This window comes from Wolffia australiana, chromosome 9 (genome assembly GCF_029677425.1).
Source record: "Wolffia australiana isolate 7733 chromosome 9, ASM2967742v1".
In the NCBI taxonomy this organism is placed as follows: Eukaryota; Viridiplantae; Streptophyta; class Magnoliopsida; order Alismatales; family Araceae; genus Wolffia; species Wolffia australiana.
Window position 1 is genome coordinate 12,403,776 of NC_135843.1, and position 72,089 is coordinate 12,475,864.

The following is a 72,089-nucleotide window of genomic DNA, read 5'->3' on the forward strand; positions in this document are numbered from 1 at the left end:
GCAGAAGTATTCGAGCGTCAATCCCTGATACCCTATAAGAAGTAGGGTGTGGCGTCAACATAAGGATATGTTTGGCCACGGTAACTTTGGAGACTACATTGATGCAGCTCCCACTATCTATAATCAACTTGCATGTGCGTCCACTAATCTTTATGTAGATGTAAAAGATCGACTTGTGCTGCACAAGTTGGTTGTGGGGTTGGGGGCCGGCTCTAAACCCAGAGGCGGTAAGATGACCAACACGGTAGTTACACGGGGTGCCATTCACGGCTGTTGAGTGGGGTGCTTTGGGCATCAGTGCTGACATCGACGATGTCCTAGCTCTCAGTGTTGGGGACACAAGTGTACCTGGTCTCGGTGTTCCACAGACGTTTCGACTCATTGTAGCCTGCTGAATTCCAAAGTTCACTATCGGTGAAACGAGGTCACGGGAGGAATCTAGATATACCCTAATGGTTCTTCATAGGCCTCGTCTTCGGGGCACTCACATGGGTAGACATCTACCTCTATGTCATTCCGACAGTGGGTAGATAAGATTCCCACTAATGTCCATAAAAAGTAGGGATGTACAGTCAGACCCGTGGATGTCCAAATCCCTTGCACTTGAAACATTGTACTTGCTCGTGGTTTGTTGTTGGAGCGGGAGCAGTCGAGACGACATACAGACTGTATCGTTTCTATTTTATCTGATCTCCTTTCTATATCTCTACCTCCATTTCTATTTTACCTATTGCATAGTTTATTTTTTTGTCTCATAATATCTCTTCCTCCGTTTTCTTAATCTTTACTTCTCTCTCTCTCTCTCTCTCTCTCTCTATTTTGGTCTCAAAAAATCTTAATTCTTCTATACTCTCTTGATTTCTCCCTCATTTTCCTTTCTCTGTTTATTTTTTATATCTCCTTCACTCTATCTCTCTTTATGTTTTGAATGGATAAACTGTGGTGTTGGATCAGGCAAACTTCAACGATAAGTTCAACGAGGTGAGAAATAAGTGGGGCAGAGGAATCATGGGATCAAAATACCTGGCCCGGATGAAGCTGCCCAAATGTCGCAAATGTCCCAAGGAATCTCCGCAGATCAATTAGAATTTTCTTGCTCTTGAATTTCTTAATGGCCACGCTGTAAACTGATGAGTCTAATTATGTCATAAAACAATCAGGGATTTGCCAGTAATCAAAGCATCATTTGCATACGTTGATTCCATATTTACTATTATTTGCATGTATTATTTCCATAATTACTAACCCCACTTGGTTCAGAGAATCAAGTGGATTGGATCTCACCTTTCATCTCAATGAGTTTAGATGTGGATAAAATACAATGAAGGCGCCTGATTAATCAAGACTTGCAAAAACTTACAAGAAGAAGCCTTAAAAAGACTCAAGAAGCTCAAGGGAGGAACCTATAAATTGTCCTTCAAAGAGCCATTTGGGGGCTGTCCAGAATTTCTGTCTAAACAGGTTAGGGCTTGGAGAAGAGGAGTTCTACAGACCCTCCAAGGGCTGATGAGCATTGGAGCTGGGAGAGAAGCAAGCTGAGGCATAACAAGAGCAAGACGATCATCACCTTGCTGGAAGGGTTGTGACACTAGGCTAGTGTGATTGTTCTGGTTTCAGACATTGTGTTCTTCTCCCTTCTAAGACAGTTGAAGTTGGGTTGGAAGGCACCAAGCAGTATATCTCCAGCATTTTCTAGCTGAAATTGTTCACTATTCTAGGTTAATTCTACATTTGTTTGTTCAAAACATGTTTTTTGTTTTTCTTCACCCCAATTCACCTTCTACATCCAAAGCCGCAGCCACAGCTATTGTGTTCAGGGCGTCCCGCGCACAGGCAGAGCTGCACGCAGCCCCTGCACAAAGAGCGCCGCCAGCACGCAAGCCGCGCACAGCCTGCACGCACACACGCCCTGCACGCCGCCCGCGCGCAGGTAGAGCCGCATGCAAGCCGTGCGCAAACCCCCCCCAAGACAGAGCCGTGCGCGAGGCACGTGCAACCCGCGTGCAGCCTGGACGCAGGGCGCATCTGCAGCCAAGGCAGCGAGCAGCCCCCGCGCATAGGCAAACCCGCGCGCAGGAAGCCGCACACCACCAAGGCCGTGCGCATCCTTGCGCTTAGTTTGCTCTCTTTTTAGTGCTACAAGCGTGAGCCTGCAACTGAGAATAGAGCCCTTAAATCCAATCTGAATTTTCTAAATCTTCTGAGGATTAGATTATTCAAATGTAATCTTCTGAGGAAACTCAATAAATCTTACTAAAGGTCATCTGTAAAATTACCTAGCGAAGATTATTCTACATTATTTTACTGGAGACCTTTGAATTTCTAGTTAGAATAACTTATCTGGATTTGATACTATGAACTCAACTGCAAACAATTATTATTACCCTACCTGCTCCTTGTGGTTCGACACCTTACTTGCCCTACACCTGGGAGGTTAATTTTAATTGTTGACGGTCTCAAACACTCACATGACGAATCAGTAAAAACCCCATATTTAGAGACTATCATAAACATTCAAAATTGGCAAAATTGTTGGACATTTTTTATTATCTGGCTGGACAGTAAATCTTCATTTTGCTTTGTGAACGTGAGCGTTTACTGTTTTTACCCCAAATCTTCTTTGACGATAAAAGTTTGGCATTTTCTATATCATTAGACTAATTTATTATATTGTTTATTCATGTAAGTCATGAATACTAAATGGAATGAAAGTCATTTAGTGACTGGTAAGTCACTAAACCATCATTTTCCCACTCATTATTAATTTATCAAACTACTATATTACTATTATTCATTAATGAAATCTGTGAACAAATTATTCACTTTTATTTAAGTCTGCATCAACAAGTAAATTATTACATTCTTAATATCACATTGTTAAAATTTTTTATTGAAATTTTCAAAAATTTTATGCCAACTATTAGAATTTTCAATCAAGATCTTAAATCTTAAGTTATTTATATTCCCAATTTTATGTCAATAATTTTGTTCTTTCAACATTTTAAACCATAATTCTCAAAATTATATTGATTTGAAAATTCTTATAGTCATGATTTTCATTATTAAGGTATAAATATCATTTTTAGTTCGTAGAAAATTTATTCGATTCTAATTAAGTCCGTGTGAACAAATCCCTAATTTATCGGTCAATAAAATTAATTAGTACAACAAGTTCTTGCATCACCCGGCAACAAGTTAAGTACTTAACTGTATATTAAAACAAATAAATGTCTTAAATTTTCTGTCAATAAACTAATTATTATATTCTTCATTTTAAAATAAATTATCCGTATCCCAACATTTACGTCAATATTTTGATTATGACAACATATTAAACTATATGTCAAAAACTTCTTTATCTGTTTAGACATCTTCTAGGAACAAATTTATTACTAGCATGTATTTAATAAAACAATATATTTTTTCATTATGTGTCCCAAATTCATTATTAAATTGTATTAAAATTCCGTCATGGATGACGTCGGTGACGGACCTTTCGTCACGTCACGCGTCCAGACTACCCTGTTAGCGTCACTTCACCGTCATGTACCAACTGTCACGCATCACGTCACCGTCACATACCACCCGTCATGTGTCACCGTCAGCATCACAGTCCATCCACTTCATCATCGTCGCCATCACGTCATCCATCACGTGTTTGTCAGAGTGACGTGTGACATGAAGGATGACATTTAATGATCTCTACTCATATGTGATGTGTCTGTCGAGGCATTCTGACTCTTTGTGATGTAATACGAGTTCTACCAGGATCGACGGTTCGTATTACAACAAAGCCTTTAAGGCACAGATATGCCAGGGTGTGGGTGCGCGAGCCGGGGCGTGCCAAGCAAGGCGCTCGGTCACAGGCGTGCAAATGCCCGGACGCGCGGCACTAGCATGCTGGCGCGGGCGCAAGGCGCGGGGCGGCATGGCACGCAGTTGCGAGCATGCGGATGCTGGATACGATACACGGGCATGCTAGCGCGGGTGCAAGGCATGGGCTCGTGGGTGCGGGCGCAGAATCCGAGCACACGGGTGGCCGAGGGGCTGCGGGCACCCAAGCGTGGGCGCGTGGGGTGCGGTTGAGCTGGGCTTGGGGCACGGGCACTCTGGGTGCAAAATAGGTGCTTCTCGGGCGTGAGCAGCGGTGAGAATGCCCGTAGTGATGGCGACGGAGGGTGGGTGTTCAGAATCCTTCAGGAAATGTGATGCTCATCAAATCTTGGCAATTTTTGGAGCAGACACGAACGTTCTTAGAGTTCTTGAATCAAGAAGCCTTTAAGAAAACTAGGGTTGGAGATGGCCAACCGGTGTCAATGCGTTCCACGGAGTGATCTCGACTTGGTAGGCGAGGACGACGACGAACACACGATCTCCTCGAACTATATCTCTGACTTCTATCTACTTCTCTCTAAAACAAAGCAAAGAAAGATTCAATCTTTCAATTTGTTCAAAAGCCTACCTACGCTTGGGCCTGCTATCTCCTTATATAGGGAGGATAGGTGCCAAGTGAACGACTTTAGAGGAAGAAACCGTTGTGAGACGAGGTCCTTTCTATAGACAACGGTTACAAGGAGAAAATAGAAATTACTTGGACAAGACCCAAATACGCTGGCGCGATCAAGAATTGAGCAAGAAAAAATACAACAAAATAACATGCAAAATATAAAGATCATTTATGCTGGATACTTGAATGCGGGATCGCGAGCATCAACACAAGTGACTCAAAGTGGTTGGACTCGTTATGCGTTGGTGTTGCCACGATGGTCCCCCATCATCCTTCCGGGGTAGCAGGAACTCGACTCCGGCGAGTTAAGTCCCACAATATCTTCAATTGGGCGGATCAAGTCTGGACGAAGTCGTCAAAGGCCTTCCTCGGTGATCCAAGTGTCATCCAATGAAGGTCGTCCTTGCCAATGTACTAGAAAAGTGCGGTCCACTTGTTCCCCTGCAGCGTTAATTACCTCCTGCAGTACCGTTTCTATCCTTTCTTGCCGTACAAGGTAGGGAATGGAAGGGAAATCGGTTTACACTCACTCTCTGTACTACGAAGGTTCAATTGGCTGTGAGGCTCTTTGATAGGTGGCGAGGGCTGGTATTGGACTAGATCACTGATGTTAAAAGAAGAATTAATTCCCCAGCTTGGTGGGATGCTTACGACATAGGAATTCTCTTTAATCTTTGGGCTGTTGAGAAAGTCCCCGCACTACGGGCATGCAACTTTGTAGAGACCGCTAGCGAATGTCTCTCAGGCCTCAATCTAACCATGACTAATTCTCCCTTTGAGAAAGAAATGGATCTTCGTCCTTTGTCAGCGGCTGCCTTATATTGCTCATTAAGATATGCAATGCGAGTATGAATGCTTTCATGCATGTCCCTAATTTGTTTAGCAAAAATTAAATGCATTATCAGAAATTCTCTGTTGTGAATCTAATGGAATGAGATTTAGGGGCCTTCGTGGAAGTTGATCATAAACGATTTCGAATGGTGCCCTTCTAGTAGTATGATTCAACAAATAGTTGAAGGCGAATTCCGCACGGGGTAGCACTTGATCCCATCTGGTGATATTTTCGCCCACTATAGATCTAAGTTGCCAAGACTGCGGTTGACAACTTCGGTTTGACCATCCGTTTGAGGATGGTAGGCCGTGGAAAATTTGAATTGTGTTCCCATAAGGACCCAAAGAGTTTTCCAAAAGTAGCTAGTAAGTTTTACGTCTCGATCGGAGACGATAGTCTTGGGCAGTCTGTGTAATTTTAATATGCTATCAAAAAAATACCTAGCTATTCTGGATGCGTCAGCTGTCTTTGAACAAGCACAAAATGCGCCATTTTTGAGAAACCATCTACCACAACCATGATCGACTCGTGGTTACACACAGGTTTAGGAAGACCTAAAACAAAGTCAATACTAATATCTTCCCATGGCTTATCCTGAACCAGTAGAGGAGTATATAGCCCCGTGTTTTGTTTAGTGAGCTTAGCTCGTGAGCACGTGAGGCATCGTGAGGCTATCCTTCCTACATCCTGTTTTAGGGAAGGCGAACAAAATTGCTGTTCTGATGTAAGTATCGTCTTGTTTACCCCAAAATGTCCACTTAATCCACCGGCATGTGTCTCCCAAATTAGGAAGTCTCGGAGTGAAGTCCTGGGCAAACATATTGGTTTGCCGTTGAATAAGTATCCATCGTCTATATATAAATCCTATGATCTCAGAATGGTCTATTCAATGAGGGAGAGGAAAATCTTTACGAAGTCGGGGCAATCAACATAACTTTTCCCAATATGTTCGAACCCAAGGATTTGAGTTCTCATCATGTTTAGGACTAAAGGTCGTCTACTAAGGGCATCGGCAACAATATTATCTTTTCCTTTCTTGTGGCGAATGACAAATGTAAAGTCCTGTAGGTATACTATCCAACGAGCATATCGATCACTGACTTTCCATTGATCATGCAAATGGCGTAGAGCACTGTGGTCCAAATATAGGACAAACTCCTTTTGGAGAAGATAATAGCGCCATTGGCCCAATGGTTGTACCAAGGCATAGAACTCTGTGTTTTAATTGTCGTATCTCTTGTGAGTGTCGTTAAGCTTCTCGCTGAAATCTTCTACTGGATGCCCCTCTTGGCTAAGGACTCCTCCTATCCCGACGCTGGAGGCATCACATTGCGGTGGTGTTGACTTTGGTTGACGATGGTGACGTGTCCAATGTTGATGCGTTGGCGTCCTTGCCATCATGTATTCTCTTCAAACCAACGCTGCAAACCTGACAACCCAACATTCCCCTTAACCCCCCCCACCGCACCATCATCCCGGAAGCCGGATTCGACGAATCTTTCTACAGGAAGTAGGAGTCAAGCCTCCTTCCCTCCGATCCACTCTCGCAGAGGATGAACCATCGATCGAGCTGCTCTCCTTTAGAATCGGTCGGTTCATCGAATTCTCTCTTTGACCCCGGAATCAGTATCTGAAGGTTTGCCTCTTGGGAATTTGGGGCTGAGCTCACTCTCCCCCCTCCCCTCTTGCCACCGAATTTGCTCGACTAGTGATTGGGGACGCCCCCGTCCCGCCATTCGCCCCATTATGGAACGTTGGTGATCTCCCTCCCCTCTGATTCGGTCCGACCGCCGACCCCCCCCCCCCCCCCCCCCTTGGGTAGCTGCATAGACACCGGTCGACAGCTCGACGTGGAACGAAGGGGCTCCCTGATGAAATGGCATTGTCGAGAACATTTTTTGGCGTCGTTGTCGACCGGCCTCTCTTCCCTTGGTCGAAGGGTTGACTCCACACGGACGTGGACTCGTCTCGCATCGCAACCGCTGGGGCCTCCCCCCCCCCCCCTCCCACTTCCCCTTACTCTGGTGTTGTTATTTTCTTCCTCGCACTAGACTATGCGTGAACAACCCCTTTTGCCCCTTTGCCCCACCATTCCCTTTCATCAGTTAGTGGGGTTGGGTAGTCGTTAGAAATCCCTTTGGGAAGGGAGCACTCCGGTAGGAACATAAACATCTTTAACTAAGATCTCGAGGAAGGCTTCAACTTTGACTAGGGAGACCCCTGCCGGAGGCCTTGAGTCAGTCACTGGAGTTCCCAACTTTGACTGGGGAGATTCCTTATGCTGGTATAGAGAAGCTCTACATAGGAGACAGAACAGGTTTGGTATTAATACGTAGTCGTCCAAGATTGAACTGCACATATTGCACCACAGGGAGGCGACACATGTGATTATGCCTAAACAATATGATGTCGGTTTTGCGAATAAAAGACAAGTACAAACAAGACCTTTAATGTTAAATGGTCGATTAAATCGACAAAGTTCAATTAAGTCAATATTGACTTCCTAATGTCTCTGTGGACAAATTAGACACGCTAAGGTGAGAGGTAAGTTCAACTACCCGACGGCGTCCTATCCTCGTTAGTAAGCTGGTAGTGTTTTAACACAAGGAGAAAACCTGTCTCTCAATAGATTGAGTTAAGTTCAATTCAACAATGGCGGTTCTTAACTCTCGAGATAGGGAGTATAAATTTAACAGTAATATAAGAAAATAAAGTAATTGCAATGAAGAAGGGGAAAGTAGAACCTGATGGGTTCGATACCTATCAATTTTTTTGTAGCACAGCCAAGCAGTCAATCCAGGCAAGCGGCACGTCAAGATGGTAGGAGCCTGATTAGGGAGTAGACTGGATAGGGCATAGGCTGAACTTGGCGGCGGTCAGGTGAGGGCATGCATACTTGCGGGCATGGCAAGGGGTACATGGTGCAGGGCGGCGAGCGTGTGTGCAAGAGCGATAGAGGATGCCCAAGTGGGGGTCGACAAACACGCGCTTGTGCAGTGGAGCCCGAGCGCGCGGTTGATCAGCGGACGCACATGTGTGCGAGGCAAAGGAATCACACAAGAGGGCACAACATGGTGGGCATTAACGGGGGAGGCAGCGGGCAAGTACCAAGAACATCCGAGGAACAATCTTGGGAGTTATGGCGCTAAAGGACTCCAAGATTGTCAGTCTTGGAAAATTGGTACTAGGATCTCCAAGAAGTGAAGATTTCTAGATTATCCGGCACAAGGGAGTCCACACCAGGGCGGCAGGGCTGTCTACGACTTTATTCATTAGGCTTCCCTCGTGGAGCCTCCCACTATATGTGAAAATTGGACATGGTGGACTGAGCGATAGGCAGGTGCGCGTATGGACGAGTGGCTCAACCGCTGTTTTTGGAACAACACTACACTAATGCACTACACAATTAACATCTAGATACTTCCACATTACTACTCAGATTACACACCAATTTTAATCCTTCCAAACTCTACTATTCACGTCCGTCGCCCTCCCTTTTGAATCCAAGCTATGTGGCTAGAGTATGAAGCCTTTCAGGGTTTTGTGTGCAGTTACTGGCACAAAATGATCTCTAATTCGCCTATATAAAACATTAGTTATCGACAGAGGTACCTAAAGTTCCACCTAAATTGGTGGAATCAACATGAGTTCGCAAATGGCCACGCCCAGCCGAAACACTCAAGAAGGAGCTAGCTGCTATTTGGAAAAATTATAGGATGGTTGGACGGACGACGTGGGAGAGCGCAAGGCTATGGGTTGAGAGCACATGAGGGCTCTATGCAATGACATGAAACACACGTATCCAATGGCTGTGAGAAGGTGATAGAAAGACACGTTTCTTTCATGCCTTGGTTTGCCATTGAGGCCGTCCAAATTATACAACCCTATTAGGAATGTATAATCAGGACCCTATAGGCATTGCATATTATAGCTCGCTCCTTTCCTCAAAGCCGATTGTCTTGAGTGAGGGCCTACTCGTCTCCATTCCCCATATGGTGACCGACCAGGAGAACGCAGTACTCACAACCCTTCCTGCACGAGTGAAGATCAAGGACGTAGTCTTTTCCTTGGGTAGGAACAAGGCTCCATGACCAGATGGATTCTCAACGAAATTCTATATAGCATGTTGGGATAGCGTAGGCACGGACTTGGTGCTTGCCATCGAGGAGGTATTTAAATGAAAAGTCCTAGACATAATTGGAAATGCAAAGTTCATCAAGGAGGTCCTAAAAGTGTAAAACCCAGATTCATTTAGGGACTTTCGCCTTTTAGTCTTTGTAATGTATGCTGCAAAAGTTACATTTAAGATCATTACAAATTGACTAGGGACCTCCTTGATGGACTTATTTCACCTGAATAGTGTGGTTTTGTAAAAGGTCGATAAATCCAAGACAATATCATGCTAGTTCATGTGTTAGCCAAGTCATTAAACACTCATATTTAAGATTCAAAAATGTCATCATCAAATAGGATATGGAGAAGGCTTTTATTCGAGTTGAGTAGAATTTCCTTGCCCAAGTGTTACATTGCTTTGGGTTCAGTGATGCATCCATCAATCTTGTCAATGCCTGCATTAGAAAGAATCACTTCTCTCTCCTGGTGGACGAAAACTCCACTGGCTTCTTCACAGCCACATGAGGTCTACGTCAAGGTGTTCTTATCGCACCCGCCCTTTTCACATTGATGGTGGAGGTATTTAGCCGATCACTCATAGGAATGATCGCCCAAGGCCTCATCCAACTATATTTCACAAAAAAAGGATACCCGATCCTCTCACACCCATTGTTTGCTGATGACACCATCCTTTTCCTCAATGGAGCTAAAAATCCATTAGGGAACTTATGAATGTCCTCATTGCGTACGAGCAGACTTCTGGCCAGCTCCACAATGCCTCAAATAGTAGCTTTACGGTCGGTCCTTCCACCACTGTAAACTTCTCTCAGATTTTCCAATAGTATAACCAATACTCTCGAGGATGCCTCCCTTTCGATTATCTCGGATGCCCTATCTTTCTCGGAAGGGCTCGCCATCATTATTTTATAAATTTTTGGCCAAATTGAGAAATAAACTTGGGGATGGAAACTCTATTTTCTATCCCTTGGAGGACGCATTCAACTTATCCAACACACTCTCATGAGTATTTCACTACATACCCTCGTGGTCTACTCACTATCCCTTACAGTCCTACGCTGTGTGGAGCGATTGTGCACCCGATTCTTATGGCCAAGTCACCTCGAGGGAGAGAGTCACCACCTTTCGGTTTCTTGGGAGAAAGCTTGCCAGCCAATGGACTAGGGACGTCCAAGACATGCTTTTGAAGAAGCTCTTGTGGTGAATGGGCACAACGCAGTCCTCATTAAGGAGTTTCATCTTAGCAAAATGTGGCGAGTGGACTTGGTAGAGACATTGGCTTGAGATCGCGAAGGTCACACGGTGGCATGTCGGTAGAGGCTAAATTAATGCCTGGTATGATAGATGGCTCATCGACGCACCCATAGCCTACCTTCCCCACTTTGAACCACATCGCCTTCATTTGATAGTGGCGCAACTGCGCATGGGCAACACGTGCCACCTTTTGGAGCAACATGGCCTCCCCTTATATAGTTTATCACAGGCTCAGAGTATTACCATCAGGACCACTCACGACTGTGGTATTTAAACACTTACCCATGATGAATCCTACACATGTAGATCTTCTTGGGAACATTTTTGTGAGAAAGGCCCAAACAAGCATTGGGGTCGTCGCATATGGCATCCAACAATCATTTCTTGGGTTTTCTTCTTCCTCTGGAGACTCGTGGTCTCCCCACTGAAGATCGAGTGATCCGTATCAGTCACTACCTTAATTCGGGTTGCCATTATTGCCCCACATCTGTGCAAGTGGAAACAATGGAGCACCTTTTCCTAGACTTTTGGTGCCAAATTAGACATGGTTGACGTCCACTCTCCTATTCACACACCGTTGGAGTGTTTTGGCAAGATGTATCTCTTGCCAACAAGCTCTAAACAAAGCCCCTTCCTCCACATCACCATATCCTACTTACTTTGGGATATATGGAAAGGGCAAAATTCCTCTTGTTTTGTAGATACTCCCATGCGCGCCTTGGATATCACGTAACAAATTGAGCTATGGATATGGTGCATCCACTGTCTTATACCTCATCGCGCCCACAACCCAGCCCTCGCATGTGACCTCCTTCGCTCTTGGGCCATCTAGGTGACCCTCGCCCCTACCCGCATTTGGCGACAGATTGTTCGTTCGCATCCACGGCCAATCATCACCCTCAAGCTAAATGTGGATTATGGTGTGGCCAAAGGGAATCTTGGTGCAGCGAGAGGGGGCGGTATCCTCTGTGGCCATACATGGAGTGTTATCTTTGCTTTTTTGTCCTTCTATGACATTCAGACTACTACAGTAGCTGAGGCTATGACTATACATGATTGTTTGTTCCACTATGAGGAACTAAACCTTCATAATGTTGTTCTAGAATCAAACTCAAAGGTATTAGTTGACATGCTTTGTGCAGGGAAATGCTCCTAGTGGAAGCTTCAGCGAGTCTGCCACAACATCATGCAGTGCTGCCCTCTCACGACTCGTACTATCACCAGCTACGTGAGGGAAATGAGATAGTAGATGCTCTTCCAAACCACACGGTATACACACGTACCCCTACTCCTTTTCTTAGCAAGAACTCCCCCTGCCAACTCATGGATGGTATTGTGTGGAACGCCATGGTTTGCAAGCTCTTTGCATGTGATGTAAATTGTCGAAGGAGAGGCCGCGAGAGTGGCGGATTGCATGGAGGGATGACAGAGAGAGAACTCACCCTCTCGCCTGATCATCTAATTTGACAAGCACCTTAATGTTTACATCTGCGGATGGCAGGTTGGACTGCACTCCACGCATCACCTCTACTATGCTGGCTCCCCATACTCCTGTTGGCATGGTACATCTCCTGGAAATTTGCCCCTGCGATTGGCATCTTGCATGAAGTGCAAAAGTTGGAGTGCTCGCTCACCCCTTTATAAATGTCCCTGCCACGCACCTCATTAATGAAAATTCTTGACGTGAGGAGAGCTCCACACGCTCCATGCATCGTCACCGCTAGGGGGGTTCTGAAGACCGGGACAAGCAACCTTCTCAAAGCACCTGACAGGTATCACTTATGTATCATTTCCCTTTCCTGAACATGGGCATGGACGAGTGGGATCTGAGTTTAATTTGGATATTTATGTTTTCACTCCATGCCTAAAAATGTTGATAAACAATCCATTTTATATATAAACCCCCCTAGGTGGCATCCAGGGCACGCCTGGATCGGTCTACAGGCATAACCACAAGGTTGGACATACCCATCATCATTGTTTTGCCTATATATAAACAATGCCTAAACGATATGATGTAGGTTTTGAGAATTATGGACAAGTACAAAGAAGACCGTACAAGTACGAAGAAGTATCAGGGCGAGGGCTCCACGGGGCATAGGCAGGGCATGCTTGCGGGCACAGTAGGGCGTGCGTGGTGCGGGGCAGCCAGAGCGCGCACATGCACGATGGAGGATGCACGCTGGTCGGCAGATGCGCGCTTGCTAGACCAAGAGCGGGCGCTTGCTCGACCGAGCGCTGGCACGTGATTGATCAGCAGACACGAGCGTATGCGAGGCATAGGGATTGCACAACAGGGCACAACGTGGTGGGCATCGAAGGGGGAAGCCACGGGCAAGCCCCAAGAACTTCCAAGGAGGATCGATCTTGGGCGTTCTATTGCTAAAGCACTCTATGAACGTCAGTCTGGGAAACATCATGCTGAGATATCAAAGAAGTTGAGATTTCATGATCGTAGGGCACAAGGGAGCCCACACAAGGCTGCCATAGTTGTGGATGGGTGATAGAGGAGGTAGACTTTGAAGGGAGAGGTCGCAGGGTAGCGCTAAGAACTTGCAAGGAGGAAGATTTTCGGTGTTCTCGTGCTAAAGCACTATAAGAACGTCAGTCTTGGAAACTTCGTGCTTGGATCTCTAAGAAGTGTGGATTTCTTGATCGTATTGCACAAGGGAGTCTACACAAGACCGGCATGGCTGCGGATGGGCAACAACAGAGGTGGCAGATCATCATTGACCAAAGAGATCATGACGTAGTCGATGGCGTCGGCGAAGGAAGCTAAGGGAGCACAAGTAAAACTCCAAGGTCGCTCCAATATGGTGTTTCTTGAGCAGATTTTCAAAGTAACTGATTCAAGAAACGATGTTTCCTGACCAAAGAATGCGATCAACCGGCAAACTATGTAAGACGAAGGTGGCATCCACGAGCCCGGACATGGAGATGTGGCCACGCTCTACCAACAACTAGCTAATGGACTATCTAAGGCAGAAGAGGAACAAATAATGAAAAGAAATTTAAACTTCACTTCCACTCAAATTCCATCCAATCAGTCCTCTTGGGCATGCTGGCCTTTATATAGGGTCGAAGGCAGGCCCATTTGACCATAACTAGAAGGAACTGTCTTGTGACGAACGGCCCTCTCCAAATGACGAAAATAAACCGTTCAAAAAGGACAAGGTCCAAAACACGATAAGCATTGCACTTATTCTGAGAATAAATCACAATCAGAAAAATAACAATAGAATAATACGTGCCATTGCATCGTCACGCGTAGTGCTTGAATGAAGCTTTACGCGCGTCAAGTTGAGCAGCTCAAGGAGGCTGTTGTCGTCATTCTGTGTTGACGGTCATCAGTTTTTCCCTCAAGGCCACTGGTAAATCGAGCCTATTTACACATACAAAATCTGTTCAACAACTTACTCTCAATAATAATGTTTACATTGAACTTTGCACTCATACATGCTTTATCAAGGATAAAAAAAAACGGGAAATACTCCTCAAGGGTGACATATGAAATGGGCTATATCATCTGATTACGGCAGAGCCACCGCAAGTTTTCGCCATGCGGGCATTCTACGAGCTATGGGATCAACGACTTGGTCATCCCCCCTTTAAGATTTTGAACAATATAACTTTGCCTTTTGGTGTCCCGTTTACTGATATACCAAGACAGCATATGTGAATCATGTGCCATGTCCAAATAAAAACAATTATCTTATGAACAGTCTGATCATGTTTGGCCAAGCCGTTGGAGTTAATTTACTCAGTTCTTTGGGGACCAGCTCCCCTTATCTCACATTTTCATTTTTCTTGTTAATTTACCTTTATCAATGCTTTTAGTCACTACCCCTGGTTATTTCTTCTAAAAAGGAAGAGCTACCTGTTGGAAACTTTTATTGTTTGTCAAAAGATAGTTAAATGACAGTTCAATTGCAAGGTCAAGGGTCTACAATCTGATTCGTGAGGAGAATACCAGTCTCTACATCAACATATGCATATGGAAGGAGTCCAGCACGGAGTATCCAACACGCATGCTCATCACCAGAATGGAGTTGCAAAAAGAAAACTTAGGCGTGTCATCGAGACAACAATTTTCATCATGCATCATGCAGTTGTACCATAACGATACTTGGATGAAGCAGTAGCCAGCGCCGTCTATCTCATCAACTAACTACCCATGGCTCGAGTGCAGCTCTGGTCACCATACAAGGTACTTGACACTCAACCCTCAAATTTTAATTTACTCAAAATTTTTGGATGTCTATGTCACCAAAACCTCAGGCCATGCACCACTTCAAAGTTTAGCTCTCAGTCTGAAAGTTGCATGTTTCTTGGGTACAACTCTCGCTATCTCATGTACTGGTGCCTTAACCTTCACAAAAATAAAATAGGTACTCTCGCCATCTCAGCTCTCACCATCTCCCGTGATGTTATCTTTAAAGGAATATATCCATGGAAATCTCTGAGTCCGCCTACACTGCCCGTATCTAATTTACCCATACAAACATATGACTCGCCTTATAAAATTATCATGCACCATAGGTTTCCTGTTCACCACGATAGGCTGTCAAACCTTAAATTCCAATCACCCAACCTTATAGCAAGATTCTAGAAAAGTCCATGTCCTCTAGCTCGACGGCCAAATCTGAAGGCGCATGGTGATTATTTGATACATCATTAAAAGGGAAAATCAAGTGCATGTCATCTTATGGCCAACTCTGTTCAAAGGCAAACTAATCCCCCTTACAAAAGGAATTCCAATGAAGGATCCAGATAACACAACTACCAAAGAAACAATTTTCAAGGTCGAGGTCAAAACTGAGGCAAAGTAAGACGCCGAATGTTTCAACCAATATGCCAAATATGTTCACAATTTGGGTATCGTGCTAGAGTGTGCCATAGACTCCTAAAGATAGCTGCTACATAACCATCACCTCCTCATGCATACACTGTTGAACATGGACGGTACTCAGATAGTGGAGATAGCCACCTGGTCCCATCTGATGTCAAACAGACTACAAACAATTTAGCTATACCAAGGATGTGATCAGCTCCAAATCGGCAATCGCACATGTTTGAAACATTGTATCTGTTGGAAATTCTAAACTTACTTCTAATTAAATACTTTCCTTGAAAAGCGTACTGCACATTCCAGAAATTAAAAAATAAAATTATATATTCCAAGGCTAACCACTATCAATATTGTGTTCGTTGAGTTTCAAAAACACTGTTGTCTTGTGAAGGACAAAGCAACAAACAAAATTCTCATCCGATGAACAAAATTTCAAGGCTACCTATACTGGACTTCTGTCATCTAAGGAGTCATGGCACTTGAGATTGGGTCATCCCCCTCTCATGATACTAAAAAACATTAGTCATAAATATGGGCTTTATTCCTTTCAAAAACCTCTTAGATGAGGTTCTTACAACATTACCAAATCATCACTATAATACCTTTCTCAAAAATTCATTCTGTTCTGTGTTGCTCGTCACCAGTACCCTCTCATTCAGGATTATCATATCATGTAGTCTTTATTGATAACTTCAGACAATATCCGTGACTATATCTTATCAAACCAAAATGTGATCTTGTAGAAACCTTTATTCTAAGAAAAAATCACTTTTAATTTTGATGGACCAATGAAAAATAAATTTTGTTACAAGATAAAATATACTTTGTGAGATTGGGGAGGTGAGTATCAGTCTCCCCATAACAACCTAAGAACCCACAAAATTGTTCATAGGGTGTCATGTCCGCACACCCTTAACAAAATAGGACAGCCAAAAAGAAACATATGAATGTAATTAAAACCGCACTGGCACCGCTTCTTCAATCAAAAATGGCAAAGCATATTTCGGATGAAGCAGTTGTAACACCTGCTTATCTGATAAATCAATTGACCATACCTGTTCTGAAAAATAAAACTCCATATGAAATCCTTCGTCAATAAAAACATGCTTGATCTATAATTAATGTTTTGGATGTCGATGTTATCCTTATTTAATACCTTACGATAAACATAAACTTGAGCATAGATAAAAGAAATGTGTATTTTAAGGTTATAGCACACTACATCTCCGATATCAATGCTTGTCTCTCAATTCAGGTAGTTTTTTTTATTTCCAGACATGCTACTTTGTTCAACACTTTGTACTTATTTTCAAATGAAATATCTATGATTTAAGAGAAATAAATTCTGGAATCATTTCATAGTAATATTGAGAAACCAAGATATTATAAACAGCCATGTACTCTTAATATTGTACCAGCTAACTAAATAGCTAAAAACAATGAAATAAAAGATGTATCTGAGATTGAATCAGCTGTCAGGCCAGCTGAAATCACTACTGATATTACTCATCTTGATAGTGACATAGATACACCACTGTCAAATTTCAAAACTGATGTTGAGACGAAACAAACTATTTCAAATGGTTCTAAATATAATAATCTATTTGGTCATAATAATACCTTACTTCGAGAAAAGTATCTAAATAACAATGGATTCTCCCCTGAACCTGAAGATATTTTGAAAACAAAATTTCCCGCTAATATCTACTTACACGATAATACACAAACTCAAAAAGTCAACATTTATCGTTTACAGCTGTTAGATATCCTCTAACTGAATCCCTTGTCACTAATTTGGTTCATATAGGATATCCTCGTTTTTAAATTAATGCCTTAATGAAAGTTATGAAAGAGGAAATTAATGCGCTGTTGCAAAATAAAACTTGGGACCTGATTCAATATAACTCCGATGGTGCCATTGACAAATAGAAAGCCAGACTTGCTGCAAAAGGTTAAAATAAAAAAATATTTTATTTAGCTGAAACATATAGACATGTTTTTAAGCACCCATAGTCAGATTATTACTTTCAATTACTTTTAGCAGTAACTGGGGAATACATCAATTTGATGTTTTCGATACATTTCTGCATAGAGATCTTAAATAAAACTTATACATGGAGTAACTGATGGAGGACCATCCAGTCGATCACACTCTGATCTGTGGCCAGCCACGTCGTAGAGCCAGAGCAGACGTGAACAATCTACAGTTCCATTACCAAGCTTGAGAAGCGACATCTTCTTACCACGTTGTTTATGTTCTTTCTTTCTTTCATCGTCTTTGGATTGTCGGGAGGCCCCTCCTGCTGAGTACCAGTCATCTTTAGGGGGAGGAAATCCTTGATTGGTTTCTACTCCACCTAAAGATCCCTTTTAAGGGAAAAGCCCAATAGGCCTTCTCCTTAAAAGAGGGGCCCAATTGAGCCTCCATAACTTTCCCCCCCCCCCCCCCCCCTATAAAGAAGAGGGAGGAGAGGATGCCGAGGCCAAGAAGTCATTGTGTTGAACTCTAGATATCGTTGTCATTATCGGCAATTATTTTTTTTTTCTATCGTGCTTTTGTTCCTGAAGAAGAATAAATCATATAAGAAGAATCAAGCAGAAGAAAATGATCAGCACAAGTGGAAGAAGAAAAATCCTAGATTTTCTGCTTGTATGTCTGAGAATTTGATTGGGGGAAATCACCGTGGTCGAGCTGTTCGCTAAAATTCCATTCCCTTCTGCTGATCTGAAGATTCCCATTGAGAGCATGAATCAACGCCCTCCCATGTTAAAATTTTGTCATTCCTGAACTCCAATCAATCCTCCAAGTTGTTGAAGTTATTCTGCCCCGTAGTTCTCCCGTCTACTATTGGAATTGTGTATTTTTACAACGATTGTGCACTTGATCTGCTTCATTCACACATGATTTCACCGGAGAGTTTATCAATCCTTTGATCAGAATCGCTTGTGGTGGAGGATTGGACGTCCTCCCCGAGGATCTCAAATATGTTTACCTACAGATTAGATAATTGCTTGATTCACGACGAAGTGCATAGATCATCAAAGTGTGACTCCAAGTTGATATATTGGATTTCTCCAAGGGGGACATTTGCGGTGGATCGCGGGCAACTTGGTCTTCTTAGCCCATTTGGAGATTTACGATTAGATAATCTTGTGACCATACTGTGCCTGAGTATTACATTGGCCGACGGACGATGATCACCCATAATGCTCTGGTTATCTTCTTGATGAATCATCAGAAACTTCGGTCAGTGAGTTGCTGAACCCGTGGCCTGATGGGAAAAGAGCATTCCTGCATGGGCAGCGATGGTTCTGCTTCTGGACGCCAACGACAATCGCATAGCCCTGGGTCTTATCCAATAATTGTAGTCCGAGCAAGACTTCTTACTCTAGATCCGTTCAGCTTGCTACGGCATTCCTAGTTGGGTCAAACAAGATGGATCGAGAAGGAAGAATGTGATTAAGCTGCCCAAAGTCTTTGGCCCCATTCTATTGAGTTCGTGTATTGGGCCTTCTTCCAGACCAGCCGTGGTCGGCTTTAGGCACCCAAGTGCCAAATCACAGGTCCATTTTCCCACTCCATTTCTCAGTGTTATTTTATCCCTTTCAGTACCGATCTCTAAACTGCTTAACGCCTCGAGTGATCTTAATCGAGAATTCAGGAATAGCCACCCTGCTGTGTTAGAAACGTTCCTTGATGGTGTTGGATCGGATCGACTACATAGGTAGTGCAGATGCTCTTGGACGATATTGTTTCCCACTTGTTGTCTTTGATCTGCTAACACGGCTCATCGCGAGCGCGATCGTGACAAAACCCGTCACGTGTTGTCTACTGAATTATGTCTCATTTCATCAAGGAATGAAATATTTCTCAACATTGATTTCTTAAATCATATACGTTAATTCACGTCATTTCATTGCATTTAGAGTCTACCTTCCACACGTAACACGAGGTGTCAATTCCGACCAACCAAGTATATCAGTAACCCATATCATTTAAAGTTTAAATTTATGCAAATCATGTATGTCCAATTAGCAAGCCCATCTATGGACTTAAACAATATCCTAGAACAAGGTGCAACAAGCTCTCACAATTTCGCACCATCATTCATTTTACTGGGTCTAAAACTGATAAATCATTATTTTACAAATGGTCATCCAGAAATCATGTTTTTATTCTAATATATGTTAATGATTATGATAATTTTTTAATGTTCTATTGAAATCAAGATTCTGGTTCCACAACTGCAAACTACCTTTGCAATTAAAAATCGGGGACCTAACCATTATTTCTTCGGCATAGAGTTTACAGAAGTCCATGATATATGTATCACCTCAGTAAAAATATATCTCCTATATTTTATCTCAGTCTACTACGATGAATTGTAAACCACCGTCTATTCCTGCTTTACAAATTAAAACAACTTTTCATTAAGATAATTTTCTTGGCCATACATTATACTGAAAAAATGTTGGGTGTTTGCAGTATTTTATATTAACCAGCCTTGACGTAGCCCTTGCACTCAACAAGTCCTTTTAAAAGATGCACCCACCAACCATTCATGATTATAAATTTGTCAAACATCTTCAACAATACTTAAAAGGGACAGTTTGACACGGTCTAGTACTTTACAATAAGTGAGACCTCTCGCTTAACATTTTTAGTGATGCAGATAACTAACCTTGACAACCCATCTTCACCAGCCCTTTTGTGTGAGAACACTGGAGCGACCCATCTTGTCTCAAGTCCAGTATTTCATGCTTAAACAAATCACATAGAATTTGGTTTCTACTTCGCCAGAGAACAAGTGGCTATAGGGATGCTTCAAATGAAGTTTATTAACAGCGTTGGGAAGCTGGCGAACATCCTTACAAAGGCACTTCCACGAATGAGATTTCAGCTTAACATCGACGTCTCGACATTGTGCTTGAGAATAGATGATGGAGAGTCGACAAATTTGAAGTCAACCGCGAGTAAGGAAAACAGGACAAGTCAGCTACAGCCATGTCCATAGGAAACTTGAAAGCATTAGTTAATAAGAAAATACCACATATACTATATTTGTTAAGAGAATAGCCAGGCATGATTAAATATAGGATATCATGTTGAAGGGATCAAACATAGATTGCTCGGATCAAACCTTAGTACCAGAAACATATCAGTTGTATCGAACGCTTGGTAATGGTTTAATATAGTTGTTATACCAGTTATAACTGGTATAATAAAAAACAAACAACTCACAATATTGAGTATGATTTTTATACTATAAATACCAACCAACTTAATTGTAAATCTGTGGATGAATACAACGATCCTAATCAAGATTACTCTAATGTCTCTTCCCTCTCGCTTCCTCCCCTTCTTTTCTATCTTTTTCTTTTTTCCTTATTCATTCTTGCTTTCTCCAATGAGAACAAACTGATATTTCTTCTTGTTTCTCTTCCTTAGTCGTATGATCACCTCGTGGTGACCATGTTGCATGGAAAGCAAAGCGCCAGGTCTTGAGAAGGTTGTTATAACATTGAGGGAGTATTATCAGCAGAAGGAGCTGAAGATACCCATGGCATGGAACTCTATGTGAAAAATCGGAATAAACATGGACACTAGACAGAAAAGGGGAAGTCGGGAGAGAAGAACCATTGGTACAAGTCTCTAACCAGAGCGTGACATGCCACACGTTTCGTGAGAAAGGACATCTGAGGAGAGATTGTCCAGGGTTGATGAATGGGAAGATGGATGCTGGTGAGACGAGCACTACAAATGTTGCAATGGTTGAAGAGGATTGCAATGGAGACATCTACTCTGCCATGGCCGCGGATGATGAATTAGTAGACTCATGGATTCTAGATTATGGTTGCTCCTATCATTTATGTCCTCACACTGACTAGTTTAACTCTTATGCGAGTGCTTTAGGAGTCCTTTCTATGGGAAACAATGCTTCTCATAGGGTTGTCAGCGTTGCAACGGTGAAGATCTGGATGCTTAACGAAGCAATCAAAGTATTGGTAAATGTGCGGCACTGATAACGCCCTAAATTTGGTCTTTATTTCATGCTTTTAGCAGAAATTTATGCATTTATGGAATTTAAAATGGGGTTTTTATCATATATTTCATGCCATTAATGTTTCCAAGTAATTTTTGAATTTCTCCTAATTTTGTGTACATTTTATGAATTGAATGGGATTTATTTAAGATTGAAATCACTATCTTTAAATGAAAATGGCAGGTTTAAAACTTAACTTTCAGTGATAAATTACTGAATTTTCTCGGATTTTCTACGATTTATAAGATTTTATTGGATTTGCTTGGATTTTAATTAAGGAAAAAATGAACTTTAAGAGAGGGAAGGATATATTTATATGGAAAAAATAAGTGTTAAAGCCATCTTCCAGCTTTGAGGAGCTTTTTGTAAAGTTGCATTGCAGTTTTATCCCTAAAACAGCTTTCGGTGGTGGCATAGACCTAGTTATGTAATTTTTGTAGGGACCTAATTGAAAATGAGCATGGTATTTTTGTGATTTCAGAAAAAGTTAGAGGAGAGAGAATGCGGAAGGGGCATATACACAATTATTTTTTGGGCAGCCTCACACGGCAATTTATTGCTTTTAAGAAGGACTTTATTGCAAAACTGATAAGGAGATTTTATGGCAGTCGACGTGGCTTCATTTCGGCCATCAGATTAGAATCAGATGACGCATGATGAAAGGGACCCCCGGGAAGTATGTTCACAATCCATGCACGCACGGGCGGTGACATGGCTTCTCGTTACTGGATGGTCCTATAAAGAGCGGACGCATAGATGCGTACTATGTGCACCACTTAGATTTTGTTTTATATTTTCATTTGGTTTTTTATTTTTCCAGGGGGTACGTGGCGCCTACAAATTCTACAGGGGAAAAGATAAAGAATCTGGGTCATCAGATGAAGAATCGACGCGCCATTGCATGTTTCAAAGGAAAATATTTAAATAAATGGATTTATATTAAATGGTTAAAATTGGTTTTGATCCATTTATTGATAACTTTTGATCCCGAAGTCCGATTGAGATGATTTTTTTATGGATCTACTCGTCTTGATCCCATCTTTCTATCTATACAGTTGGATCATTCAGATCAGGCCTATATTGATTGACAAAACTAGTTGCTATTTAGGGGTAAAATGGTAGTTTTTATAATTTAACCTTAGTATAAAAGCCAAATTTCGAGACGAAGGGTCATTCTTGATGGTGCTCTATCACAACTGCAAGAGAGGGAGGAGCTCCAGCCTGGATCAACCTATTTGGTACTTTTGCTTATTCGTATTCGAACGTTTAGTGTATTTTGGATGATGTTTTAGTTTAAATTCCTTTTCTTTCTTCTTGATCTTGGTCTGAACTTCAAAATCGCTAGGCATCAGCGAAATGTACAAGCCCTTACTAAGATTGAGAGGAGAGATTGAGATATTTCCCTAGCTAGTCGAATTGCGCATTAAAAAACTATAAAAAACTTCAATTTCTAGGAGATTAAATTTCTCTCTTTGTTCTCTAACAGTGTAGTTATTTCTGGATTTCTGACTAGGTTACCTTGGACAATACTTTTACTTTTCACTACACATCTTAAGTAGGGTTTCTAAAGAGTTTATTTTATGAGCTAAGACTAGCAACGACGTAAAATTTGATAAAATTCACCCCTATTTTTGGGTTGTCAGGCACGTACCAGGGCTACAACAGAATTGGATTTCCCTTGGTTTTTTGGAGGCAAAAAGCTGCACATTCAAGGCCGCAGAAGGAGTATTAAAATTTTGTAGTAGAGTGTTCGTTGTGATGAAAGGGGCGCATCTGCGAATCAATATCTACAAGTTTGAGGGGAGCATTCTGATAAGCGGAGCTGCACTTGCTGCCCCACATGAGCCAACTACGCACGACACACTCTTGTGGAACTTAAGCATGGGCTATATGAGTGAGACTGATATGTAGAAGTTATGTGCACGAGGTCAGCTATCTGGGGGAGGTCTTGTAAATTGGATTTTGCAAGTACTGTGTCATGGGCAAATGCTACAAGGTGATGTTCAAGGCGGCAAATCACGACAGGGGCCGTGTCATGGATTACATTCATTTTGATGTGTGGAAAGTTGTTTATGTGGTCAGCCGTGGAGGTATTTTCTAACATTTCTTGATGATTTTCTACGAGATTTTTGGTTTATTTCTCGAAGCACATGTTGGATGTCTTCTCGCGGTTCAATACTTCATGCACATGAGTTGAGAACCCAACGGGGAGTAAGATCAAGGGCCTGCAAACTAACAATGGTACAAAATTTTAAATTATGACTTTAATCAGTTATGCGTAGAGTACGGTATTCAAGATCATTTTATGCTGAAGAAAACCCCTCAGCAGAACGACATTGCAGAACACGACTCGCACCACTATGAAGAGAGAAAGGTGTTTGCAGTTGAATGCTGAGTTGCCAAAGGAGTTCTGGGCAGAGGTAGTTTAGATGGCGCTGTATTTGGTATATTTGTCGACAAATTCTGCTCTTCATGGAGAGGTGGCTGAAGAGGTATGGACTAGAAAACCTGTTCCCTATTCCATGCATGGACATAACCGGGATGTCCTGGTGATGTCCTTACACCTCCTGTTGAAATATCAAAACTTGATTGAAAGTCCAAGAAGTGCATTTTCTTAGGGTATAGCAACGAAGTGAAGGGCTATCGACTTTGGTATCTGGAAGCGTAGAATATTGTGTTCAGCGTGGATTTGGTTTCTATGAAAATCATATGGTGAAGCCTTCCAATGAGAAGGGAGATCAGGGTTGAGGTTGCAGCAATTGCCAATAGATAACTTGGGTGGAGATGGAGAAGGTGAAAATTCCACCTAATTGAGATCACGATGGAGGATAGGCTGATGAGGCCGCGGAGAATTGTAAGAGCATTGTTGTTAGGTTGGCACGATAAGAGAGTACTTCTGCACATTTCATAATTATGTGATTGTTGCTTTGTTTGCAGGAAATGGAAAACCAACATCTTTCATGGAGACACTAAATTGCCCCGAGAAAGAAAGATGGGTGTAGGCAACGTCTGAGGAACGCGTGTCCTTGCACAAAGACCAAACACATGAGTTATTGGAGCTTTTGGTAGGGAAGCAAGCTATCAGATGCAAGTGGGTGTTTAAGAAGAAGGTGCCACTTTCCATTGCCGACCAAACATCATAAAGAGCACGACAAGTCGGGAAGGGCTTTGCTCATAAACAAGGTGTTGATTCTAACACGATCTTCTGACATAATGTGAAATACACATCTATTCGCATGGTGTTATCCATTCTTGCGCATGACAACATGGGTTGCGCAAAAACTTGTCGAGTGATTTTCAGACCCATCTGAAATCATAAAATGCAATGATAACATGGTCATAACACTTCGAAATATATTGTCCTTCTGGATAAAACAAATTTAAATAATAATCAGATCAATAGTCCATATAAAAAATGAAGCAGTGGACATTGGAAGAGAGTACTGTGTGTAAGAATACGGAGTATCGATGAAAGAGAGTCAAATAAAGAAGAGGGGATGGCGATAGGAGAAGAAAGTCCCATAGAATCCAAGAACATGATGTCGATGGCTTATTTAGGCAAAAAAGGGGATACATACTGATCTCTATCTTTAAGAGGACACGCCGTTACCAAAGCATCATCATGACTAACAGCAGGACGATGCATATGAGACAGCATGTCGCATTTAGTACTGCTTTAAAGTAGAACAGGTGATGTGACGGAGGCCACTTACGTATAGAGAGAAAGTGTCATGTATTGGGACCTCTGCCGATATAGGTGACACTAGACTGAATGTGGACGTACGGCGACGATGCTTGTTGTACTTCATGGAGGTGACAGGCGGCAAAGAGAGCCTTAAGGAGACTATTTGATAGTGTCCATGCGGTCAAGCGTAGGCATCCTTCTGTTTGATAGCTTGTCAGTGCATTAACATATCCTTGGAAAACCAAGGTGGGTCGCACATTGAGTTTTGACCACAGCCAACGAAAACTTTGGTTTGCTAACCATTAAGTAAGAAGGTCTGCAAGTTTATCATCAATAGAAGTAAAAGAGAAACAAAGGAGATCTCGTAAAACCATCTCGCATATGATAGGAAAGGCAATCTGAATATGTTTTGTGTGGGAGTGAAAAAATGGATTTTTTTGTGAGAGAGGTGACACCTGGATTATCACACCATAAAGTAGGATGAATACATTGATGGAAGTTGATATCATTAAGCAACGATTCTACCTAAATGATTTTGGTGGTTGCATTGCCGAGCGACTTGTACTCAGGTTTGGTGCTTGAGAGTGATACCGGGGACTACTTTTTGGACATCAAGCTAATCGAATCTTTGTCCAAGAAAATACGACATACCCCTACATAAAATTTTGATCAGCTGAATACTCAGCCCAGTTAGTGTCACTAAAACCATTAACACTCGTAGGGGAAAAAATGAGAAACTGATAGGGACTAGTCAGCGTTTCCTTTCTGGTGTCGAAGTAAGAGTTGACAACTGCCTAGTTGATGTTTTGAGGACCATGAATTTCTTGGTATGCCTAATTCACACAATAGGTTATATCAGGCCGAGAGTCAAGTTTCCTCTCATTTGGCTTGTAAGCTTTTGCCTCAACAAGAAAACAACAAATTCTTAAATGATTTAGAGAAGTTTGATGATTCATGGTTCTTACCATGTCTTTGACTCTTTATTTTTGTCATTCAGTAACACTATTCGTGCTAGGATATGGTAGCATAGTGTGTAAGGAACATTACCACACTCTTATAAAAAATTAGCGAAAGGTCCTGGACTTTATTCTAATGGACCATCAGTTCTGAAATAGTACACGCTACCCTGATTGGAATGGATGGTTTTTATTATGTTCCAAAGTTAGTTTCAACTCGGCTTTATACCTTTTGAACACGTCCATTGCTTCAGATTGCTCATGGATGATGTACAAGTATGCTTACTAAAGATGAACATCTATGAGTGTGATAAAACGTTGTTCACCATTCCACCACGCCGTAGAGAAAGGCCCACAAAAGTCTGTATGTATTATTTATGACTTATGAAGCTCGATTTGAACCTGCTCTACTTATATTTGTCCGTTATACCTCGATGGATTTGATACGTGTTAAAGTCTCTAAAATGTAGGGAATAAATAATTTAATGGAGGAACATCGAAAAGCTCCCACTGAAGCTCACCAGCAACCACGACATAACCCAATCCGATGCAAAGGACCAACCTTCAAGTACATATCGCGACAACTGATCTGGTAACATTTTATTAATGCATCTCCTTATGTTTAATAATAGTTAATGGTCCACCTATTTGGGCCTAGCCTTTGCTTTACTTTGTATTGTGTTTTCAGTTGGACCATTAGGAAAAAGTCGCTCAATGGACCATTCCCCTAATGGCCCATTGAGGAAACCACCATTATATAGAGGAGGGAATGTCTTATTGGGGAGATTTGGACTGCCTTTTGTGAAAGAAATAAGAAGACGCCACATTTTTTTGCTTCCCTTTGTCATGGGCCCATGCTAGACTTCTGTTGGGAGGTTTAACTTATATTTTATAAATAGCACTAGTGGTCAGATTGTTGTGAGTTTCTCCCACAACATGGATACCGCCTATATGTCACACAATCAAACTCCGAGATAGGTCTCTTGCTCAAGTGTGTCATGTGTCGGCCTTAGTGCTCCACCGCTACACAAGTGCCCCAAGCTGGGCGCCGCGCACCCATAGGCATGTCCATCACACACACGACCCCTGACTTAACAATCACACATGCCACTAGCACCCACATTAAAACCCTTGAGTGCGGTTTGCGCGATGCCACCACATTTAGCGCCTCAAACTAGGCACTGTGCAGCCAACAGCACCCATGGGAGCGCTATGCGCCCCCACGCCGCCTCATCCCCATGCTTTAGTCTCCTAGCGGGATGTCTCCCAGCCCCACGCCTCAAACACAGAATGCGCGCACTACACAGGTGACCACTATGCGGCACACTACACAACTTTGTGCGCTGCACCCATGGCACGCCGCCATATTGCACTTCCCAGGCCCGCGCATAGTGCTTCCCGCTACACCACGGTGCTTGGCGCTCACGCGTAACGTTGGCGCCTGAGTGTGGCACTTGGTGCTGGTTTGCGGCGCTTGGCGTGCACGCGCTCACGCTTGTTGATTTGCGCACCGAGCACGCATGAACCTTACCTGATCCGTCCTGCCTTAGGTGCGAACGGGCACGCACACCATCCGTAGTGTCTCATCACATGGGAGAGCGATGGCCTAAAAGATCAGGTAAGGGCATTGCTACCCATAATGACTCAGTCGGTTTATATCGTGGTTCTAAAACATGAGCATGCCCTCCCAATAAGCATGTAGGCCTTTAGGTAGGGAATCCCACCTAGTTATGGGCCTAACGTGCCCTCTTTGCTTGAACATATCGATGCCCGTTGCTCCGCTTCATATGCTCATACTTGGTCCTCAAAAAAGTAGTTAGAAGTACCGTTTGTTGAGGGTTAGCTGCCCTCAACTTTGGCAAAAGAGGAAAAAAAACAAATTCACTAAAAACAATCACCGTGCCCCCCGGCAGCGGCACCAGTTGATAATTCAGATTTTGGGGTAATTAGTGATGAGCTAACTTCACTAATTACTGTCGTTGGTTTATCCGAATTAAAACAACAAAAATTTATAATAACCTTACTAGCGTAGGGAGAGTAAGGGTCGATCCACAGGGAGCAAGGGTTTTTTTCTTAGGAATTTGTGCTTTAGTTTTGTATTTTTTAATAATTTTAGAGGTAGGTTTACTACATATGAAGATAAATAACTAATTAAATAAAAATATATAACAAAGAAAAATAAAATATTATTATAATATTATAATAATATTAATAGGCAGAAAATAATTTTTTGGTTTTTTTTAGGAGTATTTGAAAGCTAAAACAAAATAGGAAATGAAACAGTTTGGCGCTTTGGACTTAGTCAAAATTTGGCCAAGTCCGGATGCCAAATGGGGAAGGTGCCTTGGTGGAGGAGAGAGAAAAAATGGACTGTACTAAAATAACTCTAGAATGAGTTCTAGAACGAATTTTAGAGCGTGGTTGGATGCAATGAAACCGTCTGGATATTGGCTAGCTTATCCAAGACTAACCAAAAGACAAAAGACGAACAGAAAAGAATGAAAAAGGAGAAATAAGAAGGTAACCTCTTTGTCACACCCGCTAAGGTCCAAGGGACTTCTTCTTCTCCTTTCCACCAGCTTCTTCAGCCCTGGATGCTTCCTGCTCAGCCTGGCACTCACTGAGGTGAATGGATCTATGACTCAATTGCACTTAGGCCACCAAACATTACTTTGGATTGAATCACAAGATGAATTTTACAATAGGGTGAAGGGGTTTATATAGGGAGAGAGAGCAAAGGAGAGCCATTGGATTTTTAATACAATGGATGGCCAGATCTTCTTTTCAGGGTCATGATCCACGTCCATTATGGTCCTCCAATCAACATTCAGACCTTTGAAATACCCCTTGGACGTTCAAGGCTTCTTTCCTTAATTAGCATTAAAGGTGCTATCTTTAAGTCTCCACCCTTGGATGTTTTGTGGATTGAATGGCTGGATCTTCTTCTCTGGCTTGGATCCACGTCCAAGGTTGTCCTCCAATCATCATTTAAGCCCCTGAAATATTCATAAATAATCATGACTGGACCTTCCCCTTGCCCTCCTTTCTTTGGCCCAACATGCCTCTCATAGTGGGCTTAGTGGAGCTTCCTTAGTGGGCCTTTAGACTAGAGCCAACTGTCTTGCTTTGGGCCTTCTTTCTTGGCCCAGGGTTGTGGCTGAGCCTGCTCCTCTGGTCCAAATAGCTTCCTCTTCATTTAATTATCCCCTTTATTCATGAAAGTTTCACCTAATTCCTGCATCTTCCACATAAACTAAGAAGAGAGTGAGATTCATTCCACTTAACTCATTGAGTTAAGTGGGGTTAGTCCCACAAATGATAATAATTAACTCCAAATTAGAAAAAGGTGATTTTGGTTCATGATGTTTCACAACTTAACATAAATGTTGATAATATATCCAGATAGAGATAAAGAAGTAGATAAATTAGCTGAAATTGCACATATATGTTACTATCATTTTGGATTTATCAACCCCGAACAAGGGTAGAGTCAAGGTGCCCCACGGACTTAATATCGTGAAGAAGTAGCAGAATGAAAGTCAAACAGTACAGTGGGTGGGGGTGTGAATGTACTATAGTTGCACGTTTACACTGCCTAGGACAGGTGGTGGGTTGTTAGTGCCGTGAGCAGGGCAACGAAAGAGAGAGAGAGAGAGAGAGAGAGAGAGAGCGAAATGAATGTCCACATAGCTGATGGTGGCCTGGAGGGATCCAAAAGTGGAGCTAGCGTAGCAGAGAAGGGGAGTCGTATACATTTGCTCAAGGACTTCACGCCGGTCGCCGGGAATACTGACGCCCTCCAAAGAGAGTAAGGAAAAGGAACCTCGGTCACCGGACTTGTTCTTGGATGATCCCGCAGAGCTTCTTAGAGTTTTCTTACATGCTTATTGTAGCAGATATAAGAAATCCCCTATCTAATGGACTTTCTCGGAGCTTCCTTGAGGCTTTTGGGAGAAGATTCAAAAGGAAACCCTCTCCAAGAATGCACAGATAGCAAGAATCACGCCAGTATCCTTCTTGTCATCGGCCCAACTCCGTTTCAAGCCATCTCCTTTCCCAACACTCTTTTGGGTCTGCAACTCCACCTGGTTCTACCATTTCCCTCACTTTTCGTAGTATTATTACTTGCTCTCTTGCTGTCTTCTGCTACTTGCTCTACTATTAGTTTTATCGACGATTAATAGGACTAGCCATCTTATTGTCGAGAGGTATGGATTCCCTGCGACAACAACTAAGGTCTCTGGCAAAAGAGGACATGGATGCTTTTGGACACGTGTCCCCCACCTTGTAGACATCTAGTTGATCCAGTTGGGTCATTGTGAGTCTTCTTGTTGTGGTCCACCCCTGATCTTTAGTCGACCACATTTCCTATCTTGGAATAGCAACTACAGTTCTCATCTATCTTTCTCAATACATTATATCAATTGTTTATTTCATCCATCTACTACCTTTCATGTGTTGTAACACAACCCAACCAATCCTTAGGCTTATCGTGTTACATTATATTCCTATGAGAGCTGGTAATGATAACTTTCAGTTTACACAGTCGGTAGCATATTTATTCATTTCTGCATCGTTCATGCATACCACTTTAGACTTTGTAATTCATTTTTCAGACCATATCATTATATTATCTCATTATTTCAACATATAGAATTATTGATTGAGTTTACATGACAATTGACCACATGATTTCTCAAACACGTGGCCATATGGTCTGCCAAAGGTGACGGATATTTTGACGAGGATTGTGAATATGATTTTGAAATTCCAGATCATCCACTAGAGGATTTCTTCAGTTAGCAGTATGCGAATACCCCATATTATCTTTCCATAGGCAAGTTACCTGCTCAAAAAATTACGGATTCTTTCTCTATGATCCATACTGTTTCAAGTGTGTCATGACAGCACAACATATGGTGCATGGATATTAACAACGTCAACCGCCATTGGAACCATCGTGATGTCGTTCTCCATCGCCCGCGGGATACAGGAAACAGGCGCGACCATGATAATACATATTATCCTCAGGATAGTTCTTCATACTATCTAGACGCGAGTTATCCACCCTAATAGAATGCACTCCCTCCACTCGGTTATTATAAAGCAAGTCACAATATGACTATGGACGACCCTATGAGCTGGTCCCTACTCTATATCCACCCCAAGCTCCATACACCACACCTTACGTGCAAACTTATCCACATATTGATGTGTACCATTACTATCCTCCGGCCACTCATATGGCCCCAATCGGGCATGGCCCAACAACAACCCACACCCTGCCATATGCTCATCATGCTTCACCACTATCTCACCATTATGAGTGTCTCATGTAACCCGGCATCCTACTTGATGTCCGCTCCCACACAAACGTATGCGCCGCATGCACAATTTCATTTTCCAAAATTACCATCAACACTTTTTATGCAGCCTCGTAAGCGGACCTAACATTCATGACAACCGACAATTATAGTAGCCCATGCATCATATGTGCCATTCTCCCACTATGGGCAGCCACCCAACCAATGCGTAACGCACTGTACGTGTAGGCGACACAATATGGACCATATCACCCGCCAGCATCAACCTTACCAATGGTTGCAAACTGTATCAGATGGACAATGCATTTATCATAAAAGTTATCCATAGCCGACCCCGGCAGCTGCACCTGTGCCAAAACACCGAGATAAAGTTAGACTGCACAACATCACACATCTACGCCCTGCTCGGTGTCACCAGGACACCATAGATAGTAACATAGAAGCAAGGCATCCAGTGCCAGAAGTCAGCATTGTGTAAAGCTAGAGCTCCCAGTCTACGAGGATACATAGAGGCAGAGACACCATAGCTATGATGGGTCCAATCTAGTTCACTTAGGACCAGCCTTCAAACTGATAAAATCCCAAACCCAACAAGAAGTCCAGGTTTCAATGGATTTGAAAGCCTTATATTTTACATCAGCTTCTGCACTTACATCGCAAGTCGCAGTTTTGACGCCCATACAAACACCCCCGATTGCACAGAACATGTACTTGAACGCGAATGTAGCTCTGCCTTCATGTCCTTTAATGATAGAGACTTTGAGTCACACTTCTCCACTAGAAGTTGTGCTTGCTAGTCAATTACAACGACATGCCCACGGTAGGCACTGCCGACTATCTCCCTACATGTATTGTGTTGTGCGACATTTACTCCACCATTGAGGGCCCTTGAGCCTTCCCCCACACAAACTTGTCTTTTAGAATTGTCGTCCCCTTTCCGTGGCGACTTTCCCAATCTCCACCTCATTATAACGAGTTTTTGCCTTGATACTAATCGCATACAACAGCGTGCCCTATCACTGGTGCAACCATGAGACTCGTAGCCTATCAATACTCTTGCCCTCGATAGGCCTTGGAGAACTCCACAATGAGGATTTATCCTTTTGTACTGTCACACGTATCGACGACCGGATCCCTCAGCTCTGCCATGATGGGGGATCTCTGACTTTGGAATGCCCTTGCATAGGGCCATGATATCCCCCTAAGTAGGCGATTCCTTCATCGTCATCATCTCATTCTATGACCTGACCCACAAACAACACAATATCATCGGGAAAGATGTATTCTGACTACCAGGATCACATCGGCCATCCCCTTTGCGGGAACCACAACCAGCCCAGCAGCCCGTTCCTCTACATGTCATTCCACATTCTCTTGGTGATGGGGGACCATCTTGCCAATTTCATAACAAAATGCGAGCAACCACCTCGACCAGCCCAAGCCCATGCTCGCAACCGGAGATTCAAGTATACGGCCTAACAACGGGCCATGACCATGTCATTTTTCATTGTATTTTCATGTCTTGTGTTTTTTTTTTTTTTGTGCGTGGGCCTTCCTATTTAGGCTTCATCCTTTATATGTGTTTTCTTTAACATTCGTTAAGGGAGTACAGGTCCTCACAATATGATTTCTTCCCATTCGGCCCAATCGGGCATACCCCTACACTACATAAAGGGATGCATGATCAAGGAAAGCCTTGGTGTTGATCAAAATTTGAAGTGTTTTCATAACTGGCTCCCACCTTGCTCCTTCTTGGTGTTTATATTTTTTCACTCTAGCATAGATCCTTGTAATTGCTTGCCACCACGTCTTGCCTGCATAGAGAATCCCATGGAGGAACCGTTACTGCCACCTCCTATAGTTTCTAATGCAATTATGCACCAAGAAGGATATTTACTTGAATTGGATCTTGCTAAAAAAGTCCCAAAAACCTAGTTTTGGGATTGGCCATGGAGTTCCCATTTGTCGATGGCACTTTTTTCATTCTAGCCACTAGCAAAGACATTGACTCCGTTTTGTTGCTCATGCAACCTAGGTGCCCACATGGCCACCGTTCTGCCTTTACAACCCACGCCTTTCAAGTCAAGAATCGGGCCATGTGTATGCTTGTCTACTTGTTGGCTTCTATCCATGCGACTACGCAAGCCCCCTCACTCAGCAGTAAGCGAAGGAAACTACCGCCCGCTCGAGTACTGTACACAGCAGTACTCACTACGCCGCCCATGCCCCTTTGATCGTTAGCGTACCGTGCGTATCGCGAGTCACCACGTGACCTTAGGTCCGTCACTACCCGAGAGTGCACATGTGCGCGTGCACACCACCGCCCATGACTCTGCTGATTATAGGATGAGCACGTTAGTGGACCTAGCAGGCAATGGCCAGTAAGGTCAGTAAGGTCATTACACCGTTCTGCCCGGCACTACCCTCAGAGCCGACCGCGCCGCCCAGGCGTGCCCGGCCGCTGGACCCAGGCCACGCCACCACACGCCCGGGTCTAGTCGACCGGCCCAATGGGCCCTTCGGCCTAATGGGACGGTTCCAACCAGCCACGCCCACCAGGCCCAGCCGTCGAGGTCACGCCCCGAGACGTCGTTGGACAGCTACTTCGTCGCCTTGGTTCGCATCCTGAGGCACCATTTCTTTGACGGCCTGGCACGCAACCCGGGGCTGCCAAGTCAGCCCTAGCCCTTGTGGGCTTGGGTTATTGGCTGCCTCTGGCTGGGCCGTCGGCCCAGACCACGGATCTGCCAGCGGCGCAGACTGCGGCCCAGACCGCGGCCCAGACCGCGGCCTAGACCATGGCCCAAACCACGGTCCAAACCGCGGCCCAGGTCGCGGCCCAGCACGCGGCCCAGTTCTGCGGCCCAGCGCGGTCTGCCCGCCATCGCCGTCGCCGCTTGACAACGCCACCTCTGCCGCTGCCGCCGCCGCCGCCGTCGCCGCCCACTGCCCGCCGCCGTCGTCGCAGCCGCTGCCGCTCACTGACGCTGCTCGCCGACGCCGTTCACCGATGCCTCCACCAGCGCCTCGCCGACTATCCGAGGATCTTCGCCCACACGAAGATAGAGACACCCTTCGGCTCGCCGAAACGAGGACCCTGCGCAGGACCATACCGAGACACTCCACTGACAATTGTGCAGGATGATCCCCGTCCGGCATAAAAAATTATAAAGCAACAAGACAACCTTGTCGACAAATGAACCTGCACATGTTAGAGGTCATTCAGAATGAAATTATGAAAAGTTAAAAAGCTGATTTCATGTATGTCATTTCAGATAGCCCAATGGTAAGTCCTATATATGTAGGAGCTAACAAGAATTTTAATACCATGATCGAAAGATGAAAATGGAAATGAATTTCAAACTAGGGTGGCTTCTAGTCGAAGAGTTTGCATATATTACAGGAAGCTGAAATCGGTAACGAGGAAAGATGCTCACCATGAACTTACATTGATCAGATTCTTGGAAAACTTTCAGGACAAAACTTTACATATTTTCTAGGTGGATATTCAGTGTATAACCAAATTAAAATTAACAAAAGTGATCAGGGAAATAAACATTTACATGTCTAGTAGGTACTTTTGCATTTCAATGGATGCCTTGTGGGTTATGCAATGCACCAACTACTTGTCAAAGATGTATGACTGCTATGTTTTCTGATTTCGTATGGGATTGCCTTGAAATTTTTATGGGGTATTTTTCATTCTTTGGTCATCACTTGATAGTTGTTTGTCGAATTCATTAAAGGCGTTGCAGATATGTGTACAGAACAATCTGGTGCTAAGCTGGGAGAAGTCCCACTTCATGGTGGAGGAGGGAATTGTCCTAGGGCACCATATCAGCAAGGATGGACTAAAGGTTGGCACAGCCAAGGTCGAGGTCATCAAGAACCTCCTTTTCCCACAACCCTAAAACAACTTAGGGGATTACTGGGGCATGCTGGCTTCTACAGGTCATTTATTAATTTTTTTGCTAAAATTTCTAAACCCTTCACTAATTTACTTTCTAAATGAAAATGCTAAAGCAGCCTTCTTGCATATTAAAGAGGCTTTAATTCAAGCACCAATCTTAGAAGCTCCAGATTGCAGTAAACCTCTAACAGTGCTGTTGGAGCTATTTTAGGACAAACAGTTGAAAGAAGCAAGGTGCCATCTACTACTTAACGAAAACTTCAAGAGGATCGCATATAAACTACTCAACAACTAACAAGAATTACTTGCTGTTATTTATGCCTTAGAAAAATTTTGTTCTTATATTTTAGGTTGCAAAATAACTATTTTTTCAGATTATGCGGCTTTAAAGTTTTTAGTAAATAAAAATGAGACCACGCCTGCATTAACACAGTGTATTTTACTTTTACGATAATATGATTTACAAATTAAGGATAAGCATGTAATAGATAATATTGTTGCATATTATGCTTCTAGATTCTCTACATAATTATCTATGTGTATCAATGATGATTTTTCTGATGTATATATTTTAGAAATTCAAGGTAAAAAGCTTATGTGGTATGCTCTTATGGCAAAATTTATTCTCACCGGGTTATTACCTAATGTTTTGGATATTAATGATAGAAAAAAAATATGAAGATATTAATTAATATTACTCCGATGAAACTGAAAGTTTTAAATTAGGCGTTGACCATGTATTTAGAAGATGTGTACCCGAGGAAAAACAATGGAGCATATTAGATGCTCGTCATTCTTCTTTATGTGGTGAACATTATGCTCCAAAATTAACTGCATTCAAAGTTTTAAATTATGATTTATTTTGGCCAGACTTATTTTCAGATGCTTTAAGTTCTGCTTTACTTGTTTACAGTTTCAAGCTGCAGTAAATATCAAAAATAAAGATAGAATGCCACAACAGTCTATCGTTTAAGTGGAAATCTTTGACCTACGCAAAATCGACTTTAGGGGTCCATTCCCAAATTCAGATGGAGACGAGTACATCTTGATGGGAGTCAATTATCTATGTAGATGGGTTGAGACAATTTGCACAAGGTCAAATGATCATAAAGCAAAATTCATTCAATAGCACATATTTTGCAGGTTGGTTATCCTAGAACAATTATTAGCGAGTGAGGAAGTCATTTCAATAGTTCATAATTGAGTACCATTTTAAAGAAATATGGGGTTGAACATGAAATCACTACCCCATACCATCCGCAAGCCAATGGTCAAATTTATAAATCAAATACAGATATTTAGAAAGGTATTAAAAAGATTATTCAGCCTGACGCGAAAGATTGGTCAAGTAGGTTATATGATGCTCTTTCGGCATATGGAACTGCTCACAAAACACCCTTAGGGATGTCTCCTTATGTGGTTGTTCGCTAAGGCATGTCATTTTCCAATGGAAATTGATGTGAAACGACGACGGCCGGGATCGATCGGCGCGTTTCACGTCACAGGGTTATGATGCGAGTGTATGGGATGTAAGCCGAATGATGAGAAAATACGAATGAGCAGATAAGGACTTGACGGATAGCGACGTCGGCCGTACCGATCAATGAGAGACGAGTGAACCTAAGATCAAACTCCCAATGACCCGCTGGACCTACTAGACGTCTACTAAGTGAGGGGCATCTAACAGCCCTGGAGCGTTCGGCGTCCAAGTCGGATGACAGTCCGTCTACCACAAGAATCCCTATGCTCGACAAGGTGGCTAGTCCTATCCGATGATGTTCGAGAATATCACGGTAGCGAACGCGACAGGGGAAGACGAGACTGTCGAAGATAATAATACTGGAGTTTATAGAGGGGAGACGAGACTGACCTTTGTATCGCTTAGTCCAAGGCGTCCAAGTCGTCGAGCGGATGCTTAGTGTCGGGTCGTGCGGACGAGTGTCGTTGGCGAGGACAAAACCGGGTGCGGACGGTGCGGTCGTAACTACCAGCAGAGAGCTGAGTCCACGGGTGGCGTGCAACAAAAGTCGGAGCAGAGGGCGCACAAGGCGCGCGCTTGGCTGGCGCACGGCGCAGTCGTGTGGGCGGGCAAGACAGGAAACCAAGTATCGTGGGAATAGTCGTGGGGGTGGGGCAGAAAACCAAGTAATCGGTTATGGCGTAGAGGGTGGGAATCAAGAAATCAAGAAAGATGAGGGCGAAGGGGAGAACGAAGGGGAATCAAGGAGATATTGTGAGATCAAGAAATCAAGAAATCATGAAATCAAGAATTCAAGAAATCAAGAAATCAAGAAATCAAGAAATCAAGGGGAAAGAAAGTGGGCGATCAAGAAAGACAAGAGGATGCGGTTGGGGATCAAGAAACGATGGGGAAAGGAGGGTGGGCGATCAAGAAAGGCAAGACGAGGCGATTGGGAATCAAGAAACGATGGGAGAAAGGAGGGTAGGCGATCAAGAAAGGCAAGACGAGGCGGTTGGGAATCAAGAAACGATGGGGAAAGGGGGGTGGGCGATCAAGTAAGGCAAGACGAGGCGGTTGGGAATCAAGAAACGATGGGGAAAGGAGGGTGGGCGATCAAGAAAGGCAAGACGAGGCGGTTGGGAATCAAGAAACGATGGGGAAAAGGGGGGGGCGATCAAGAAAGGCAAGACGAGGTGGTTGGGAATCAAGAAACGATGGGGAAAGGAGGGTGGGCGATCAAGAAAGGCAAGACGAGGCGGTTGGGAATCAAGAAACGATGGGGAAAGGAGGAAAGAGGGGAAATTCAAGAAATGTGGGAGGGTGTTCAAGAACGGTGGTGGGGTGGATCAAGAACGAAGAGAAGGGGGGGTATGGATCAGGAATGGTGGAAGGGTGGAAAAAAGGTACCAAGAAATGGCTTTCTTGAACTATAACAACCAAGAACCCTCCAAGAAAGAGGAGTTCTTGATGGATCTGGGGTGTGCTCCCTCGGCGGAGCAGATTTCCCAGGTTGATGACGTGTCGGCGATGCTTCTTGAATCTCCCAAGACCCCTGGAGTAATCTCGATGAAGGCCTCTTTCGATTCTTGATGGCGGCGACTTCTTGAAACTCTTTCCTTGCACCGGAGTGATCTCGACGGCGCGCTTTAACACGTCTCCCTCGGAGTGATCTCGACGGGAGAGACGTGGGCTCTACCCACGGAGTGATCTTGACGTGGGGTGGGGCTAGCCAAACCCCCTACACTACTCTCTACGATAGGGGGAGAGACGAATTGTGAATAAACTTTTCAACAATGACTCCAAGGTGTTCCTTGGGCATGCCATCCCCTTATATAGTGAGGATGGGTGCCAAGTGAACATGGGAGAGGACGAACCGTCGCGAGACGTGGTTCGGCCTCCCTTACAAATTCAAAATACAAACATAAAAAGTAAAAATGACGAGGACGGGGTCCAACAACATTGGCCCAGTCCACGAATCCAAAAATACAAACACACATAAAAATGAGCATAAGTAAAAAGATAAAAGTTCTTACGCGGGGTACTTAAACCCCGGGTGGCGAGCGTCGGCGCGAGCTGCTCGGCGTGGCTGACGACATCCCATCGCGTCATCCTCGAGATGGTCCTCCATCAGAAATAGAACATAGAACTTATTGGGCTATTAAAAAACTTAATCTATCTTAGGATGCAGCAGGAAAACAACGCTTATTGTAGATGCACAAACTATAGGAGCTGAGGAATGAAGCTTATGAAAACTTAATAATTTATTAAGGCAGGATCAAGCATTTTCATGATAAGAACATTAACCGCAAACATTTTCAGAAACATCAAGCGGTATGGCTTTATAATTATAAGTTGAAACTTTTTCTAGCGAAGTTAAAATCAAGATGGGATGGACCATTTGTAATTAATAGTATACATGATAATGGAGCAGTCTTAATTTTATATCCTAAGACATGGGAGGAGTTTACACTAACTGGGATGCGATTCAAGCCGTATTTAAGAGCAGAAAATATACCCCCAGCTACAACAAGAATGTTGGAAAATCTAATTTCACCCACCAACAGGAATTACAACCTTAGGATTTGGATTCTATATAATTCCTCTTCGTTGACTTTTCATTCTATAAATAATGGGAATTAACCTAATTCCCTAGTTTTTCATTTTGTATTTTGTTTTCAGATGTTAGTTTTCTGGGAATAAAAAAGAAGAAGAAGTACATTTCGCATATGAGACAAGAGATGTCGCCTCATCATTAGTAAATTCTTCAAAGAAATATAAGGATCACACCTAAACAGGTTTGCAATTCTGAACTTCTTAATTATATTTATGTTCATTCCGATGGATTGGGGACATTGCATAATTTAGTGGCGGGAGAACATTCCATGTGTTTAGAATTGCAAGCCTTTATTTGGTCTTTGTCATATAAATTTCATTTATAATTGAAAACGCACCTTTAGGAGACCCTTTTCCTGCGTTAGTCTGAATTACGTGCAAGGAAGTTTGGTTTTAGATAGCAGATCAGGCTCATGCAAAGATGAAACAAATCTTGATTTTCGATAATGTGGGAGTCGATTTTCCAATGGCCAGGGTATATAGTTGGTGTGTAGGGGATAGGAAAACTAAAGGATTCAAGCACTATAACATAAAAAGGTAGAGATTTGAGTCAGAGGACCCCACTACGCCATCATTCACTAGGTCGATCCTACTAGAATGTTTTTGTTGTTTTATTGAGTCAATCTTTATTTAGGGTGGAAGATAGACATCTCTCCAATCTTTAAACACAGAATTGTCTTTTTCTTGATTCACCATCCACTTTACTACTCTACTTTCCATTCCGTTTGTTATACCATATGACATATACTTTCTATTTTTTGTATATTTCTCTAACCAGCGGCCTTTCATGGACGGTATCCATCTCCCAAGCCATTCTATCTCCCGTTCTATGGGATTCTATACATCCCACCTCAATCACCATTTCTGTGGAAATTCACTCTTCAATTTCTTAATACCTCGTCTTATTTTCAATGATTCTACGTAATGACCTTACTGGAGTGAATGATCATTCTTTTCTCTCTTTTTTTATGTTGCGTTTTAGTATGTACTTTACCGCTTCAAAGAAAGAAATAAAAAAAGTACTTCACTACAAGAAAAATATGAGGAATCAAAAAAAAATGGGGATTGTTTTGTTCTAAGCCTTTTAGTATCTTGATACAATCTATTGATATTGAAACTAGTGAGGGCATCACCCATGATTCTCTCTTTCTATATCTTTCTCATTCATCTGATCCTTGGGAAAAGGCAACCTGAAATGATATATCCATACTTTTTTCCGTCACAACATTTGATATTTTGTGCTAATTAGGAGGCTGAGAATGTCTAGCTTTTATCATATAATGGGAGGAAACTTACTAGAAACTCAGTAAGCTTTGATTATTATTTTTGAATTTTTAGTATCCTTTAACATGGTATTTAACCTCATTTCAAAGACGAAATATTTTTTACAGGGCCTTAAATACTTGGTTACACGCTTGTATGGGTTCTCCTATTTTTTCTAGAATTGTTCCATGTTTGTTTTATAATTTTCTGACCAATATTTTTATCTAACACGTGATTTTAGGATTAAAAGAACTGATTTTTTTGAAAATTTATTTAAAATTTAAATACAAGTTGGTATGAAATGGATGGCATCCACATCATTCACCCAAAAATTTGAGCAAATGATTGGAACTGTAAAATTTATCAATGATTGGCTCTTTATGGCATCTCGCAACGCGATGCCATAAGGAGCGAATCATGTACGCGGGGCGCGGTGGCCGCGAACAAGGAAAAGGTAGGTTTTTTTAATGATTAGTTTTATGCAATAGATGCAAACGAAGTAGTGATATCCGTGTGCATTTATTGAAATAGAATCCTTGTACAGGTGAGTAGCCGTGCGTATTGATTGCACGTGGTTACCAACACATGTGCTTTAATTAAAAGGGAATATCCACATTGTATGTAATACACGCCCGCAATGGGTTCATGTTGATGCACGCAGAAATCAACTACATGTTATTAATTCTCATAATAATTAACAAAAGGTATATTTGGTCTTTTTTTGCTTTTATTTATCAAACCAAAATACAGGGTGACGTGGGGCACTCGTAGCCATTCAAAAAGGCATATTTTGTCTTCTCCTAACGGCAATAATTGGGTCTTTTGAAGCGCGCAAAATGAGGAAATCGAGGAAAAGCATCATCCTATCAGAAAATGCCATTTTGTGAGATATTTATAAATAGATAAAACATCCAATGGTTGAGATAAAATGATAAAAAATGGTGATATCTTAAGATCTATGTTTGTCTTTTCCCCATCTTCAATCCATATGATGGTATCTTTATATAGAGGTCGACACGAAGGTGAAATTCACTTTTGGAAGCTCTTCTCAAGGATTTGGCAAGGAAGAGCAAAAGAGTTGTTTCTGAAGGTGAAATTTTCATTCAAAATTGTAAGTTTTTGATTTGTATTTTGAACATCATATTGAGAGATTTTAAAACGCATTGGCATGGGCAAAATGTACATGCCCAAAAACTTGTTTTGAATGAAATTAGCATACCCAGTGGATTGTGATTTGAGATCTGATTCTTCATCCATAGTTTCAATTGGATTAGGAACACTTCTGATTTTTAGTTTTTTAAATTAGGGTCAGACTTCACTTTTCCCCCAAATTTTTTACTTTCTATCTAAAGGTTAATTCCTCTACTTTCCTTCTCCAGATTTAAAAATTAATATTTTGGAAATGTAATACGATATATTAAAAATCTAAATAAACTTTCATCCACAATTTGTCCATCTTGAAGTCCCATTTCAAAACCATCTTCTTGATTATTAATTCATAATTTCAATTCAGAAATTTTGTTCTAAAATTTTTAAATAATTGGGAAATTAATAGTCTGAATTAATCTGATCTTACAATTAAAATTATCCTATCTTCAGTGTTTTGACCAAAGATATTTAAAATCAAAATTAAGTTTTTAATTAATTTTGATTAATTAGAAACATAATTAAATATATTTAAGGTTGAATAATTTTAAAGTTAATTCATTCTTAAATCATTTTATTTTAAACTTGGATAAAATATTTTCCTTGTTGCCTCCCTATGGTTTGACCCCTTGCTTGTTCTATACACTGTATTTATTGATTAAGGGTATTTATAAATTTTATTGCATAAGTTTGAAACCCCAAAACAGTGACATATTTGCATGTAATGTTTAGGCTTATGAGGTCTCAGGTGTTGTTCTAGTTGAAATGAAAAAAAATGTTCAGACAAACACAATACTGTTCACCACATGACAAGAAGCTTAATCGCAGCAGGTCAATTTTATATCAAATAATCAAAAAAGCCTTTATTGCAAAATTTCCCAAATTAGGATGTTGATAAAGTTAGCCAACAACATCTGACCTGGCTTGCTTCAGATAGTGCCATGATAGCATGCCCATAATATTTGAATATATATTTTTATTAACGAATAAGTCAAACTTCAGTTAATGATAGGACCAACAGCAATAGTAAGAAAAACAATTATACTTTAATGGTGAGGATTAGGAACAGACCTCAATGCCTGTGAAGTTCGCATTATCTACTAATGCAGCAACCCATGCTGCAAATGTATTGACCTAAGGAGACATGTTAAAGATTAGTGAATACATCTCCCCGCATATCATTTTGTTGCTAATCAAACAATGTAAAACCTAACATCCAAAAAATGCATTAACAACACAAAAGTGGTTTCCAACCTATGTCCTAAATATTGTATTTGCAAACAGTACTAGGTATAACTTATCTGCATTTTGATATCAAATACATGTCACAGTTCTGATTTCGCATGACACTCTTCTTAACTCGACTTTCCCTGATTTGATATTTGTGTCTTTTTTCAAGCTGGTTCATACACCTCTCTTTCTACCTTTCACCCCTTTACCTCGGTCTAGGCAAGCACACTTCTTTTATACTAATTTTCAAAATAGAAGGTCGACTGGTCATCAATGATTTTTCCCTTCCCATTGTTCCATATTCCTCTGGTATGATAGTTGACGTCACACTTCACATCAGGAGTACATCTTATTATTTGACAAAACACGTGGCAACAAAACAAAATGATGAAACATGATAGAATGGAGATAAAGGAAAGGGGAAGGTAACGTGAATAGTGGCTTACGAGCAAGCCTTGGTTGTGATATGTTCCATCCGTCATGGAAATTGAGTTCTTAGCACGTCGTTGTGCAGATACAACACAAGAAGCGGCAGCATCCTGACGTGAATCACTCCAGCTTGCCAATTCGAGCGCGATTGACACGCAAAAGACAAAACCATCGGTATTTACCGCTGCAGGAAGAGCATGTTCTCGCGGAAGCCCTGACAAAATATTCTAACTCTCTAGCACCGCTTGCCTGCGTAACTGAATAACAACAAAGCAAGAGTTAGAATGATTTATACTGTCCCCTAGTATAAAGCTATGGAAATCTGTCCAAGGAAGTAAGACAAACAATATTGAATGTATTAAGATAGATTTAAAATTTGAAAGTGAAAGAAAAAATGCTCGATTACTCATTAAATTTCTATCACAGAGTCCACGATGATAAGCCAAAAAGATGTGTGTAAATATGTTGTTGATTGAGTGTTTAGAGTTATACATTAAAATTTATAAATACCCTTAATCACTAAATACAATGTACCAAGCAAGCAACGGGTCGAACCGTAGGGAGGCAGCAAGCAAGAATTTATCTAATTTTTAATAGATTAACTCAATAATGAATTAATTTTGCAATTAATAGACCTTAATTATCCACAATTATGTGTTCAGTTAATCAAAATTAAATAAAAATTTAAGTTTGATTTAAAATATTTTCCATCGAAACACTCAAAATAGGATAATTATAATTATAAGTTCAGATTAATTCGGATTATTATAATTTTTTAAGACAATTTATGAATTAAAATTTAGAATTAATAATCAAAAAGGTGATTTTAAATTGGACTTCAAGATGGATGAATTTTGGGATGAAATTTTCTATTTAGTGTTTTAATATATTGAGTTAAATTTCCAACCAATCATTTTTAAATCTAGAGAAAGGAAACTGGACGAATTCACCTAGAGATAGAAAGTAAAGACTTTAGGGAAAAGGTAAAATATGACCCTAAATAAAAAATCAAAAAATGTAGAATTGTTCCAAATCTATTTAGAACTAAAGATCAAAAACTAGATATTCAATCAGACTAAAAATGCAATGTTAAGTTCATTGAAAACAGCTCCTAGGGCATGTACATTTCGCCCATGCCTAGGCATTTTTGAATCTCTTAAGAATAAGTTCAAAATACAATTCAGAAATTTACAACTTTGAATACAGAATCAAGATCTGTCAACTTCCAAAGCAACTACTATATCCGTCCTGGCCAAATCCTTGGGGAGATCTTCAAAAAGTGAATTTTTCCCTTTTCCATACCTCTATTCAAAGATACAACCGTCTCGATTGCAAAGGGGGAAAAGACAAACATGCCTTGAAAATTTCAGCCCAGTCGGACATCTAGATCTCAATATATTGTCATTTTACAAAGGATTAATCCTAGCCGTCGGATTAATTTATCTTTTCTCCAATAAGCTAGGAAATGGCCCTTTCTGATTGGTTGTCACATTTTTTATCATTTTCCCTGTTCTTGGATTGCGTTTTGACACGTCATTGTCCACGTCCCCAGCGCATAATCATTGCTGAATCAATGCTCACTTTGAACGGTTAAAAAGGACCCACGTCGCCCTCGTTAGCGCCTTCAAAATACAAATTATAATAATAAAATGAAAAAGTAAGATTAACGTCATTTTGTTTAATACACACAGCGTTGATTTTTGCTTGCATTTAATGCACGAGGAAAATTGACGGCACATATATTAAAAAAAATGTCCTCTTTAAAAACTAAAGATGCCGTTGTCGGCTGCCACGTGCAATCAATGCACATGCCTAACTGACGCCGCATATATTAAATAAACCACGTCTTTATTAACCCAAAATGTGGCTGTTCGTTTCCACGTGCACTCAATGCACGCAGCTAACCAACTACACAAACGACAAAGTACGTCATAATTACACGCGAATATCGACTCTCTGTGTGCACTTATTGCAATAAAATAAAAATTGGACCTTTTCTTGCTGACTGCGCGATGTAGTAAATGCTTCCGAGCTAATGATTGGCTCATTATGGCATACGCAATTTGGGATGCCATAATGGGCCAATAAATCTCATTTTCTCTCTCTTGTAATAATTTTAATAATATGCAACACATATTCTCCCGAGTTTCGAGCAAATGACGTGGATGCACTTAATCAATTATGCAAATACATTAAAAACGCTTTCTAAAATGCCATATAAGTAATATATGTATTATTTAAATTTGTAAAAATCCTTTCTTAACTAAATATTGGTCAGAAAATTATAGGAAAATATGGAAAACTTCCAGAAAAATTAGGAAATCCATTACCAACCTTAAGTCAAGTATTTAAGGCCATGTAAAAAATATTTCTTGAATGAAATGGGGTTCAATACCATGTAAAAAAAATACACATAATAATAAAATCTAAGTGTAAGCCAGTTATCTTGATTTTGATATGATAACATGCAAATATGGTCATTAAAACACATAAATATAATGTAAAACTCATCAAATTTTCATGTTAATTTGCAAGTCATCACATGGATGGCTGTCATCTCTCAATCTTAGAGTGGAAAAATAAACCATGCCATCATTAGGAACTCATATAGGTTTAATATGTGATTCGCAATAAAAAACACAGCTTAACCTTATAGTGTTTTAAGGACCGACGTCAAGCAACAGAGGTTTAGCGGTGCGGAGAAGAACAGCTTGGGTTTGAAGACCCAAATCGAAAATAACCACGATGAAAATAAAGTATATGTGAAAGATTTAAGTGCAGAGACCTGCTAGAGGTAAGATTACCTTGAAGAGATAATACGTGAACTTACAGAGATGGTGATGGCCCCGAAGCTTCAATTATCCGAACAATGCTATGAGAAACAAAAGAGCCACCTCAACAACGGTAGAGGGGAGAAGGTAACGGTACCGACCCTTAGATTTAACACACCCCACAATGAGGCAGAAGTTCCCCATTTCTTGTACGATTGGGACAGATATTTTGAAGTCAATGAGTTTTCAAAGTAGAAGAAGATCCTCCAGACAAGCAACTTGATTGTGGATGATGCCAAACTATGGTCACCCCAGTGATCAGAATGTGGAATTTGGCCGCCACCCGCTTATGACGACTTTGTACAAGACACAAAGAACAACTTTATTCCCTACAACAAGGCGTGATGTCAAGGGGATAACTTTATAATATGAAGATGACAGATACTCCCAGGGAATATCTGAGATAGTTTGTATCCATAATGTGGAGGATTACCAATTTGTCTAAGGCAGATAAGCTCTACCATTTCGCCAAAGGACTCCCCGACTATCTCTAGACAGAGCTAGAGAGACGGCAGTGTAGAGACCTCAGCACCGCCTAACAAGTAGTGGAGGTAATAGAACTCCGTCGCAGTAGAGTGACATAGCCGAAAGAGAAGTCCAGAGAATGGGGTAAGCCCAACCAGTAGTGCACCAATGGGCTATCAACCCATAAGGGTCTAGGCCTAAAGAGAAAGTGGAAACCATGCTATGACATGAGCCCAGACAAGGGCAAGAACCGAAACTGGGGAAGGTGACTCCACGTGATGGAGGCAACAGGCTAACATGCTTCGCGTGTGGAGGCCCCCCATTTCATGAAGGATTGCCCGAGGGGTACGGGGAGGCTACCAACGTTAACGCAATGATCGTGCCTCCTCCCAAGCTGGATGTTCAATAGGGTAGCAGTACAGTGACCATGAACCCCCTCGAGTGCTTGGCGGTAGTACAACGGGTGCTACGGGCTAGTATGAGGGTTTGAACCTCTTGAACATCCTAGTACTAATCAACGACAAACCCGCCATGACTATGGTCGAGACGGGGGATATGCACAACTTCCTTGCCAAGGAAGAAGCCAAAAAATGAGGCTTAAACTTTCCCCATAATCGGGAAGATCACGGCTCTAAACTCCGAAGCGTGTGATATTGCTGGCGTGGCCAAAGGGGTAGTGATGTAGGTTCGATCGTGGGAGGGCCGGATCAAATTCAAGGTGTCGACCATGGATGACTTTACGGTTGTCCTAGGTCTTGACTTCTTAATTGGATCACACAGGGTTGTGTTTCCCTATTACCACCGTGTACTGTTCCCTGAGGGGTCTCACCCATGTTTCATGAGGGACCAAGGGGTCCAGAAGCCGTGGAGCAACGCTCTCCTCTGTGCCATGCAAATCAAGGATGGATTGAGGAATGTGAAAGAAACCTTCCTCTCACCATACGAGGGCCAGCACCTCGAAAAAAAAGTTGAAGGCAGGGTTGTGCATCAGTCCGTTTGGCTAGGCTTAGTTCAGGACAACGAGAACAACAACCCCAACGCCGCCATGAGTGGCCTACCAGGGCCAATTGTAGATGTATTGCAGGAGTTTTCTAGGGTGACGCCCGCACAACTCCTTGCGAAGCTGCCGCCCAAGCATGATGTCGACCATGAGATAGAACTACTCCCTAGCAGCATTGTACATAATGCTGCCCTCCTACCTAGAGGAATAGAGGAGAACAACTGCCAGAATTGCTAGAGAGCAAGCTAAACTGGCCTTCCAAGGCTCCGTCCAGTGCCTCAGTCCTAATGAAGAAGAAAAAGAACGGGTCGCTCCCACCTTGCTTGGCTCAACGAGCACTGAATAAGGTAATAGTGAAAAGTTAATATCCGGTACCCAATGCTGACAAATTTTTTGACACGCTCGAAGACACCCATTACTTCTTGTCGATGGACTTGAATAGCGGTACTGCTATGTGCGATCACAGCGGGGGATGAACCTAAGACGACGTTCATGACGTGCTATGGATCTTTTTAATTTTGTGTGATGCCTTTTGTGCTTTGGGACACTCCTACGACTTTATGTTGTCTTGTGAATAATATCTTACAGGACTATATCAATGATATCCTTGTTTTGTACATGGATGAAATTCTTGTATACAACTAGAGCTTAGATGGCCATGCGAGGCACCTAAGGAAGGTGATGGCCAAGCTGAAGGAGCACGAGCTCTACCTCGACCTGAAGAAGTGCGAGTTTTCCTTACAAGATATTGAATTTCAAGGGAACTTGATCGAGGCACAAAGAGTGTGCATGGAGCCCTCGAATGTAAAGGCCATCTAGAATTGGACAGAGCCATAAGGGGTACCGCAATTGAGATTGTTCCTTGGTCTGGCGGCTAATTACTACTGGAAGTTTATCAAAGACATCTCCTGATTATCGGCCCCATTGACAGACTTGTTGAAGAAAGACAAGTTTCAAAGAGCATTTGACACCCTGTGGCTTATGAGAGTGATGCAGGATGACTAGAGGAGATGGGACGGGTTGATGTAGGATGACTAGAGGAAACGGGGCGGGATGACAACGGGTGTAGGATATTCGACAGCAAAGGATAGGGTAGGATAAAATGAGAGCACAAATCACACGATCGCTCCCGAAGAATTAAATCGAACAAAAAAGTGATGGTGCAGCCCCTTTCCTCATCGAGGGTGGGAGTACTTTCTTCAACCACCGCGGTGAAAACAAAGCAACACGTTCAATAGATTCAGATGATGATCACTAGAAGATTCAAAGCCGTATTCAACTAGTCGCCTGAACAATCAAAATCCAAATCAAATTAGACGGCCATAAATAAACACTCGAAGAAAACTGGATGAAGAACACGATCACCAGAGAGTGAAAAGAGTGTGTCGTGGCGATGCGAGAGATTCTTGACACATTGTTGGCAGTGGCGATTGATGTGCGCTTTGACAGGATGTCCCATAGGATAAGCATAAAAAACGGTGTGTAAATATTTTGTTGATTGAGCGTTTAGACAAATACAATAACATCCATAAATATCCTTAATCACTAAATATAGAGAACAAACCAAGCAAGTGGTCGAACCACAGGGAGGCAGCAATCAAGAATTTAATCCAATTTGTAGTAAATTCGTTCAAGAATGAATTAATTTTGCAACTAATAATCCTCAATTTTACTTGATGATGCTTTTATCTAATCAAAATTAAGTAAATACTTAATCTTGATTACAAATTTTTCAGTGAAAAAGCTCAAAATAAGATAATTTTAATTATAAGATCAGATTAATACAAATTATTACTTTCCAAACTATTATAAAATTTTAGGACAACTTTTATGAATTAAGATTGGGAATTTAATAATCCAAAAAGGGATTTTGAAATTGGACTTTAAGATGGATGAATTTTGGGATGAAGTTTTCAATTTAGTGTTTTTATAGATTGAGTTAAATTTCCAAACAATCAATATTGAAGTCTAGAGAGAAAAACTAGACAAATTAATCTAGAGAGAAAAACTAGACAAATTAATCTAGAGAGAGAAAATGAAAAATTTGGGACAAGGTGAAATCCGACCCTAAAATTAAAAATATAAAAATGCAGAATTGTTCTGAATCTATTTAGAACTAAAGTTTAAAAATCAGATCCTCAATCAGACTCAATATGCAATGCTAATGTCATTCAAAACAACTTCAACGGCATGTACATTTTGCCCATGCCGAGGCGTTTTACAATCTCTCAATAAGAAGTTTAAAATACAAATTAGAAACTTACAAATTTGAATGCAGAATGAAGAACTGTCGACTTCCAAAGCAACTCCTGTGTCCTTCTTGGCCAAATCCTTGGGGAGAACTTCAAAAAGTGAATTTGCCCCATTTCCAGACCTCTATTTAATGATCTAACCATCTGGATTATAGAGGGAGAAAAAGACAAACATGCCCTGAAAATTTCAGCCCAACCGGACGTCTAGATCTCAACATCCCAAGATTTCACTATGGATTAATCATGGCCGTTGAATCGTTTATCCCTCTTCAAAATATCTCAAAAAATTACATTTTCTGATTTGTTGGCACTTATTTTCTTGTTTCCCGCTTTTTAGATCACGTTCAGACACGTCGTTTATGTTCGTCTGTAATGCGCAATCATTGGAGAATGATGCTTGATTTAAATGGCTTAGAAAATGCCAGATGGCACTTTTGTTTTATTTTTTTCTGTGAAGTAAGGAGAAAAGGAAGAAATAACCCGCAAATTTTGATACGCGCATCGTCGATTTCTGCGTGCATTTAAAGCACGGGGCATTTCTGCGTGCATTTTGATACCGACTCCACATACACCTTGAATTAAGTGTCTAGGTTAGCGCACGCAGTAAATGTACGTCCTAATGAACTAAGAATAATTATACATATAAATGCACGTGGAGAACCAATATTCACATGCTTTTATTGCACAAAAATTAAAAGCATACCTTTTCTTTGTCGCCTTTCGCGCCACGTCGTAATTACTTGCGAGCTAATCATTGGCTCATTATGGCATCGCGATTTGCGATACCATAATGAGCCAATAATGCTCATTTTCTCTTTCTCTTAATTGTTTTAATCATATGCACCGCTATTCGCCTGAAATTTGGGTGAATGACGTGGATGATATTTAATATATATATAAATATATTAAAAACACTTTCTAAAGTGCCATATAAATAGAGTATGTATTATTTAAAGAAGAATAATCATTTCTTGGCTTATTATTGGTCTGAAAATTATATAAAAATATGGAAAGCTTCCAGAAAAATTAGGAAAGCCCTTGCCAACTTTTAGCCAAGTATTTAAGGCACTGTGAAAAATATTTCTTAAATGAAATGAGGATATATACCATGTAAAAAATGATAAAATTAGAAATAATAGTAAAATCAAAGTGTAAGTCATTTATCTTCATTGTTATACAATAACGTGCAAATATGGTCATTAAAGCACATAAATATAATGTAAAGTTCATCAATTAGTCGTTCTAATATGCAAGTTATTAGTGGATCCAACTTCGCGATCAGTTGGCGGAGGGGTCAAGGAGGGAGTCACCCTCTTGCGAGGTTTGGGGCACCACCCCAAAATCTACGCAGTAAGCATGGCAGCAAGTGGATACGAGGTCGCCCGAGGACACGGGCCCAGGGTGGGCGGGCGTTGGATGCGGGTGACCAGATGCAAAATGGCGGCCAGGGGCGCAAGTGGCTGAGGGGCCAGGGGCTCGGGCGTAGGGCGGCTGGGCGCTGGATGCAAGGGGGCAGGGGCGCGAGCGACCAATGGGCGAGGGGCGCGGGCATAGAGCAGTAGGTCACTAGATGCGAGTAGTTGTGCGTAAGGGGGTAGCCAGAGGCACGGGCAGCCTAGGGCTCTAGGTGCGACGCGCGGAGCGCAAGATGACTGCCAGGGGCGTGGGCGGCCAAGGACTAGGGCGTGGGCAGCCAAGGGCCAGGGGCGTGGGCGGCCAAGGGCCAGGGGCGTGGTGGCAGGTGGCCGAGCGTATAGGGGCCGCCTAGGGGGCGATGGCCTAGGGCGTTGGGCGTAGTGGCCGGTGCACAGGACAGTAGCCAAGGGTGCCAGCGGGGTGACGATCAGCGGTGGCAATAGATGGGACAGGAGGGGAGAAGGCTTGGGCAAGTCTTCCAAGAAGAAAGCTTCAAATCTTGAAAGTAAATTCGCCATATGTTTCTTGCAACATTGGTCTGCATATAAGCCTTGGAAGAAAGAGAAGATTCAAGAAAAAAAAAGAGTAGATGACCTGTTATCATGTCACATCAAAGGCAGTTGTGGATCCGGCGTTGACACCATGTCATGACGCGTGACATGTCGTGTGTAAGTGGAGAGGCGTCTAATGCCCACGCCTTTGATTCCACTGTCTTGATTTGGTCGTTATCAAGGTTGTTCTTCAGTTGATGTTCGCGATGAGTCACAACGCCGGGCGTCTCGAAGGACGGTGGCGCCGCATTCGAAGATGATGCATTGGCCTCGTTACCAATTCCCCTGAGTCAGAATAACTTGACTCCGTCTAGTTTTTTTCAAGAAGCTCTAGTGGCATCAACAGATCTGGACGAAGGCAAGCCACGTCTACTTCTGCAATCCACGTGTCGTCCGTCGATGTTTTACCCCGCCAACGAACAAGAAACTTATGTAGCATCCCACACTTGCTGAAGGTGATTACCTCATAAACTAGAGCCTCGATGTTGTCTTGCTAGTCGGAAGGTGATGAAGGATGAGTGGGCAAGTCAAACTCGCTCACCGAAATGTCCATTGGTAGGGATTGGTCATTAGATGAGAGAGGCGGGGCTTTATATGCGGCCAAATCTGAAATACTGAAAGTGGTGCTTGTCCCCCATGTAAATGGTATACCAACGGCATTGGCATTTTCCACAACTCACATGAGGATCGGGAACGGCCCGGCACTACGAGTATAAAGCTTGGTCGAACGCTGGGGAGAAAATGTCTCCGGCCTTACCCTCACCATCACCATATCGCCTTCATTAAATTTGCAAAAATGACGGTGTAAATCTGTAGTCTTTTTGTATGAGGCGTTGCTACTCGTGATGCGATGATGAATGTCTGCATGCAGACTTCTAATATGATTTGAAAATTCCAGTCCATTGTCTGAGACTCTAGCCTGCGGCAACATGGGTATGAGGTTGGTAGGTTTAGGAGGTGGATGACTATGAACAATTTCAAATGGATTCATGCTGGTGGTACGGTTGACAGATGCATTGTAGGGAAAGTCAGCTCGTCAAAACCTAAGAGGTGCGAGAGGGTCTTCTAAAAGTAGCCAGTGAATCTGACATCTCTGTCGGATACTATACTCTTTGGAAGTCCATGTAGGTGAACTACTTCATTAAAATAGAGTGGAGCAACATGAGAAGAAGCAGAAGTTTTAAAATGGAAGGAAATGGGTCATTTTGGAAAAATGGTCTACCACAACCATGATGGAACCATGACGCTTGAGATATCTCGCAAGTCTTAGAACAAAATTGATGCTCACGTCATCCCGAGGTTTATGAGGGACCGGTAGGGGAGTATAGACACCCGTGTTTTGTTTTAGCTACTTAGAAGGAGCGCATACACGACATTGGGATACAATATTTGCTACGTCTCGTTTCAAGGAAGGCCGAAATAATCTATGCTCAACTGTGGCGATTTTCTTATCATGCCAAAGTGACCACTTAGGCCTCCGGCATGTGTTTCCCAAACAATGAAGTCTCTAAGAGAAGTATGTGGGATGCATAGACGTCGGTCATAGAATAGGAATCCCTCTTCTAGAATATACTCTTGGGTTTTTCGATTAGGATATTTTCTCGAGGATTGGATGATAGGCGCAAAGTCTGGCCAATCGGTCATGGGTGCCATAATGGTACTAAAGCTAGAGATGAAGGTCGATAGAAGCTCACGAAACCATAGAAACTACAAACATCATGTACATTTCTAGGAGTCGGCCATTGCGTTATGGAAACTATTTTTGCCGGATATACGGATACACTATGTGTTGATATGATAAAGCCAAGGAATGAGACATGATCAACAAGAAACGAGCATTTCTTTGGATGGGCATACAATTAATCGTCCTTTAGAACTTCACAAACTAGGCATATGTGGTGGACATGATCGTTCCTGGATTTACTAAAAATGGAGTATATCATCAAACTAAACCAGAACAAAGTTTCCTATAAATAGTCTAAGGATGTGGTTCATCAATCGCGGGGATGTACTAGAAGCATTCGACAAGCCAAAAGGCATGACTTTCCACTCATATAAGCCATCATTAATTTTAAATGCAGTTTTCCATTCATCTCAAGATGGATTGGCCCTTTATGATAACCCCTCTTTAGATCAATTTTTAGAAAATCTTTGAACCAGCGATGATATTGAACATATCATCAATGTGGGGGATTTGAAACCTATACATGACAGTGATCTTATTAATGGCTCGACTATCAATACACATGCGCCAACTCCTATCCGTTGTGGAAGCCAATAATGCAGGTACAATGCATGGGCTAAGACTTTCCTAAATAAATCCCTTGGCCAAGAGCTCTTGGACTTGACGCTGAAGTTTCTTATATTGTGTGGGATCCATATGATAATGGGGAAGATTTGGCAATGATGATCCAGAAATAAAATCAATGGCATGCTGAATTTGACGCATAGGTGGTAGATCATTAGGTAAATCATCAGAGAAGACGCTCAAGAATTCAGCTAGTAATTGAGAAACATCCGATGATGGGAGTGTGGAAATCATAGGGGAATGATTGGGAATCATGGCTAGACAAATAGACATCTCACTATCTATCTCATTCTGAAATTGGTGCCCGTTGAGAATGCAAAGACCTTATGACGTAGATTTCGGTGAAGGTTTTTGTTTGTTGTGTGTATATGGGTGCCATGTAATTTTCTTACTCTGGTAGAGGAATGAGCGAGTATTACTCGTACCGAAAATGTGTATGTCATTATCATACAACCATGGGCGACCGAGGATAATGCTCCCTACCTTCATGGGTAACAAATCACATTATACTTCTTTCTCGTACGATAGGACCTTTAGGGGAAGGAGACATTGATTCTTCACAGGGATTGATGTAGCATCGATCTAGGATACATAATAAGGATAAAGATGATCGATCAACAGAAATTCAAATCGTGATGTCATAACATTGGATACCGCATTGGCACAAGTACCGATGCCTACGATCATCTTACTCATCTTATCACTAATCATAAAATAAGTGTAAAATATGGATGTCCTCAAAGTAGAATTATCACTGGATGGTTGGGTAAGTTTGCATCGAACGATTTGCCTAACTGGCATAGATGGATCATGACGGGAATGGGATAGTGGGTACTCAAGGATGCCAATGAGACTTACCGACCCATCTTCATGCATGAATTCATCTACCACATAGTTATCTAACCTATAATCTTCTTCGTCGATCAGTTGTTCTTCCAATATAGGTTCACCCTCCATAGACTCTTGTCCTATATGCAGAGTTTGGGAGGGGCATTGAGATGCTCTATGGCCATGTCCCTTACACTTAAAGCATGTCATGGCTAATGGTTGATTGATTTGGGGCTCTTTTTGTAGAATCAAGAGAACTAGAGGTACGATTAGAAGGTGTTATTTGAGCGGATGACTGGGGGTAGGAACCGGGGAATGATGTTCTATCGGAGTGCGAGTCAGAGAAGGGATGGATGCGGGGAGAGCGATGTAGTGGCTATGGTTTGGTGTGGTGACGTGAGCGGAAGCATGGCCTGCGCAACGGGCGTCTGTGCGGGTTGGGCTCCTGTGCGGATCGGGTGCATGTGCGAGACGGGTGCTTGTGCAGGCAGGCACCTGCGCAGAGCAGGCACCTATGCAGACGGCGTGCCAGTGAGCGCCTGTGCGGGGCAAACATTTCTACTGGTGGAGACCAGCACAGAATGAGTGCTTGTGCGGGCTGGTGCTTGCACGGGGTGGGCACCTATGCAGGGCGGGTGCGTGTGTGCCGGTGCGCCTGCGCGGGGCAAGCACCTATGCGGGCTGGCGCCTATCATGGCTCTTAAAATGTTCAGAAACTGCTATTGTTGATTTCTTTCACCACTATGTGTTGGAATTTCAGGCAGATTTATCGAGGTGTTTAATTATCTCTATTGATTTATCATGGAATTTATTTTGTTTGTTGCTTGTATAATGTTCTTAAACTCCTATTCTTGAAATTTTCTGTGTTGAGATTTCCTGGCAGGTTAATCGAGGTGTTTCTTTATTCATTGATTGATTAGTGAATGGATTTTATTTTGTTTGTTACTCTTGGAATATTCTAAATTTGCTTTGCTTGCCTTCTCTTACTAATCTGCGTTGAAATTTCCAGGCGTGTTACTCATGTTGCTGATTTTAAAAAAGATGAAGTCAAGAAATTAAGTAAGAATTGCATCAACTAAAATTGAAGGAATTGGACCTAAAAAAGCCATTCAGGTTCGTTATCGATTAGGTATCAGTGGTAACATAAAGATAAATGAGTTAACCAAGTATCAGATCAACCAAATTGAACAGATAATAGCTCAAGATTATCTTGTTCATTGGGAATTGAAAAGGGGAAAACGAGAAGACATCCAACAAATAATCTCTATTTCTCGTTATCGTGGAATTCGTCATATATGAAGAAAGGATCAAAAAACAAGCCCTTCAGAAATCGTCAGAGAATACACTTATTAAAGTCGATCGTGTTGACGCTTTACTGGTGAACACTTTGGATGGACAGCTTTATTACTGTGCAGATATCCATTTAATTCTTGTATGATTTAAGTATTGTTTTTTTTTTCTTTCCTTGTTTCGGATACAATTACTTTAATAGCTGAGAAAGAACTTAAATAAATTTGAAGAACACGAAGATGAGAATAACACTAATGCTGCGGCTGAGGTTGATGATAAAGTATTTGTGAAGCTTACGAAGGCAGAACGAAGAGAGAAGCTCAAGAAACTAAAGAGGCAGAAAAACAGGCTAAAGAGGAGGATGCCGACGAGGCCCAAACCGATCTTCATTCCGAAGTGCTGATAATTCTCTAAATCTTTTTATTCAATGATCGATACGAGTATTGGGTCAAATTTTTTTATTTTTCATAATTTCTTAGATTTTAACTTCAAAGCATTGTTGACATTCTCGTATTTTTCTGGTTCATTCTATTTTTTTTTCTCAGACAATTGTAGAAGAAGATCTCTCCGCTAAGGAATTATTTCAGCATAAGAAAATAAAATTGGCGGAGATTGGGTTATCACTTCTTCAGGATCCAAAATCCAATATCAAAAAATTTGAAGGATTTCCTGCAATTCTGCCATGACAGAGACCACTAAGTGGTTAACCTTGGGCTTCTCTCGCTGTTAGCTGTTTTCAAAGACATCATCCTAGGGTATGTCTCAAATTTTTTAAAACAATTTGTTTTTCTGGTCATATTTATTTTGTTTATGCTCAGCTTAGCAACTGTCGTTATGTAGATATCGCAATAGGCTGCCTACATAGAATAAAATGGAAATGAAAGTCTCTAAAACCAAAAGAAAGTTGAGGTTTTCTAAATCTACCCTTCTGACCACATACAATGTTTGATTACTTGGAACTGTGACATTTACCGTTTTATGGAAGTATTGATCTTGATTTAAATGAGATTAAATAGTTTGTTTTTCTCATTTTATCAGCAATATCTTCTCAGATTGGTGCCAATGGAAAAGAAGCCTTCTTCCACGCTTTTTGTCGTTCAGTGCATGTGTTATTTGGTGGATGCTATTCCGCACTTCAACTTCAATGGAAACCTTCCTACCATTATTGTTAAGAATATGCACTCTTCGGATGACACGACACGTTTATCATTTATTTAGTTTTTTACTTTTGTGAGCTGCATCCAACTTCAGTGAGCGTGGAATATCCCTTTTTCCTTATATCTATTATTTTTCTACATTTTTTCCTTCAAGGAAACTATGCTGTGATTCTATGAAGACCCTATTTGGTAACGAGGGAAACCATGGAGGTAAACCAACTCTTGATGTTGTTCAGCAGATTTCCTTCTGATGGATAACGGCTGTGAGCTTCATCCGGATTGTGCTAGGGTATTGTTATAAAATAATGAATTCTAAGTTTTATTATTATTTTAAATGGATGCATGTACATGTTCCTAAGGCTTTGGAATTCGATTGATAAAGTTCTGATAGGTCTTATGGGTCCCCATCTTATTGGTTCTGACAAAAGAAACCTTAATTATTTCATTAGTTGGATCCGATTGATCAGAACACCCAGATCATAATTGACCTATCTATCTTATCTGATCAAGAGTGGCGATTGATGGTAGGTTGTGGAAGTGGGGGAATGGGACGATCAGTCCAATCAGGTGGACTATACGTTTTGATCACAAAGCAGCATGCATCAGTGCAAGAGAGCTTGTTTTTATTGTACTATAATAATAGATGAGGATCAATCCAGTTCATCAATCATGATCAGTAAAGAATTATCAAAAAAATTAAGTAACCTTTTTGCTTATTAAAGAATTTTTTTGCTTAAATCCTCAATTAACTCATCTTATTATCTCTAGTATTATTCCTATATTTTAATAACTCATAACTGGATCATCAAATCGAAACCTAAAGCCCAGTCTCTATGGAGACGATCTTACTCTAACTATACATTTGAGTAAGTTTCTACCTTTTATAAACTTATTTGTTTATAGGAATGAGTACTCAGGGAATAGGATCATTGCATTAATATCATAAAAGATGACATCGTTGTTGGGAACATTACAAGGGGGAAGACAAGATGTGGTAAAATAAAGGAGCCGAGGTGGCTTTCGCTAGGGTAATGTCACCACACCACATTGAGGCTGCTGCTCCGCGCACGGGCTCCTGCTCTACCGCTACAGAAGTGCCCTAGGCCGCACGCGGCGTGCCCGCGGGCCTGGCGATCACACACGCCACCCCTACCCTGATGATCATACACGGCCCCAACATCGGCGCTAACACCTTCGCGCGCAATGGGCGCATTGCTGCCACATTCGGCGCCCCAAGCTGAGCGCTACGCGTCCAGCACTACGCAAGGGAGCGCTTCGGCACTCTCAGTGCGCCACATGCCTTAGTGTCCTGGGGGAATGTCTCTCAACCCCGTGCCCCGCACACGCAATGCATGCGCTGCCCATGCGGTCACTGCACGTTAACCCGCACAACTCCATGCGTTGCATCCACGGCACACCGCCAGGCTTGCGCATCACGCGCCCACGTATAGCACTTCCTACCCCCCCCTGGCGCTTGTCACTTGCGTGTAGCATTGGCGCCCATGCGTGGCGCTTGGCGCCAGCACGCAGCGCTTGGCACGTGTGCGCTCATGTGTGTTATCCTGTGCTGCGAGCACTCGCGGACTTTACCAAATCCGTCCCACCTTGGGCACGAAAGGGCACGTATACCGTATGTAGTGTATCACCATGTACAAGGGCGATGGTCTAAAAGAACAGGTCTGGGCGTTGCTGCCCACAATGACTCTGCCTTTTAATGGGTTGAGTCTACAACGCGCACACTCCCTCCCAATAAGCATGGTGGCCTCTGGGTAGGGAATGTTGCCTAGTTAGGGGCCTAAAGATTGGCGTGACTGTGACCTCAAGCTCAATCTATTGAGGAACTAGAATGAGGCCAGCTATGTACACGTGGCTATTCCAAATCACAATATACGATGTTCATGTATTATGAATAATACGAAAAACCTTAGGCATGTAATATCTTTCACAAATTCTTGCCAATTGCAGCTTGAGTGATTGATGCATGTTTGTTTGGATTTAAGATCTGATTGATTTTTTTTTGAGTGGTGGACTAACCTGGGTGATGCTCTCTCTCTCCCTGTTTCTCTCTCTCTATCTCTCTCCCCTCCCTCTCTATCACTCCCTTTCTCTCTCTTTCTCTCTTTATCCCCTCTTGCTCTCTCTCTCTCCCTTCTTTATAAATATATATACATATGTAGATATATATATGTGTATATTTATATATCTATATATAAGTATACCTTGCCGACCCCGATCGAGTAAGGGGAATAGTTTTACCGCAAAAAATACTCGCTTGGGTCTGCATAACTAACCGAGGTGTTGTAATCTCACATGGATGCCAGATTGCATGTGACACGATTCTCATGGTAGGAAAGAGTTAAAAGATTTAGTTTAGCTATACGGAGGCCTTGCCTATCCACCCTCGTATTCTCTCTACTAATCTTGATTAGGGAGGGGAATCCTAATCCTGATCTGCAGTTAACCCATTTGGCAGTTCTCTCTCTCGCTTGCCCTCTCTCTTTCTCTATCTCTCCCTCTCGCTCACTCTGTGTATCTCTCCTTCTCTATCCCTCTCACTCTCTATATATTTCTACTTCTCTCTATCCCTCTCTCTCTCTCTCTTCTCTACCTCCATCTTTCTATATATGTATATATTTCCCTCCCTCCATATATCTATATGAGTATCTTCTAAAATAGAATAAGTTAAAAATTGATGTATGTATATATATGCATTGATGCTTACTTTGAAAACTTTTATAGATAATAACTTTCAACCAGACTTATAGCAATGAAAGCATATTGGAATCCATCGAGGAGGTGGAAGAGGAGTGCATCTTAAGTGTCTTTGTAGTTGACATACTTCCCAGCCCAGATATCACACCTCTGTATATAAACACCATGTATGCATGTCCTATTACAAACTGCCCACCAGAATATCTCTCATGCCCATCTTTCTTAGCATAATTGAACCCAAATCATTATGAATGATTCATTAATATAAATAGTTATAAGATGACATTAATAAGAATCTTTAACATACAACTATCGATGATGTAGCATGTTATACGTGTACACATTTACTAAAGTTTTACGCAGATGACCCAAAAAAGTCGCATATATTGTTTTGTAAAATGACAGATATACAGTATATAAGTGTGCCCTGAGAATTTCACACCATGAGACATCAAGTGAACATTTCGATCTATTTTAAGATCACATAGATTGACAATTGAGATGAATGAAAAATGTGTTATGCATTAATAATTACATGTCCATATTTAATAGTATCAACTGCCAAGGCATACTAGAATTTACTGCACTCCGAAATGAAGACCACCCATAGGAGTATTACTTAAAAAAAATACTTCAGTCCCTTAGTTTTATATTTTTGACACACAATCATATATTTAGTCGCAAATGTTTTGTTTAGGCATATGTCTAGTTTAATTTCTCTCGTTGACACCTAGGTTATTGCTACTTGTACATATAGACTTTATCATGCTCATATTGTTTTTAGTGTTTAAAATTCCTAACATTGTCATAATATGTCTAGAAGTATTTTCAATATTAGTCAGTTTCTAATCATGGTGACAAAATTTTTCAGCCAGTGCCCATGATTCTCATGTATTCTGCTACTATGATGGGAGATAATGTTATTAATTATTAAGGATTTCCCCTTATGTGGCTGTGGTTTTATCTTGGCATCTAAGAATATCATAACCAGAATACTTAATGATCTCCTAGTTACATTATACCTCCAATGGCAGATGTATAGAGACTGCTCTGCTTTTCTTAAGTTTCAATACAATTTTATACAACTGACTAGGACAAAAGTTGTATCCACAAGCAACAATGAGATGATTACATTGTTTGGAATTTAGCATGCCAAATAGTCTGATTTTTATTTATATGCAAAAGTTTATGGGAACCAAAGGATATATCACAATGAATATGTATGACTGGAACAAATGAGATTCTAGTGAGATCTATCATCTTGGATTTCCATGAGAAAACATTTTGTTAGACCTAATAAGCCATATTCACTACATCAAACCAAAATGTAATCTACAAAAAAGTATATGCTATATATTTATACAACAACTTGTGGTACATGCATTCATTAACTTTATGCGTCTTAAACTTGATGAAAATACATGTGGCAAGCACGCCAATAACACATTCCACATCTCATCAAATATTCAGTCAAATAACAGTTTCATTATAATGCACATGTAATGTTTATAATTAGGTCATAAATATATTATCTGACTTAGTGAAATATGTTGAGATCATAATACGAATATCAATAATCACTATGCATGTGCTCTAGATATTCATTGATGAAGTATATTTGAGAATAACATGAAAGTATCCAGGTAGACTAGCACTATATAGCTTCATTCGTATGATGAGTATGTACGAACCCCTAACCACTAGCGTGTACATGCTAAGGATTGATAGTAGGTGCATTTTAGTAGAAAGTGTTAGATGAATTGATCCATAAGAATTCCCGAATTGTATCATATAAAACTGTCAATGAGCTTGATTCATGTCATGGTTGTGTGAGTAGTCCTTACATCTGAGATACTAAATCCAAATTGTGGACAGAAACCAGTACTTAGACTATGACCTATGTATCCCTAACCATGGGATTATATAACTCTTAATTTGGGTGCATCGAGAAGTTCACAATGTTGATTGAGGGGCCAAGAGGATATCTTCCACCATCGGTATACGAGGTGACTGCTCAAGGAAGAGAACACGATAAAGTGCTTTGATTAGATAATAAAATATTGAAGAAGAATTATCTGATGATTTTCAAACACATCAGTACTAACGTGGATAACTGGTTAAGGTCTGATAGCTGACCATACCCTGAGTCATCCTAGGAGCGTCATGTTAATGGGTGATTATATGTACGCAGTAATCGATTACAAACCTGTTTCTAGAGTGACTAGATACACACTCCAATGTATCGTCTAGAGCACGAGGTGTAGCTTGGCCTCCTACATGTTTGCGATTCGACCTATTAATTGGGTTCAATAGATGAGACATTAATTGGTCCATATGATGATATATTTAATTAATATGATGCGTCTTTTTTTTGGAAGGCCACATAGACAATTTGGGATTTTTTGTGCTAGGTGCATATGTGCGGACTACAAAATCCATTGTTAATATGTCATTAAATGGTTGTAAAGTCAATCATTTTTATATGCCTATGTCACCTCAATCCATTGCAGAAAAAATAAATCTTGGCCTAATCCAACTATCTGCGTTACCTCATTATTTGTTTAATTTCATCACAATTCCATAGATTTATTCAGCACATGATTAACGACATATGGCGGCGTGCAATTTTATATTGGCATACAACAAATATAGTAAATATTTCACTCTATTTTCTCTCCACTTCGTTTTTGCAATACACTTGATACTATTGTATATGCTGAACCTGTATGGTGTTGAATATACCTGGACTTTGAAATGGTCACTATGATTATTTTAAACCATAAATAAAAAGTTAAGGTAAAATATTATAAAAATAATATTTCTTCAAACTAACCCAGTTTTGCAACTCGAATGACTGATATTTTATGATCCTCAATTGTGATTGGGATGAAATTTTGAGGGTGACTTTCGGTCGAAACCGTGTATGTTCACAAACAATTATGACATAAACAGATAAGGTATTAATCTTAGAGTATGTTCAAACACATGAAAGAGCCATGTAAGTGTGGAAGTACAGTGAGTCAACTTCCTCCATATGTACCAATAACCATACAGGTACGATGATTGACGATAATACCCCTCTTACTAGCAATGAGGCAGCTTCAGATTACAATTCATAAAAATAGTCATATGTTATTATTTATTAAACATAGTCCATGTACTAAAACGAAGTATGCTGCATGCTTGACCACCCCAAACGTATACGACATGTCTACCCCAATACTTAAATAAAATGTTTTTGTTAAGAAAGACGAGTTAACTTATACAGAGCAGGTTGAGTTGCTGATGGTCATTTTTAAAGACAATCAGACGGAGGACCATCCAGTAGAGTAAGTCTAGACTTATTGTCATCCACGTCGATGAGCCTGAGTTGTCGTGAAGAGTTTGGGTTTTGCTGTCATGGTTGATGACTTCAGTCTTTTTGCGTTAATGCATTTTCGCATAATTTTGGCCAGTTTGTTTTTACAGATGACAATATTAATTTTCACGTTGTTTTGGGGTTATCTTTCATGTAATTTGCTCAATATGGAGGGCCCTCACATCGTCTCGGGCCTCCTTGGACGTTCCGTGTGTTTTGTTTTATTTTGTCTTATTTTGACCCTTAAAGTAGAGGCCTTTATGGAGGCCTCCCATAAGGTGGCCCATTAGGGCACCCATACCGTCCCCCCCTATACAAGGAGAAGAGGGGAGGGTGAACAATATGAAGAGACTCTTGAAATATGCTATGGTTAAGAAGAATCGTATAATGTTGTTTCCCTTGTAAGCTGCCTTAAGAGTATCCATCTCTCCACCCTTGGAGGGTTGTTGTCCACTCCTGCATCCAGGTCTAGTACGAGTAGGGGGGTGCTGGTCGCCAAATTCAACCCCCCCCCCCTTACAATCGGCTGAAGCATCCACTATACGTTCGTGTGAGCTTAGACACTATGTCAACTAGCACCGATAGCGAGGGATGATTGAGCGGGGGTCTACGCGAGTCTGGTTTTCCACAGCCAACCTGGATGTCCCTAGCACCACCACAACACTTCCTGTGACTCTTGTGCCTTCACCAGCACTTACTGGTGCTTCCCGTGCATAACCCGCGATTCCAACACTTTCTACGGTGCTTCTAGAGCTTCCCCCACATATTGGTGTTTCCAGGCATACTTGGGACTGACTAGCATCACACAGCATCATTCTGTCCGCTATAGATTATGGTCTACGACTTCCTTTCATTGGTTGTATCATTGTTGCATCACGCATCCTTGCATGTTTCCTATGGTGTTACGACATAAAGAAATGGCTATGATCAATTACTGTCACCATACCTTCGTATCGATACTGTTCATCATATATGCCCACTATAGTGACACAATGCTTCTCCTCTATTGGAACCTTCACGAATAGGTGTATAAAATAAAACTCCTATGATATTTGTTCAGAGTATCCAGAGAAAATTGTGTAACATGCACTTACAGTATTTCTAACTTTCCAAGACCCCTTCATTGCTGTATTACATATATAAATATGTAAAACATGCAACGACCCGCTTTACTGGCTTTACAGCAAGTAAAACCAATACAATAAGACAATATGCATCAAATTGTAAACAAAAGTCTCTTGAATCAAGATAGACAGAGAACTAATATGTATGGCAGACACATCAATTTTCAGGTGACAACTTGTGCGTTAATAAAAAAACACTATAAAAACAATATTAATAATAGGCGAGAGACGTTGTGGTCTTTTTTTTTGGCTCGATGTTTGAAAATATAGTCATTTTCTCGAGTAGTGAGTATTCGAAGGGGTGGATACTACAACTGTCTCGATCTGGCCCAGTTCCAGAACTATGCTGTCTAAGTCAACCCGTCCCTTTGAATTAGGCTATCACTGCTATTCAAAATTTGCAACATCACTGTATAAGAAATTAAGCTAAAATATTATCCATGCAATGGATAACATTATAATATTATACACCATGGTGCTTCCTACTCTACGTTGGATAAGGTTTTCACATAAAGACCGTATGCTTTGACAATCAAAGCCCACAAATTATATTCAGCTTTCATTTAGTAAGATCATGCATACTGTGACGATGGATTTTTTGGGTCCTTGACCTATATGTGAATGCGTTGCATGATAGCGTGTGTTAGCCCCACGTGGAACCAATGTTTGATAATGACTTGAAATAGCTTTTCTGTATATACCTTATACATATACAGGTATATCATTGCAGTACATATGGATGTCAACATAATGGGTAGAAAAAGGTCCATATAAAATATAATTCCTTAATTTGGTGTGATTTCCCAAATACTAGAGTTTTAACATTTCATTTGGGAAAAATAAATAAATTTCCCAAGTTTATTTATATCATGTGTCTCGAACAACCTTTTTAGTTTTGTTCAGTTTGTGTATCCAGGAACCTTGATTCAAATGTACCGCTACTTGGATTTTAATGTATGACTGGGTCGAATGTTCTGGCGCCTAATAGGGACATACATACGACATTCTCTAATATTCTTTTTTAAGTATTCGCTAGTAACTGGTGTTACCATCGATCTTTAAATGACATGGCAGCCAAGCTGAAAATGAACTAAAATTAATCACGTGGTTCTATTGTCCCTAAGTTCGACATTTCACAATACCAACTCATATGCACATTCGATATCGGTGTGGCACCCTCTAATTTAATCTGTTTCACTGTGTGGAAGGTAGATCTATTAACGACTTCTTGAAAATATTATGTTGTTGTCTTACCTTTATATTCAAGGGTGGCCCCTGTCAATTTTTCTAAAAGATAAAGCAGGATTTGTTGTACTGATTTCATAAAGAGTAAATGCACTGCTTATTTTCGGTGGTGTTCTTAAGATAGAGTTGTTGGGCAATCAAACCAAAGAAAATTCCATATTCCCATATGCCATGTCTAGCACGGAAATATTGACATTGAAGCCATAAGTGCATTATTACGTGTAATGTATATCTCTTCACTGGTTAGCTAGGGTCCACGGTCTCAGGTATTGTTCCGGAAGAAACAAATAGAAATGTTGAGCATATGCAATACTGATACCTAGATGACAAGGAACTCAATCACATCGAGTCAATTATATAACGCATATTCAAATCAGCCTTTATTCCTAATGTCCCAAATACGATGCTGACAAGGGTGGGCAATAACTTCTAATGAACCTTGTTTCAGATAATGCCATGATAACGTGTCCACAATATTTCAATATATTTTTTCTTTAAGGAATAAGCCAAACTTCAGTTAATGATAGCACCAAGAGCAACAGTAAGAACAGAAATAAAATTAGACTTTTATTGCGAGCATTAGGAACCTGAATGCGTGAGAAGTTAGCATTATCTACTGACGCAGCCACCCATGCTCCAAATGTATGGACTTAATGAAACACGTTAAACATTAGTGAATACATCTTCCCGCATATCATTTTGTTGCTAATCGAACATTATCAAAGTTAACATCCGATAAATGCATTTACAACACAAGTGTTTTCCAACCTATGTCGTAAATATTGTATTCGTGAACAGTCCTGGGTATAACTAATCCGCATTTCCATATCAGATGCACGTCACAGTTCTGACTTCACGTGACGCTCTTCTTAACTCGACTTTTCCTGATTTGATCTTTCTATCTTATATAAAGTTGGTTCATATACCTCTCTTTCTACCTTTCTGCCCTTTACCTCGGTCTAGGCGAACAGACTCTTTTTATATTAACTTGCAAAATCGAAGGTCGACTGGTCATCAATGATTTTGCCCTTCCCATTGTTCCATGTTCCCCTGGTATGATGGTTGACTTAACACTTCACATCAGGAGTACATCTTATTATTTGACAACACACATGGCAACAAAACGAAACGATGGAACAGGATAAAAGTCGACACAAAGGAAACGGGAAGATAAGGAGGATATTGGCCTCACGAGCAAGCCTTGGTTATGATGTGTTCCGTCCGTCATGGAAATCGAGTTCTTAGCACGTCTTTGTGCAGACACAACGCAAGAAGCGGCAGCTTCCTGACGTGAATCGCTCCAGCTTGCAAGTTCGAGCGCAGTTGACGCTGAAAAGACAAATCCCTCTGTATTGCCCGCTTCGGGCCGAGCATGTTCTCGCGGAAGCCCCGACCAAATCTTCTAACTCTCTAGCACCGCTTACCTGCGGAGCTGAATAACGACAAAGCGAGAGTTAGAATGATTTATACTGTCCGCCAGTATAAAGCCACGGAAAGCTTTCCAAGGAAATAAGATAAACAATTTTGAATGTATTAAGATAGGTTTCAATCTTTTAAGTGGAAGAAAAAATGCTCGATCCCTCGCAGAATGTCTATCACTCAGTCAACGGATGGCTGTCGTCTCTCAATCTTACAGCGGCAAAATAAACCATGTTATCGTTAGGAACTCAAGTAGGGTTAGTATGTGATTCGCGATTAAAAAACACAGCGTAAACTTATAGCATTTTAAAGACGAGCGAAATACTATAAAGGTTCTATTTTCAGTCCACATGGAAACTATCCCTTCTGCGGTGTCAAGGCAAAACTACTCGATACAGGATAGACATTTTATGAGATTCTTTATGAAAATAAATCGCCATTTAAGAACATTCATCGGATACCCGTCATTGCGAATAGCGCAAGAAGCACGATGACGAGGACAGAAACAGACGTTGCGCACTTGAGACCCATGGTTGAAAAATGAAGACTACTGTCGGGGGAAAACTGCTCCGAAGCAGGGCTTCTTTAACGAGTAGAGAGCTGGAAATGTAGTGGGCTGGGGGGAAAGCATAGAAGGCACTGCCGTTTTATAGACGGGATATGATGCTACTTACAGCTGGCTTGATGGTAACGGGTTGTTGACCGATGCTCCTGCATTATCAACTTGAATTATATAGAGTGGCCGAGATCACGGAGGCTTAGCCGTCGTCAGTCCAGCGGGAAAGGACAACTGACCTACATTATTTTTTTGTTCAGTTAGACTACATAGGCTTCTTTACTGCATTTAGACCAAGTTGGGCGGCTAGCACTGATGCAGAGAGATCACCAACCGCGCATACGCACATAGTTAGAAAACACATACGGGCATCATATGAGATGCGAAGCCCTGTGTCGACTTCCCATACGTCGAGACACGGTGGCATAAATAAACCTTGTTTTAATCGCCGTTCCAAATTAGAATCTAAGCGCGAGGATGTTGAGCAGTCATCGCCGTTTTACCCTGCGCGAGTAGACATCGGAACCTAAAGCTCATTGCAGCGCTGAGGAGCGCATTGACTACGACGCAGAAGAGGATCATTACAGGGGCGTTTAAAGTTTGACCTGGTCGACGGTGTGGAGATTATAGAATATTCTCAAGTTGAAAGGATAGTCCCTTCGTCCGGCGGCTAACCGGGACGTGGGTGGACAGCGACGTGGTTTCTGCACCTGCCCAAATTTGACTTGGCAAAAATTGAATACCTCAAACAGCCAGAAACCTGATTTTTTTAAATCAGCCTATGCACACGGTGTTTACGATCGATCCCGCTTCAATTATTCTACCAACCACGTTTTGCCAAAAGCATTCTCGGTTCAATCGAGTTATGGCGTCTCTTCCCTCTCTGTGTGTTAGCTGTGAATGCGAACACGGAGGTAGCTTCATTTGGGACTTCCGCCCTCCAGTTCCAACGGACTACTACTTCATGGGTTCTATTCAACGATTCCAACCGCGACATCCCCTCGTCGACGGATGACACTGTGGTAAGATACCGGTATAAACCTATTCTCGGTCAGCACTTTGGATTTCTCCAGCGACTTCGGTGATTTTTGGACCAAAATCCATAGGATTATGGCTGTCCAAATGTTCGGAATATTACTAATATATCCCACTTCGGGATTTTTGGAGTTAGGCTTTGCGTAATGCAATCGTGCTTGACCCGGACGTATGGACGACTTTTTCCGATAATACATTCCATTGAACGCTAGTTGATGAAATCAAGATTAGTTAGTCTCTGGCTATATATCCCTGGACAATGCGGTTTATCACACGCCAACTAAGCGGCAAGTTGGGTAAAATAAGTACTTTGATTTCATAATCCGTATGGTCAACATTTTGCCACACCGCTTCGTATGCGCCTCCTTGGTCAGTTCGGTATTTTTGCCTATAATCTGAATGGGTGCGCGAAGATTGCTCCATTAGTTAGTGCTTCGAAATATTTGGTGCTTGGTTCCCCGCGATATTCACATGTGCAGCGGCAACCATCCGTATTTCTAACAAACTTCAGCACGTCCTGTGTAAATTGGTCCAATTTTCTTACCCCGAAAGCATAATCTTTTTTCTGAATACATAAACATACAGGCACTATTACATAACACAGATGACGCAATTGCTAGAGGTTGTGGAAATCACATAAACATCAGTTGCATAATCCCATATCGTACGTAGGTTACATAACAACCCTTTTCTAGTAATAAGTGCTACATCAACGGTAAGGTTCATCGTCTACCTCATCGGCAGTCGTCGGCTGCGTCGGGTCTTGTTCTTCGATAAACCAACGTAAATCTTGCAAAAAATGCAATAATAATCACTGGACTAAATGGCAGACGCAAAACATTATTGGGAGTGTTGAAGTTGGGCTTTATTGTCGACATTCGAAAAATAGAGTTCTTAAAAGTACGGACAACGATTTCGAACGCAGCTTAACTCGGATAATGCCGTGATAACCTGCCCATACCAATTGAATGTTATGTTGTTATTACACAGTAAATCGAACCCCTAGTAGTATATGGATCAAGAGGACACCTAGAAAGAATATAAAATTAGAGATTTCAGGTAAGCTCAGTGAGTTGACCTGAATACATGAGAAGTTATCGTTATATAGTTACCGAACAGCTAACCCTCCCAAGGATTTTTCGTACGGATTAAACATTTACGTATTCGTTTGGACGAATATATTTGGGTTTTCTAGTGGAAAGTGAGAAAAACTATAAAATTAATACCTCCCAATGGCCTTATCGTACCGTTCCAACACCAGATATAGGTTTTAGCCCTTTATTTATTATGATGATGGATATTGTCACAATAGAATTCTTGTCTTTGGCCTAGATGAGAATGCATCGCACGATACTTCTTCGTAGCCCGGCAAGAAACCAGAATTTGCTAATATATTGTATCTTCACACCTAAACCCTTTGAGTATACATGTATCCTCGTGGCACATAACAAAACGGAAGCATAAAAAATGCTCAGAAGTCTCCCCTAAAGAAACATCATCCTATGTTCAATCCAATCTCCTAAATCGAGTAACACATTGTTTCTTGTACGGAAGTAACTCGTCTCGTTAGCCAGGCCACTTAGCATAAAGTTTTCAAATGCCTGGACCTTAAGCATAACTACCGCTACGGGGTTTTCTATATTCGACCCTGTTGAATGCTGTGGCACCTGGAAGGGACATAGGGGTGGGTGAAAGCTAGTCCTTGATATGGGTAGAGATTTCGAGAATCATTGATTTAATGTTACGCTGCAGAGCCTTACAGAATTTAACTTAATACAGTTATCGACGCGTGTTTGTTTGGATTGAAGATCTGATTGATTGTACATTAAGTGGTGGATTAACCTGGGCGATGCTCTCTCTCTCTCTCTCTCTCTCTCTCTCTCTCTCTCTCTCTCTCTCTCTCTCTCTCTCTCTCTCTCTCTCTCTCTCTCTCTCTCTCTCTCTCTCTCTCTCTCTCTCTCTCTCACTCTCTCTCTCCCTCTCTCTCTCTCTCTCTCACCCTGTATCTCTCTCCCTTTCTCTCTCTCTTTCTTTCTCTCTCTCCCTCTATCTCTCTCCCTCTCTCTCCCTCCTCCGCTCTCTCTCTCTCTTTCTGTATTTATATATATATATATCGCTCTCCCCTTCGATCTATATATATATATCTTTCCCTCCCTCCCTTTACCCCTATTACTGTCTTTAAAATAAAATAAGTTAATAATTGATGTATCTTTATATATGCATTAATGCTTAAGTTAAAAACCTCCAACAATAATAACTTTCAACCAGATTTATATTATATAAATAAAGCAATTGAAGCATTTTGGAATCAATCGAGTAGGTGGTGATGGCGAAGCCCTCAAGCTATCCGCGTTTTTATTTCTTCTTAGGTTTAATTAAATTTTTATCTTTTAGGATTAGTACTTTACCTTATTTTTCTCATGGGTCCTATATAAGGAACCCCTATGTAATAGAATAGGTAGATTTTTCCCTTTGATAAAACAAATTTTGGAAGAGAAGAGAGGTCAGAGAGACCTTGAGAAGGCGGCTCCGCCGCCGCCAACCCCCTCTAGCCGAGCGCGCGCGCACGCCCGTGCCGCTCAACCCTACCAAGCGCCACCGTCGGCGAGTTCTACCGCGCCCCGTGCCCGCACCCTGCGCCGTCCGCGCCCCGCGCCGTCCACGCCACCACGCCGTCTGTGCCGTGCTGGCCGTGCCGCACAGCCGCCGCCCCGCGCGGCCGCCACCGCTCCGCGCAGCCGCCCCGCGCTACTGCTCCGCCCTGCGCCCCGTCGCCGCCTTCCGTGCCGATGCCCCGCGCGGTCGCCCCGCGCCCCACCGCTCCGCGCCGCGCCCCGTCGCCGCCCTCCATGCCGACTTGCCTCGCCACACTCGATGTCGCCGCGCCCCAAGCCCCTCCACGCCGCC

The 72,089-nt window shown here is 41.6% G+C and overlaps 1 long non-coding RNA gene across 1 annotated transcript in view; it reads right to left on the reverse strand.

Annotated features, from left to right (window-relative positions):
• Positions 1-71,629: 71,629 nt before the first annotated feature.
• Positions 71,630-72,089, reverse strand: part of LOC144708027 (uncharacterized) — a 7,201-nt gene continuing 6,741 nt past the window's right edge. Inside the window, exon 2 of the long non-coding RNA XR_013582621.1 lies at positions 71,630-72,089. This exon is cut by the window's right edge and continues 1,138 nt beyond it. This is a non-coding gene — a long non-coding RNA (uncharacterized LOC144708027).